Source organism: Aethalodelphis obliquidens, unplaced genomic scaffold (assembly GCF_003676395.1).
Source record: "Aethalodelphis obliquidens isolate GAN/ISIS:26980383/991018 unplaced genomic scaffold, ASM367639v1 scaffold3, whole genome shotgun sequence".
NCBI lineage: Eukaryota > Metazoa > Chordata > Mammalia > Artiodactyla > Delphinidae > Aethalodelphis > Aethalodelphis obliquidens.
Genome location: NW_020837947.1, coordinates 75,083,887 through 75,155,975, shown reverse-complemented (window position 1 = coordinate 75,155,975; position 72,089 = coordinate 75,083,887).

The window sequence follows — 72,089 nt, the reverse complement described above, 5'->3', positions numbered from 1 at the left end:
CTTTCTATTGGCCTGATAGACTTTTGTCTAATTGCATTACTATTATTATTATTATTACTATTATTATTTTAGCCTTTCTGAATCACTTTAAATGTGTCATTTGTATACCACACAGAGCTGGATTTTTTCTTGGGGCAAATTTGAAAATCTTCTTTTAGTAGACTTCCTTGAGAAGACCTTGAAGATGGCGGAGAAGTAAGACGTGGAGATCACCTTCCTCCCCACAAACACATCAGAAACAATCTACATGTGGAACAATTCGTACAGAACACCTACTGAATGGTGGCAGAAGACCTCAGACCTCCCAAAAGGCAAGAAAGTCCCCATGTATCTGGGTAGGGCAAAAGAAAAAGAGAAAAAAAAGAGACAAAAGAATAGGGACGGGACCTGCACCAGTGTGAGGGAGCTGTGAAGGAGGAAAGGTTTCCACACACTAGAAGCCCCTTTGCGGGCAGAGACTGCGGGTGGCAGAGGCAGGGAGCTTCGGAGCCGCAGAGGAGAGCACAGCCACAGGGGTGCCAAGGGCAAAGGAGAGAGATTCCTGCACAGAGGGTTAGTGCCGACCGGCACTCACCAGCCCGAGAGGCTTGTCTGCTCACCCGCCGGGACAGGCGGGGCTGGGAGCTGAGGCTCCGGCTTCGGTCGGAGCGCAGGGAGAGGACTGAGGTTGGCAGCGTGAACACAGCCTGAAGGGGGCTAGTGCTCCACAGATAGCTGGGAGGGAGTCCAGGGAAAAGTCTGGACCTGTTGAAGAGGCAAGAGACCATTGTTGTGGGGTACGCGAGGAGAGGGGATTCAGAGCACTGCCTAAATGAGCTCCAGAGACGGGCACGAGCCACGGCTATCAGCGCAGACACCAGAGACGGGCATGAGATGCTAAGGCTGCTGCTGCCGCCACCAGGAAGCCTGTGTGCAAGCGCAGGTCACTACCCACACCTCCCCTCCCGGAAGCCTGTGCAGCCCGCCACTGCCAGGGTCCCAGGATCCAGGGACAACTTCCCCGGGAGAACGCACGGCACGCCTCAGGCTCGTGCAACGTCATGCTGGCCTCTGCCGCTGCAGGCTCGCCCCGCACTCCGCACCCCTCCCTCCCCCCGGCCTGAGTGAGCCAGAGCCCCCTAATCAGCTGCTCCTTTAACCCTGTCGTGTCTAAGCAAAGAACAGATGCCCTCGGTGACCTACATGCAGAGGCATGGTCAAATCCAAAGCTGAACCCCAGGAGCTGTAAGAGCAAAGACGAGAAAGGGAAATCTCTCCCAGCAGGCTCAGGAGCAGCGGATTAAATATCTACAATCAACTTGATGTACCTGCATCTTGGAATAGCTGAATAGACAATGAATCATCCGAAACTTGAGGCGGTGGACTCTGGGAGCAACTGTAGAGTTGGGGTTTGCTTTCTGCAGCTAATTTGTTTCTCGTTTTATGTTTATAAAAACATATAAATGTTTAGTGTTCAGAGTTTATTATCATTGGTAGATTTGTTTATTGATTTGGTTGCTCTTCTCCTTTTTTTAATATATATAGATTTTGTTTTTCCCTTTTTGTTATTTTGTGACTCAGTATATGTATGCTTCTTTGCGTGATTTTGTCTGTATAGCTTTGCTTTAACAATTAGTCCTAGGGCCCTGTCCGTTTTTTGTTTTATTTTTGGTATAATTTTTAGGGCTTCTTATCAATGGTGGATTTGTTTTTTGGTTGGGTTGCTCTCTTCTGTCTTTCTATTTTTTTATTACTTTTTAATTTTTTAAATTTTTACTAATTTTTTTTATTTTAATAGCTTTATTTTATTTATTTATTTATTCTTTCTTTCTTTCCTTTTTTTACCTTTTCTTCTGAGCTGTGTGCTGACGGGGTCTTGGTGCTCCGGACGGGTGTCAGGCCTGTGCCTCTGAGGTGGGAGAGCAGAGTTCATGACGTTGGTCCACCAGAGACCTCCCAGCTCCACATACTATCAAACAGCAAAAGCTCTCCCAGAGATCTCCATCTCAACCCTAAGACCCAGCTCCACTCAACAAACAGCAAGCTACAGTGCTCGACACCCTATGCCAAACAACTAGCAAGACAGGAACAAAACAACACCCATAAGCAGAGAGGCTGCCTAAAATCATAATAAGGTCACAGACACCCCAAAACACACCACCAGACGTGGTTCTGCACACCACAAAGACACGATCCAGCCTCATCCACCAGAACACAAGCACCAATCCCCTCCACCAGGAACCTCAAGAACCCACTAAACCAACCTTAGACACTGGGTGCAGACACCAAAAACAATGGGAACTACGAACCTGCAGCCTGCGATAAGGAGACCCCTAACACAGTAAATTAAGCTAAATAAGAAGACAGAGAAACACAGAGCAGATGGAGGAGCAAGGCAAAAATCCACTAGACCTAACAAATGAAGAGGAAATAGGCAGCTACCTGAAAAAGAATTCAGAGTAATGATAGAAAAGATGATCCAAAATTTTGGAAACAGAATGGAGAAAATATAAGAAACATTTAAAAAGGACATAGAAGAACTAAAGACCAAACAAACAATGATGAACAACACAATAAATGATATTAAAAATTCTCTTGAAGGAATAAATAACAGAATAACTGAGGCAGAAGAACAGATAAGTGACCTGGAAGAAAAAAACAGTGGAAATAACTACCAAAGAGCAGAATAAATAAAAAATAATGAAAAGAATTGAGGACAGTCTCAGAGACCTCTGGGACAACATTAAACACACCAACATTCGAATTATATGGGTCTGAGAAGAAGAAGAGAAAAAAAAAAGGGACTGAGAAAATATCTGAAGGGATTATAGTTGAAAACGTCCCTAATATGGGAAAGGAAATAATCAAGTCTAGGAAGCACAGAGATTCCCATACAGGATAAATCCAAGGAGAAACACACTAAGACACATATTAATCAAACTATCAAAAATTAAATACAAAAAAAAAATTAAAAGCAGCAAGGGAAAAACAACAAATAATATACAGGGAATCCCCATAAGGTTAAGAGCTGATCTTTCAGCAGAAACTCTGCAAGCCAGAAGGGAGTGGCAGGACATATTTAAAGTGAGAAAAAGGAAAAAACTACAACCAAGATTACTCTACCCAGCAAGGATCTCATCCAGAATCGACAGAGAACTTAAAACCTTTACAGACAAGCAAATCTAAGAGAATTCAGCACCACCAAACTGGCTTTACAACAAATGCTAAGGGAACATTTCTAGGCAGGAAACACAAGAGAAGCAAAAGATCTACAAAAACAAACCCAAAACAATTAAGAAAATGGTAATAGGAACATACATATCAATAACTACCATAAATGTAAATGGATTAAATGTTCCAACCAAAAGACAGACTGGCTGAATGGATACAAAAACAAGACCCGTACATATGTTGTCTAAATAGAGCCACTTCAGACCTAGAGACACATAGAGATGGAAATTGAGGGACTGGAAAAAGGTATGCCATGCAAAAGATATCAAAAGAAAGCTGGAGTAGCAATTCTCGTATCAGACAAAATAGACTTTCAAATAAAGACTATTACAAGAGAGAAAGAAAAACACTACATAATTATCAAGGGATCAATCCAAGAAGAAGATATAACAATTGTAAACATTTATGAACCCAACACAGGAGCACCTCAATACATAAGGCAAATGATAACACCGATAAAAGCGGAAATCGACAGTAACACAATCATAGTAGGGGACTTTAATACCCCATTTTCAGAAATGGACAGATCATCCAAAATGAAAATAAATAAGGAAACACAAGCTTTAAATGATACATTAAACAACATGGACTTAATTGATATTTATAGGACATTCCATCCAAAAACAACAGAATACACTTTCTTCTCAAGTGCTCATAGAACATTCTCCAGATAGACCATACCTTGGGTCATAAATCAAATGTTGGTAAATTTAAGAAAATTGAAATCGTATCAAGTGTCTTATCCGATAATGATGCTGTGAGACTAGATATCAATTACAGGAAAAAAATCTGAAAAAATACAAACACATGGAGGCTAAACAATACACTACTAAATAACCAAGAGATCACTGAAGAAATCAAAGAGGAAATTAAAAAATACCTACAAACAAAGGACAATGAAAGCACGATGACTCCACACCTACGGGATGCAGCAAAAGCAGTTCTAAGAGGGAAGTTTATAGCAATACAATCCTACCTCAAGAAACATCTCAAATAAACAAGTTCAAGTTACACATAAAACAATTAGAGAAAGAAGAACAAAAAAGCTCCAAAGTTAACAGAAGGAAAGAAATCAAAAAGATCAGATCAGAAATAAATAAAAAAGAAGGAAACAATAGCAAGATCAATAAAACTAAAAGCTGGTTCCTTGAGATGATAAACAAAATTGATAAAACATTAGCCAGACTTAACAAGAAAAAAAGGGAGAAGACTCAAATCAATAGAATTAGAAATGAAAAAGGAGAAGTAACAACTGATACTGCAGAAATACAAAAGATCATGAGAGATTACTACAAGCAACTCTATGCCCATAAATTGGACAACCTGGAAGAAATGGACAAATTCTTAGAAAAGGACAACCTTCCAAGACTGAACCAGGAAGAAGTAGAAAATATGAACAGACCAATCACAAGCTCTGTAATTGAGACTGTAATTAAAATTCTTCCAACCAATAAAAGCCCAGGACCAGATGGCTTCACAGGTGAATTCTATCAAATATTTAGAGAAGAGCTAATGCCTATCCTTCTCAAACTCTTCCAAAATACAGCAGAAGGATGAACACTCCCAAACTCATTCTACAAGGCTACCATCACCCTGATACCGAAACCAGACAAAGATGTCACAAAGAAAGAAAACTACACACCAATATCACTGATGATCATAGATGCAAAAATCCTTAACAAAATACAAGCAAACAGAATCCAACAGCACATTAAATGGATCATACAGCATGATCAAGTGGGGTTTATCCCAGGAATGCAAGGATTCTTCAATATACGCAAATAAAACATGATACACCATATTAACAAATTGAAGGAGAAAAATGATATGATCATCTCAATAGATGCAGAAAAAGCTTTCTACAAAATTCAACACCAATTTATGATAAAAACCCTCCAGAAAGTAGGCATAAAGGGAACTATCCTCAACATAATAAAGGCCATATATGACAAACCCACAGTCAACATCATTCTCAATGGTGAAAAACTGAAACCACTTCCACTAAGATCAGAAACAAGACAAGTATGTTCACTCTCACCACTATTATTCAAATAGTTTTGGAAGTTTTAGCCACAGTAATCAGAGAAGAAAAAGAAATAAAAGGAATCTAAATTGGAAAAGAAGAAGTAAAGCTGTCACTCTTTGCAGATGACATGATACTATATATAGAGAATCATCAAGATGCTACCAGGAAACTACTAGAGCTAATCAATGAATCTGGTAAAGTAGTAGGTTACAAAACTAATGCACAGAAATCTCTTGCATTCCTATACACTAGTGATGAAAAATGTGAAAGAGATATTAGAGAAACACTTCCATTTACCATTGCAACAAAAATAATAAAATACCTAGGAATAAACTTACCTGAGGAGACAAGAGACCTGTATGCAGAAAACTATAATACACTGATGAAAGAAATTAAAAATGATACAAAGAGATGGAGAGATATACCATGTTCCTGGATTGGAAGAATCAACATTGTAAAAATGACTATACTACCCACAGCAATCTACAGATTCAATGCAATCCCTATGAAACCACTAATGGCATTTTTCACAGAACTAGAACAAAAAATTTCACAATTTGTATGGAAACACAAAAGACCACGAATAGCCAAAGCAATTTTGAGAACGAAAAACAGAGCTGGAGGAATCAGGCTCCTGGACTTCAGACTATACTACAAAGCTACAGTAATCAGGACAGTATGGTACTCACACAAAAACAGAAATATAGACCAATGGAACAGGATAGAAAGCCCAGAGATAAACCCATGCACATATGGTCACCTTATCTTTGAAAAAGGAGGCAAGAATATACACTGGAGAAAAGACAGCCTCTTCAATTAGTGGTGCTGGGAAAACTGGACAGCTACATGTAAAAGAATGAAATTAGAACACTCCCTAACACCATACACAAAAATAAACTCAAAATGGATTAAAGACCTAAATGTAAGGCCAGACACTATAAAACTCTTAGAGGAAAACATATGAAGAACATGCTATGATATTAATCACAGCAAGATCCTTTTGACCCACCTCCTAGAGAAATGGAAATAAAACCAAAAATAAACAAATGGGACCTAATGAAACTTAAAATCTTTTGTACAGCAAAGGAAACCATAAACAAGATGAAAGGACAACCCTCAGAATGGGAGGAAATATTTGCAAATGAAGCAACTGACAAAGGATTAAACTCCAAAATTTACAAGCAGCTCAATATCAAGAAAACAAACAACCCAATTCAAAAATGGGCAGAAGACCTAAATAGACATTTCTCCAAAGAAGATATACAGATTGCCAACAAACACATGAAAGAATGCTCAGCGTCACTAATCATTAAAGAAATGCAAATCAAAACTACAATGAGGTATCACCTCATACCAGTCAGAATAACCATCATCAAAAAATCTACAAACAATAAATGCTGCAGAGGGTGTGGAGAAAAGGGAACTCTTTTGCACTGTTGGTGGGAATGTAAATTTATACAGTCACTATGGAGAACAGTATGGAGGTTCCTTACAAAGCTAAAAATAGAACTACCATATGACCCAGCAATCCCACTACTGGGCATATACCCTGAGAAAACCATAATTCAAAAAGACTCATGTACCACAATGTTCACTGCAGTTCTATTTACAATAGCCAGGGCATGGAAACAACCAAAGTGTCTATCGACAGATGAATGGATAAAGAAGATGTGGCACATATAAATGATGGAATATTACCCAGCCATAAAAAGAAATGAAATTGAGTTATTTGTAGTGAGGTGGATGGACCTAGAGTTTGTCATACAGAGTGAAGTAACTCAGAAAGAGAAAAACTAATACTGTATGCTAACACGTATATATGGAATCCAAAAACAAAAAAGAAAATGGTTCTGAAGAACCTAGAGGCAGGACAGGAATAAAGACGCAGATATAGAGAATGGACTTGAGGACACAAGGATGGGAAAGATAAGCTGGGACGAAGTGAGAGAGTGGCATGGACATATATACACTACCAAATGTAAAATAGATAGCTAGTGGGAAGCAGCCACATAGCCCAGGGAGATCAGCTCAGTGCTTTTTGACCACCTAGAGGGGTGAGATGGGGAGGGTGGGAGGGAGATGCAAGAGGGAGGGGATATGGGGATATATGTATACGTATAGCTGATCCACTTTGTTATAAAGTAGAAACTAACACACCAATGTAAAGCAATTATACTCCAATAAAGATGTTAAAAAGGGCTTCCCTGGTGGCGCAGTGGTTGAGAGTCCGCCTGCCGATGCAGGGGACACGGGTTCGTGTCCGGTAAGATCCCACGTGCCGCGGAGCGGCTGGGCCCGTGAGCCGTGGCCGCTGAGTCTGTGCGTTCCGAGCCTGTGCTCCGCAACGGGAGAGGCCACAACAGCGAGAGGCCCGCATACCACAAAAAAAAAGAAAAGATGTTTAAAAAAAAATTTTTTAAATAAGAAAAAATAGAAAAAAAATCAATGGTGCTAGAGGCTAGAGGCAGAAAAACCTAATATGTCTGATTCTTAAACAGCTGAGTTTGTAACTGGTTCATTATTTCAATTCTCTAATGAAAATTGATCCGCATTAGCTATGTTGCTAATTATTAGTAGAAGTGAAAAATGCCTTCATCTTTTTCCTAGATTTATTTAGTCTAGGATTTGAGTACTAAATTTGAGTACAGATTCCACATAATTATATACCCTAGAAAATGCAGTATAATTTATGTGAAGGTTAGAGCTTAGGGAATTCATGCTAAATGGATTTTTCTCAAAACCCCATGTCCTTATTATTTGGGAGTGTTAAATAAGTTTAAAGCAAGACTATTTGTCTGATCTTCTTTCCTTAAATGGAAGACCAGGGGACCACCTTCCCAGCATGGTCCTATAGAAGTGGGCTGGTGGGGAAATGCTTCTCTCTCCTGCAGCTGTGAATTACCAAAACCAAACAAGAACAAAAGCCATGAGCCAGGATGGGAAGATCTAGAAAGGTAAGGAGTAAGACCACTTGCTCTAGGAACCATAAAGGCAGTTACAAACATCATTTGGGTTCACCTGCTTCATTCATTGCTCCTCACCTGTGCTTAAAGTGCCAGGATCCGTGTTTCATCCATCTTTGTAAACCAAGTTCCTAATACAGTGCCTCAAATACAGTAGATGCTCAACACATTAATTAGTTACTTGAACAATGTCTCCTGTTTCTTTATATAATTTAAAATGTATAGACTCAAAACTTTGTGTTAATCGTCAGTTCCTCCTCAATAGAGAGCAAATATCTTAACCAGGAGTTTTTGAGACTAATGCTGATCTGGACCCTCTTCTTTTGTCTTTTTATTTTTATTATCTTCTGATCTCTTTTTCTCTATCCATCCCATTTTGGTCCATACTGTTCCAGTATATTCCTGACATCAATGCTAATGATTCTATAGCTATGCTGCTGTCTATTTTTGTCCCTTTTTGCTACTGCAAAAATCTATACAATGAAGAAAATTCTAGAAGTGCAAATTTCCTCCAATAAAATGACTATAGCCTCTCTGCCTCTCAGCTGACTTCAAAACAACCATTACCTTGTTCTTCATATTCTAGTAATAACAAATTGTAATTACCTGCACATCTTGTGCTAATTTCACATTTCCATGCTTTTGTACAGCACTTGCTGGCTAAACCACCGTTTCAATCGTTATTCAGCTGACCCACTCCTATTTATCCTTCAACTATAACCTCAAAAGTCCTCCTTAATGAGCTGTTGTTAAACTCAGAAATTATCAGGTTATCACTATCTTTCCTGCATAATTCTTTTTTTTTTTTTTTGCGGTACGCGGGCCTCTCACTCTTGTGGCCCCTCCCATTGCAGAGCACAGGCTCCGGACGCGCAGGCTCAGCGGCCATGGCTCACGGGTCCAGCCGCTCCGTGGCATGTGGGATCTTCCCGGACCGGGGCACGAACCCGCGTCCACTGCATCGGCAGGTGGACTCTCAACCACTGCGCCACCAGGGAAGCCCCCTGCATAATTCTGATATTGTCTTGAGAGATAGATAGATAGATATGTATCAAGATAAACAGATTTTATGTCTGAAAATTATTTAAGTGTATTTATTGATGGTTATAACCATCAATGAAATTACTGTATGGCACAGAGAACTATATTCAATATCTTGTAATAACCTATAATGGAAAAGAATCTGCAAAAGAATATATACACACACACACACACACACACACACACACACACACACACACACACACACACACATATATATATACAAGAATAACTAAGTCACTTTGCTATACACCTGAAACTAACATTGTAAATCAACCATTCTACTTCAATGAAATCTTGTTTGTTTTGAAAAAAAGAATTACTTCCATGGGAAACGAGGTCTGATCTTTTATTTTATCATTCCCTATCTTGACAAATAGAAGATTACATCATTTTTTTACCTCACTGAAATCTCTATTGATATGTTCTTCTTTATCTTTGGCTTTGGATGGAATGCCTAGAATACAGTAGGTGCTAAATAATCATTGACTGATTAACTAAACAGAACTAACATTTTTGAGTGCCTCCATGTATTCAGTTTGTCAAACGACAACGTAGTTTATATAAGCTTGGATTTTGGAGTGAGAGATTAGGATTTCATTCCAGGCTCAACGACTTGCTAGCCATGTGTTCTTGGGCTAATTACTTTCATTTCCCCTCCTGTCAAATGAAGATAATATATTGAGGTTACTGAAGATTGTGTTAGATAAAATAAGAAAAGCATTTAACATGGTGCCCAGTAGATGTGTGAATGAATGAATCCCCCTCAAAGTTCTATGAGAGTAGTGTAGGGAGGCAAGGAAACTAAGGGTCAGAGAAGTTGAACAAGTTGCAAAGAATATAAGCAGCAGAGCTGGGATCCACATCCAGCTGAGTGCGCCTGCGATCTGAAGGAAGTTTCCACTGTTGCTGCAAGAAACATCAGTGGCATTTTCCACTCCAGTGTTTCCTTAAAGGACATATGCTGGTGAACTCCTGTTCATTTGTCAGATTCTGTCTTCCCGGAAACCTCTTTAGAGTTAGCATCATTCATTAACATTTCACACCCTGCCCAATATGTTTATAATTGGATGGTCTGATAAATGATCCTGCATGAGCCAGTACACCAACATCTTTGACCTTCCTCTGTCATTTTCTATGCAGAATTCCTTTTAAGTGCCTCATAATACTGTTTGATGTGCCCTCTTTTAAAGCAGATATGCGTTGATCCAGACATCCTTATTGTCTAAGCTACCACTTGACTATAAATTAGCACTTTTAGAACCTATTCTTTTAGAACCCATGTCACTCTAATGGGCAGCTTTGCCTGCCCCACCCTCCTATTCTTTTAGAACCCATGTCACTCTAAAACAGGTAACACATTTTAATCTAATTATTCACTTGCTTCTTTTTAATACCTGTCTTTTTAGCTTGATTGGGAGCTCTCCTAGATGGGAAAATCTTTCTTGTCTTTTTATATGTAGCATATAGCCTGGTGCTTGGCACACAGTTGATACTCACTGAGTACCTAAATCAACACCACTATAACAGCCTCTAAGAGTTATGCTTTCATTATTCTTTATTAAGAACCTCAGAGAGTGATAATTATCTATACTTTTATGATCCTGTCAATTTTATAATCTCTCACCTAGAAATTTTGTTTCCCCATCTCATTACGGAAATATTCAGAATTCCCAAGCAGTTATTGCAGAAATTGTTTGGAGTTTAAGCCACATTTCCTGTACAAATTCCCTGTAAAGTCTCAATCGTTATAAAACGTAATGCTTAGTCAAGAATGCCTCTTTTGGAACTCTTAGTCTTGATGGAATGAGGCAGGGCAGGTTGGGGCAAGCAGGGTATATGTGCTCAGGAGGAGAGAGACACATCTCTAGTTATATGATAAATAATTTCGGGGGCTGTAATATACAGCAGGGTGACTATAGTTAACAATACCATACTGTATATTTGAAAGTTGCTGAGATTCAAAGTTCTCATCACAAGAAAAAAGTTGTAGGTGAAATGATGAACGTTAAACTAAACATATTGTGGTAACTATTTCATAATATATACGTATATCAATATTATTATGTTGCACACCTTAATCTAATCCAATGTTATACACACTTATATCTCAATAAAAATGGAAAAAAGAAGTGGGATGAGGAGAAGAGAGACGAAGGCCTGCTAGCAGTCTTTGGGAACTATGGTGGGGGCTTCCCTGGTGGCGCAGTGGTTGAGAGTCCGCCTGCCGATGCAGGGGACACGGGTCTGAGCCCCAGTCCGGGAAGATCCCACATGCCGCGGAGCGGCTGGGCCCGTGAGCCATGGCCGCTGAGCCTGCGCGTCCGGAGCCTGTGCTCCGCAACGGGAGAGGCCACAGCAGTGAGAGGCCCACGTACAGCAAAAAAAAAAAAAAAAAAAAAAGGGAACTATGGTGAGCGGTGGATGGAACACTTCCCAGCTTTTCTTGGATGTCTTTTCTTATGTTCCTTGTAATTTTGATCACACAGTAAGTCTATATGTTTTGTTACTTCCCCTGACTATAAAAGAATAATTTCCTTAATTGAAGGAAGGCGTGTTACTGAACATCTTTTTTTAAAGAAAAAAATTGAAGAGTAAATGGAGACACTTTACCAAAAAGAAGGGTCCAGACTACAAATAAGTAATTTATTAAAGGGGCCTTCTATTTTATTATGCTAGGCTTTATTTACTTAACAAATATTGCCTAGGAAAACTGTCCCTCTGAGTCCTGTAAAGGGAAATGTACTAACTTAGCTATAAACTCTAAAGTCTAAGCATATATAAAGCTAAATATTCTAATTAAATAAAACAGAATAAAATTAATGATACCTATTTCTTCTGGTAATTGAGAATTAATAATAAAATATAGAGATTTCCTATATGAATGTCAAAAAGATCCAGCTGTTGTAGGACTCAATATACCTAAATATCTCTCCCAATCGCCTCAAACTATACAGATTAAAGACTACTTGAGTCTTCCGGACTGTAGCCTCCAAAAAAGGCAGGGAACCACATGTTTCAATCACCAGCATGCCCGGCATTTGGTACTCATGTGACTGCACTGAACCAGAGCAAACAGCCCTGTGCCTTCCATTCCCCACCATACGTATTTTAATCCTTTAGTAGAAATTCAGTTTAGTCAGATTACATTGCTGATGCATGATATTAATGAAAAAATGGGTATGAGGTGAGGTTTTCTGTTTGTTTTAGACTATCTCTTGAGTGTGGGTGCATAATGCATGTAACTGAACCATGTTCTGTGCCCTTCCATGCGTTTGCCTGCCCCACCCTCCTCCAGCCCAGGAGAGCACTCAGTCTACTGTTCTCTGTCCCCTTCATCCTTTCAGTCTCCCCCCATCCTTGCTCCTGGAAGATAGGTCTTCATGTATAAGAATGCATCAAAACTACGCTGGGAGAGAGGTCAATATTAGTAAGAGAAGAATCGGTTTATGTTATGCATCTCCCACTCCGAGGAAATTTAAAGATTCCGGGTAACTTAGAAGTAAGCGGGCTTTGGCTCCAAGGGGATAGAATTTAGGTGGGGAGAGGCAAAGAAAAGGAAGAAAAGGTGAGAGACAGGAGGGCTTCCAGTGCCCACAAGAAGTGAAACTGGCTCTAAGAAGTGACCCTGAGGGGACACATAAGAATTGTTTGCAGTGTTCTGGACTCTCCATGTATTTCTAAGCAGCTGCACACAAGATCGGGTCTATTCTAGGAACAGACTGAGTCGGTAACTTTTTCCAGCTATTGCCAATATATATAATCAGCACAATTTCACACATGTAACTCTATGGGTCAGGGTGTTACTTGCCCACAACAGCTAATAAAAGGGGAAAAGTCAAGATTTGAACTTATGGTCTGTCTGAATTCCAAGTTTGCAATATTTTCTCTATATATCTTGCTGAAAGTTTTATTTAGGAGGTTGGAGAAAGGCAGAAGCAGAGAAAAGAAGGGCCAAAAAGAGGAGGTAAAACAAGTAAGAACTAATTTGAGCTTTTCCCAAAGGAGCAGATCTGGGTAGAGTTCAAAGTTAGTGTTGTTTGAGATGGGAGAAGGGAAATTGGTAGAAAGCCAAAGATCAGAATGAAAACCCTATAGTCTAAGAGAGGGGAGATAGCACAAAGTAGCTTCTGAATTTTCCCTGAAGTTGGAGCTGTCCCTTAGTGCCCCTTCCACATCCGGTAGAATTTATCCTATGTAACTACCCTAATTCAGCCCAGCCCACTCCAGCTCCTCTCAGATCCCTTCCTCGACTCTGCCTAAGGAAAGGTTTTCAGCAAGATAGTTGTAACTCCCCCCCCAACAGTAGTGATGATCTGATACAGAGGTGATTGATTGAGATTGTACCCTTCAGGGTAGTAAAGAATTCAGCAATTAGGCTGGTTTATGATAATACAAATACAAATGCCTTCCATGCAAGGCATTTCTCCCAAAAGCATATATTACTATAAACTTTCAGAGTGTCTGTTGCAAAAAGCAAGTTTGATCAGTCCTATTTCAATTGTATTTATTTATTGTCTTCCAACTTAAGAGGCTTACAGAGTCTTGTGGTCAATAAGCAAAAAAAAAAAACAAAAAAAACAGTCTGTCAATCATTGATGAACATGACAAGGCAAAGAGATAGATACATAATCCAAAAAGAAATTACTCCCCAAAAAAGAGGATCTTGGAGATTTTCTTGCTCTTCTAGAAAAAAAAAAATTTTAATTTAGAAGAGGAGGGATTTGGTATTAATTCACAGATTTTCAGACACCCCATTGTAGAGGTCCTTCTCTCATCTTTCACTGGAAACAAGTCTGCACCATCTAGTACCGGTTATTCATTGTAAATATTTATTGAATATCGGCAGAATGACATCATATTGAGAGATCTGGCAAACAAAATAAATAAGATAAAGAGATGTAGTAATGAGTAGTAGTCAAGCGATAACTCAAAATCACCATTAAAAAATAAAGCCATAGTCGGGCTTCCCTTGTGGCGCAGTGGTTGAGAGTCCGCCTGCCGATGCAGGGGACGCGGGTTCGTGCCCCAGTCTGGGAAGATCCCACATGCCGCGGAGCGGCTGGGCCTGTGAGCCATGGCCGCTGAGCCTGCGCGTCCGGAGCCTGTGCTCCGCAACGGGAGAGGCCACAGCAGTGAGAGGCCCACGTACCACAAAAAAAAAAAAAAAAAAAAGATAATGGACTTTTTGTTTAGAACTTATTTCCTATGAATTTTCATATCAATAGGTTAACATTAACAGTTACTACTTTAGGGACACCTACTCTGTGCCATGCACCTCAGTGAATTTCAAATGTTCACTCGGAAGTATAAGAATATTTGTGAGAGCTTGTTAAAAATGAAGATTCCTAGACCCAACCCCTGGGAATCTGACTTGGTAGAAAGGGTTAGGCCAGGAAGCATTCCCAAAGCCTCCAGATAATTCTATGCAGCACACTTACAGAAATCCCGACAATTATGATCTAAATGTGGTGTAAAGGGGTTTTATAAGTAGAAGAGTGCTCCCAAGCTGAGGCAGACAGAGGTCAAATAGAAGATTTATAGTAATAGTGTGTTAAGAGAGTGAATTGGTTAAATTTTGGCTCAAGCCCAAGGACTCAGCCTTGGGATGAGATTCAGTTTTCTGAAGAAGCTCTGGGGAAATCACAGGCTTCTCTGTTGAACTTGGCGTGAATCCCCTTTTGTCTGTAGAGAGGAGCTGAGCAGGGAGACAGGCAGTCCCTGAGAGCACTGGATACTTTTCACTATGTGGGTCAATGACCACAACTGCTGCAGCAGCACTTTCAGAGACAAAAAAAGCCGGTGGGAAAGCAATTCCATAGGCGGCACCATAGGCTCACCTTGCGTTATTGACCTAGGGCCTGGCTGCTCCGGATCAAAGGGCAGCAGGCCTGGTGGCTTCTGAAAAAGCAGGGCGACAGCAGTCCAGCCACAGACCAAGGAAAGTGACGTCCACAGCCAATGTGGAGCGAGCAAAACCCAACCGCCTGGGCTTTCCTGGTGGCGCAGTGGTTGAGAGTCCGCCTGCCGATGCAGGGGACATGGGTTCGTGCCCCGGTCTGGGAAGATCCCACATGCTGCGGAATGGCTGGGCCCGTAAGCCATGGCCGCTGATCCTGTGCTCCGCAACGGGAGAGGCCACAACAGTGACAGGCCCGCGCACCGAAAAAAAAACCAACCGCCCGCAGTTGAGCCAAAGTTCTGCCTTCTACTTAATCAAACCTAAATATCAGATCACAAATGGGGACCAACCTCATGGTCTGTGCATGAGGACAAACTTGTTTGTTCCCAGAATCCTTCCTACTCAGTCCTTGGGGGAAAGGGAGGAGGTGGATACTGTCTCTTTTCAAATCATGTTATTCACAGCATTCTGTACGTCATTAATAACATCAGCTGTGAGCTCTCCACTGTCACCACTAATGCTATTCAGGTTATCAACGTGTTTGTTAAGGGCATTTGAAAAATAAAACTAGTAACCAATGTTGTGAAGCTACCAGAGTGGAAGAAACACCAAAAGAGTTTGCCAACTGTTTACCTACAAGCAATCTTGTTTGGCCAGTTACATGCTTCACAAGCTAAGCGTCTGTTTCATTAAAATCACTCTTTCTTGAACTTCTGCAGTAAAATGTGCATCAGTGGCCAGCCTCACCCCCAGTAACCTGTTGTGGCCCAGCACTTTCTTCAACCAGACCCACAGCAAACCCAGGACCACCGTCCATTTTACTGAAGTGGGAGCCCTGCCGCACCTGCGATCTGTCCAGTAAAGTGCTGACTTCCAGTGCACATTGAAAAGCATTTCGATGGGCTAACAGATGGAGGAGAGCTCTTTTCTCTCCTGAGGAGCAAACCTAGTCTCCCCGGCATGCCACCGAGCGTGGCCACGATGCAGGCCTTGGCCCTCAGACCTGTCATTTAACTAACAGAGATCTAGTCAAGAAAACCAGGAAGTTCTCAACTGGGGTTCATAGGTTTTGAAGCACTGAAATTGTTCTATTCTCTGGGGAGTTCAGTGTTCTAGATGCATCCCTTCAGGGTCAGTCCAGCCCTCCAAGGGGAAAGAGCACAAACAGGAAAAAGGAGACAAATATTTAGAGACATTTCCCTTTAAAATGAACTTCGTTGGAGACCCATGTATTTAGCAAATAGCTGCTGAGGATGTACCATGTTTCAGATGCCATGGTGGCGCTGGATTTACAGTGATGTGGGTGTGGGTATGCATGGTCCCTGTCTTTGTGCAACAAACAAGCAATGAACATCCAATGAAGATGTTAAAAAAAAAAGAATAAATGAATGACTATGTTGTACCTATAAAAAAAAAGCAATGAACAACCAATAAAGATGTTAAAAAAAAGAATAAATGAATGAATATGTTGTACCTATAAAAAAAGCAGTGAACAACCAATAAAGATATTAAAAAAAAGAATAAATGAATGAATATGTTGCACCTATAAAAAAACAGGCAATGAAAAATAAACATATATTTATGAATGCCGATAAACTCTCTGCTGATAGGAAAGCGTATAATGTTGTAAGTAATGAGGCCAACCTAACTCAGATGGGGTGAAGGGCGGCTCTGGGATTGAAACAACAGGCCAGCAGGGCCGGAACAAAATGCGCAGGTAGGAGAGAGGCAGTAGCTAATTCTGGGGGATGGAAAAGGGACAGATCACCCAGGGCTTGTAGGACTTGCGGTTTCATTTGAGCCGCAAGGGGAGCCGTTGCAGGATTTTAGGAAGAGGAATGACATAAGCTGAGCTGCATTTTTAAAAGGCCACAGGCTGACTGTGCAGAGGAAGCAGGAAGAGAAGCAAGGAGACAAATACTGAAGGCATGTAAATATGGCAAGTGATGTGGTAGGACAGAAATGGAGAGAGAGAGAGAGGTAGATAGGTAGACAGATAAATAAATGTAATTAAAAACAAAATCTCCCAACCCAGAGATCCGCACCACAAAGGTAGTGGAGAAAGAAAACACGTTTATTACTGAATAAACATGAAACCAGAATGTGATATGCATCACAGGCAATCTGCTAAGAGATGCAAAGACAGAAAGAAACCCCACCCTTTATACTACCATGAAGATACAACCCATTCCAGACGTGTTCTCAAGATAAATAGTGACTAGACTCAGGCAAGAAGACTTGACAACTTCATTTGTCACACGCAGCTCACCCTAGATTCACCTGGTAACTGGGGTAGCCATCTGTGTTTGCTAATTGGCTTTATACAAAAAAAAAAGAATAAACTTCTCATATCTTTAAGGAGATAGTTTTACAAGTTGCAATGAGGTACCCGCCAAGTCAGACTCCTACCCTCACACACAGACTAGGAGACAGGGGTGCTATCTCCCTCCCTAGATATTTATATTTCAAAGAGATGGCTCCCAAGTCTTAGAGAAAGGCATTCCTGGGTCATAAAGCTGTGAAGAGAATATTTAGCTTTTAAAAAGATTTACATACATTTCAAATAGCCACAGAAAGAACTTACAAGTTTTCTAAAGTAAATGCTCTAGGAAAAGAGAGGAAGGGGGCAAGTCTCTTCCCTTATTTTCAGAAGAGAGAATTAAACCTCTTATTTTTATATGTGGAACCTAGAAAAATGGTACAGATGAACCCGTTTGCAGGCCAGAAATAGAGACACAGATGTAGAGAACAAATGTATGGACACCAAGGGGGGAAAGCAGCAGGGGCGGTGGTGGTGGTGGGATGAATTGGGAGATTGGGATTGACATGTATACACTGATATGTATAAAATTGATAACTAATAAGAACCTGCTGTATAAAAAAATAAAATTCAAACAAACAAACAAAAACTCTTATTTTTAAATTGTATTTGCCCTTACAATATATAGAGAGATAGATTTAAGATTAATGTAATTGGATTAGATGTGAGGATTGGAGAAAAAAGAGGAGAAGCTAAAATGATGACCAAGAGTTTATGTCAACTTACTGAAAAGAAAAAGGCTCTCTGTTCTAAAAGGCGGGAAATGCTTGTCTGCAGGCTGAAGTGGCTGTCCCATTTGAATGTGGTGAAAATTATGTTAAGTATATGCAGCATCTCCAGGGAGCTAATTTCACGACGTTGTCCCCCAATTGCATCAACAGCAAAAACGCAGCCATGCCCAGCTCAGCAATTACACAGGCAGCCAGTCTCCATGAGGAGTAGCCCCGCATTTGCAGAGATCTGGGTACATCTAGGTGCCTATCCCCGAAGCAGGCAAATGACTTCTTCTGGTTGAGAAACAATTTTCTCTCAGCAACAGACCCACTCCTGCACACTGGGCAGTAGGCTCCTGCTAGGCCGTGCTAAGGGCTAGAGGAGACGGAAGGCTGGAGGAGAAAAAACAGACCTGCACCCCTCTCGCTTTGCTTCTCGTTTCTCACAAATTGCTGCAGAACTGACCCTTTGCCCTGGTAGGGGCAGTTAGTTCCCATCTCCAGCTTTTTTCCCATCTTCTCAATCTCACTGTGCCCTTGCAAGGTACCAGCAGCCACAGGATAGCGACCCTCCTCAGAGGTCTGAGTCCCAGGACCATGGGGCCCTACCTCTTAGCTTCTAGATTCTAACAACCCAAGCCCTTCCCTTTGTTCCCCCAGCCCAAGGGGTGGGAGCTGCTGCTTTCAGTTATTATCTCCATTCCCTCTACTCCTCTCTTTGCTTTTTTTAGCTCTCCAACACTTGACGAATTTCCTACCTTAACTTGTCTCTGTCAAAATCCCTAGTATGGGTTTTGTTTCCCTGACATGAGTGAAGGACCCTGTCAGTCATAGAAGTGATAGAGTGTCCTTTCATTCTGCCTTTAAAAGTTTGGCTGTGACAATCTTGTCTTGGAAAAATAAGAGAACGGAGTAGTGAATTCATTTTAAAATAAGACTGATTTTCTTTTTTTTTTTGCATTTTATTTTTTTTATACAGCAGGTTCTCATTAGTTATCTATTTTATACATATTAGTGTATATATGTCAATCAAGACTGATTTTCTAAATAGTAAAAATGTGAGTTCATTTCTACTGTTGCCTTATTTTGTATTTCTTTAAATGGACTTAGAAACCACACTCCTGTGAAAATCAAGTTTGCTTCTGAGTCACCCGACTTGGAGGAAGTGAACCAGTGAGAGCATTTCCCAGGTCTCAGAGGCAGGGTTCCGGGAAAGCAACACCAAAAGCCTGAGCTTCGAGCCAGTGATGCTGATGTACTCAGAGGAAGCTCTGAATACCGACTCTATTCCTTGGCCCCCTAGAAAAATCAACTGAGATAGAAACTGGGGAACACACATGCCAAGGCTCAGCAGGAGTTGCCACCATCGACTCCATCTCCGGACACAGGGACTGAGAATCCCCTACGTGGTATATGGGCACCCAGAGACAGGAATGACGTGTAATGCCATAGGACTCTTTTATGCCCAAACGGGGCCTGTCTCAGTGAATGCTGTGAGTGCTCATTTAGCTGAATCATTTGGCTGGGTGGAGCAGTTTAGGATAACATGCTCCTCTTTTTTTTTTTAATTAATTAATTTATTTTTTATGAGATAGTTTATTTACAATGTTGTGTTAGTTTCAAGTGTACAGCATAGTGATCCAGTTATGTACATATATATATATATATATATATATATATTCTTTTTCAGATTCTTTTCCTATATAGGTTATTACAAAATATTGAGTATACTTCCCCGTGCTACAGAGTAAGGAAACAAACTTATGGTTTCCAAAGGGGAAAGCTGGGGGGAAAGGGATAAATTAGGAATTTGGGAGTAACATAAGCATGCTCCTCTTTGAGAGACAGTCTTACCTTTCCTTGAGCTCAGCCTCAGCTCTAATGACAATAATTATAATAGTAATAATACCGGTTAATATTTAGTGACTGCATATTATGCTGTAAACACTACAGAGATTAGCTCACATAATCCTGACAATGCAATGAGTAAGGAACCCTTTTCGCAGATGAGAAAAGTGAGGCATTGAGAGGTTATGTAGTTAGTATGCAGACAGGATGTAAAGTCAAGTCTACTTCTGGTAGACCTCGTCTGAGCCTCTTTAGTTTTCCTGCCCCTGATCTCATCAAACAGCTCCTCTCCTGCCTGGGGATTTCTCTAGATGCTGCTCCCGTGTGCCCCATGGAGTTTCCCTGTCTCCCCGGAAGAATGAAGCCTGCATGGATAGAAACAGCATGTTGTTCACCGTGGTCTCCCCTAAGCCTAGGACTATACCTGGCATATAACAGACAATAAATATTGGATGAATGAATAAATTATACATTTTTAAATGCTGCCTCCATAGTTACTTATCTTACCATTTTATTAGTCCCCCATGTTATGTAACTATGGCTAATTCAAACTTCAAAAGAGTTATTTAGAACTCTGTGATACCTGAGTTCTCTCTCCAGGTAGGGGAAAGGCACTACAGGAAGCTAAACAAGACTTAAAAATCACGTTTAAGATATCACCTGCCGGGAGGGAGGGAGATGCAAGAGGGAAGAGATATGGGGACATATGTATATGTGTAACTGATTCACTTTGTTATAGAGCAGAAACTAACACACCACTGTAAAGCAATTATACTCCAATAAAGATGTTAAAAAAATATATATATCACCTGCCATGTTGCATTTAGGGAAATACCATGCCTTTAGCTTTCCCAGGTAGTTTCCTGGCCTCCCCTGAGGCCACCCTGCGTGCAGTGGAGAGGTAGCTGCAGAGCACAAGGCAGCCACCAAACCAGTCCACTGGCTGAAGAAAGTTTGCTGGGAAGGAGAAGTCAGGTAGAGCAGTAGCTAGAAGAAGCAGGGTAAAAGAGTTCTTTCTTTTGTTGCTGCTGTTGTTTTAATATAAGAAAGATTAAATTTAAATGCTTCTATGAAAACAGCTTAATGAGGAAGAAGCTGAAGAAAGAATGAGAAGTGACGACAGTGGGGGGAGGTTCCTAAGGTGTTTGGAGGGGAAGGGACCCAGAGCCCAGGTTGGGATCACTTTAGTTACAGGCTCAGGGACATCTGGTAGAAGTGGCAATGGAGAGGGCCTTGAGAGCCAAGGGGGAGGGAGACAGAGTCACCTACAACCACATCTGGTGAGGACACTCAACCACGACACACTATTAATGGTTCTTGATAGATCTGACATCTTCTAGTGTGTCTGCATATTGCTCATTCTTCAATTCACAGCCAGAAAGCCAAGTTCAATGAATCATTTCATGTTTAACCTCCTCCGATCAAGGCATAAAGTTTATTTGATGGAACCAAAAATACAATTTTCTAGAATCAGAAAGTTAGAAACAGACAGATAATGATTAATTCACTAATTTTAGAGAATTTGGTCTTTATTCAAAACATACGTTTCTTGACTGTGATTAACAGGGACAACTGTATTCATTTCAAAAATGAAAATCATACAGTGACAAGAAGAGCAGGGAAGACTTTAAGCATTATTACCACACAATGAATCATCACAGCACATCCAACCTTAAAACAGCTTCAGAATTTTAAGAACCTAGGTTACTTGCTTGAGATCAAAGAGCAAATTCAATTTTATCTGTTACTGTAACTCAGAATCGAAATGTTATGTTATCATGTCAAATGTAGACCCCATGTTTTGGATTGTATTTTCCGGACTTTTTTTTTTTGGTGGTGGGGCAGGGGGCCTGCAGTTTGGCTCAAAATTGCATGAATCAGTCTCTTATGGAACTGCAGTTGAATGTATAGGCCCTTCACCCACGCAGAGAAAATCAGCCATTGTGCCATCGGGAGGTATTTTGTCACTTAACAACCTACAGTAGAAGTAAACAAGAAAGTAAATTTTTCATGTCTTTTTTTTCTTTTAAGTCTTTCACAGAGACCTACAAACCATTATATTGTAAATATATCCTTTGGTACATAACCAATATATTTCTTTTCTGTCTCTAGCTCCAGTAACTTCTGTCTTTGTTGAGAGGACAGCATGCTACCAGTGCCTTCTGGGGTCTATAATTTATCTATATGACATTTTGTGGTGCAGAGAATTTTCTATCGGTCTTTCCTCCAACTGATTTAGAGCAAAATAAGGGGTGAATTTTAACACCGTTACTACAAAGGGAAGAGAAATGAACACAAAAGCCTGTAATTTTTTTTAATAAGACATTGAATTTATCTCAAAGTAGAGAAAGGAAGTTAAGAGTTGTCAACCCAGCATCTTAAAAGCAATGCAAAAGCAATGATAATCTAAGACAACATTTGTAACTGTTGTTTTATCAACTTTTAGCTTCAGAAGGAAACTGTTGGAGAGAGCACAGGATTCTGCAAAATGAAGTAGTACCTCCCTAAAAGGGCTGTTGAGCGGATTCAATGAGATTACATTTCTAAAGCACATATCATGACACAAGGAAAACACAGGATACATAGCAGCTGAGAGAAGTAGTGGCAACAGTAGTCAAAAGATCAGGATCTCAGTGCATTGTCTTTACCTACTGTTGGCCTTGAGCATGTCATGTAACATGTCTGATCCTCATAGATAGAAAAAAATTATAATCCCTACTCAAGAGACCTTCCTCACATTGTTGTGAAATCAAATGAGAAAATCAACATCACACGCAATAGAGAAATCATTTCTAAAGAATCTCTGGAACATAGTCATTCAGATTATGATTGAATGTCAGAATGATTAATAACTCACTACTTACAGTTCCAGACAGCTCAAGGCAGGCAGGGACACACACACCCACAGACATTGAAGCATTTGTAATTTCCGCCTTTTGTAAGTAACCCAGGATCCATCTTAGTGGGTGGTCAATGGTAGCTAGAATTAGAAAAAAGGGCATGGGAATGCATCGCAAAGCCTTTCATTCTTCTCTGAGTCCATTCACAGACTACAATGTATGTAGTTTAAACATATGATTAAAAATAAAGTACATGAGAGTTAAAGGGAAGAGAAGTCTGTGAGCTATTACTGTCTTCCAAGTCTTGACTTTACAGGCAAGAATATCTGGGGGAGTTTGTTTGAGTCAGGAAATAATTGATGTTCCATTAAAATTTCTTATTTATTTGGTTAGTGCATGCTAGCTGACCCTAATGAAAATAATTTACTTTCTCTTTCAGGTATGTGTACCTTTTGTTAAAGTTGAAAACACAATAGTAGTATAAAATTAGATAATCAGATAGATTATAAAGCCATAGAGAGACAGAGAGAAAGAAAAAAGAGATAATATTTGCAAATGCTTTTAGAGTACGCTAATATTGACCGATCTCTGAAAGTTAGTTAAGACAACAGGAAACTGAGAAACTAAACCAACTCTTCATTTTCTTTGAAGTCTAAATGGCATATTGATCTGTGCATTGGGTTATAGGTTTAAAAGGAGACACACACTGATTAAGACTGTGACAGTGGAATAACTGTTCTTCTGTGCTCCATTATGGAGCTGTTTATACATGAAAGTAAGTGCCGCTCTTCACCTTAAACATAAATAATTACACTCTACCAGATAATCAAGAGGTACATACCAGTATACTGCTAGTGTGTTATTAAAACAGCCACTTAAATGTTGTACTATTTGACAGTTATATGGCATAATTACATGCTAGATGAGAACATTCATTTTACAAAGTGTATAAAAAAATTTTAAGTATTTTTAAAAACGTCAAACATTTTAAAATAATGCCCGAGTCAAACTAAAAACTGCAAATAGCAATGAAACCATGACAAGACTGATCATATACTCAAGGCTAAAATGACGATGTGCCTGTGAATTAACATCTCTACAAGAATAAACTTAGAACGACATCTACATTGATCTGATCCAAAAATGTTCCTAGCATCAGACTGGGTGTGTGATACACAATCATGAAAGAATCTAAGACATTTTAGACAAAACATAAAAGGATCATTATTAAATATTTCTGCTTTATTATTCAGACTCAAGCAAGATATTAATGGAATTCACAGTTGAACTAAATGTGAAACAAACTGGAAAGTTTAATTGATGTTGATGTTAGAAAGAGTTGACCAGAGTTTTGAGAGAAACTTTTAAAATCATCATTGTCAAGTAAAAATGACACATGTATTGGTTTGAGGAAACCCCAGTATGCCCTCCAATAAAGCCTATCCCCACATATAACCTTGTTTAGAAAATGGCATTTACTAGAATTGAAATGTGGCTGATGAATAAAACATTTTGGAATACAGAAAATTAAAACCAACCTATTTGCTTTCCAGCTAACCTGGTTGGTGAGTAATAGCCTCAGATTAAAACACAAAAATGTAGCTTGCAATATAAAATGGTATGTATTTTTAACAACAAGGTTTATTGTAGAAGGAAATGAATGAAAACAGAAGTTCAATAGTCAAAATCACTAAAATTATATGACTTTTCCATTTGAATAAGTTAGGTATGTTCAAACAATTAATTTATTTCAAAATTGCCTGAAAGGAAACAAAGTTGGGTTTAGCAATCTGACTGCTACTCTCTCTTTTTCAAATCTGGAAGGTATCACTGTTTTCCACCTGCAGCTGAGGGCCTAAGCAGTATATCACCACATATATTCACTATAAACACATAATAGAATCCTGTATATGAAGGAGGCCTGAGAGTTCCTTACTATGGCCTGAGGAATAGTTCAGCAGACTACAAAAGATCACATTATCCAAGAAAGGTGACTGCACGACCTTGGTAATCATTAGAGCATTTTCCTACTCCAGCCCATGTCAGAGGTCTTTGTTGTACCTGATCTTGCTAACACCTGGGCTTATTCTCCCTCATTGGAAAAGTCCAATGACAGGCAAAAGTCAGTAGTAGAACTGAAAAGATTTAGAAATATATGACCAAGCTTTCCATTCTCTCTGGGCTCCACCTAAATTAATAATGTAATATTTGACTTTCAGAGTCAAAAATTAATAGAGAAGCTTTTACCTCTAGAAGCAGGAAAAAGTTGCCTTTAGATTCATATTCCTCATGCTCATTTGTCACTGGTCAACTTCATAGTAGAGTTGGTTGCATATTTTGGGGGAGAAATGGAATATTGTAATTAGTAGAATGAAAGCATGAAGTGTTATAACTTTTAAAGAAAATTAAATCAATCATTTATGTGCAAGATTAAAGTTCCATGTTAATAAGATACTACACTGTATTGCGTTTATAAGCACCTCATCTTTTCCTCCCAAAGTGAGTATACACACAGACACACATGCATGTGTATGTTGGAAGAGAAGGAGGGAAGATAAATTGGGGTTTTTGGGGAAAAATACATAATCCATAAAAATTAAAAATCTATACCATTCTATGGAATTCGTATCTTATGGGGTGGGGGGTAGCATATATTTCATAGAAGAGGGATCAGTGACTGAAAAACTAAACTCAAAGGCAGGTGAGACGGTGAAAGAACTGGGATTAGAAAAATTAGAGTTTGAATCTTGTAAGTGTAACCAAGTTCCCTTTATACTAGATTAGGTCCTCTTTGGAAAGCATTATTTCAAGTTAACAGGACAGCATCACTCCCGTTATTTAAAAAAAGTGATGCCCTCTAGTGGCTGCCTTTAAAATAGCATTAAATTAAATTTACAAGGTCATCTTTACTCCAAATGGTGAACACCAAAAAAGTCTATTTGGATACAGTGGGACAAGAATTATTGAACGACAAGAATCTAATACACCACCCCATTTAAAGCAATAGTGTTATCTGGAGGGAAGAACATTGGTGTGGAAGCCTCAGTCCTTGCCCTGATCTATAGTCGTCATTGAGCCATACTGAGTACATTCCTGCCATGAAATTCAAGAAGTAACTATTCAGATTGACAATAAGTAAAATCCATTAGACATTTATTCAAAAATCCATTGTCTATACTTTTTCACTAATCAATCTTCAATGCTTTTGCCAGTCCTCTTTTCTCTTATTGATAATAAATCTAATACTCTCTTTATTCCTTTTCACCTTCTTTCTGGAACATTTGATCATATTAACAATTCTTTCTTTTTATAAACTCTCCCCAAATAAACTCTGTGGTGTGTCCTCTTGCCTCTCTCCCTTCATACCAAAACCAAATGGCATTTCTCCTCTGTGTACCTAAAGCACTTCCATCTCTGAATATCCAAAGTCTACATGTCATTCAGGACTTATTCTAATGTCATCCTCATGAGGTTTTCATTGCCCCTCCTAGGCAGTACTTTCTCAATTCATTGGAACTTCCATAGCACTCTATACATGCCTCTTTTAGAATATCTACAATTTCCTGCGAGCATGCACTTGCCGCCAGAAGAGTTTTGTATATGACCACCACCACCAGCACTAACTGTTTCCGAGTATCCTGGAATAAAAATGTAGCCACCTAGCACATCATACCTCCTTGCTGGCCCTAATGTACACTGTTCCTCCTTTGTACCACTGCTTCTATTCTGCCTTCCACTAATTATCACCTGAATCCACTTTGGGACCCTTGAAGTACCTGCTGCCCGACAGTCCACCTCCAACTGAGAGAGAATTCTTCCAGCCCCTTTCGTATCACACTCAAATACAGGGCCATCAAATTAGTTCTGAGGCCCCAATATCTTACCTAAAAAGCACCACACGTCGTGTCCCCATATGGCTTATCTATGGACATGAGTACATGGTGGTCTGAGCCAGAAACGAATCTGACACATTGAAATCTCTCCTCCCACTGAATAACTAAGGCCTCATTACTAGGTTAGGTTGTCTTCCACATAAAATGAGCTCATTTCCAAAAAGCCCCACAGTCCCTATTAAAATAGACTTAGAGCACACTCACCAGTTTGTCACATAAGGCTGTATGTATTTACAGTGTAGACTGAAACTGGATTTTGTTCTCCCATCCCCGCTCCACCTGTGCTAATTCCCAACTGCACTGTGGTCAGTGTGAAGGGCAGGCTCCGCGTCTATATCACCATTATTTCTCCAATCAACTTCAGCACAGTGCTTCTCATATAGTAGGAAGAATTAATGATAAAATGCAAATCCAAATTCCATTTTTATCTATTTCTCATGAATTAATATACTGTTATATGAGATATATCACACTCTACAACTGATTTCTATTAAAATCAGAATACATTTAAAGGAAAATGGAGAGCCAGGGGTTTTTGCTTTCCAAAGCCTTGTTCGATTTTAAATAAGTGAGAAGTTTAAATTTTTGTAAATAAATGCGTACAAAATATTTACATTGAGGTAAATTTTCATTTCTTATGCTTTGAAGCCTCTATTTTTAGTCTCTGTAAGATGAGACTAAGGTAGAAAATGGTATATTTTCTAAGAGTTTTGCTTTGGGTGAGATTTTTCTTGGTTCCACAGAGGGGTAATATTCTTCTGGTAGATGTTTCCATATTAAATATCATTCACTAACATTAAAACAAAGTACTCAAAAAGTCCAAGTTTGGGGAACAAATACAAGACACAGTGAGGAAAACAAGAAATAAATGTTTATGAGCTAAGATTATTGGATTCTTTTCTCAATTAAACAAAATTGATAGGGGAAAAATCTGGTGTCTTCTGTGCAAGAGACTAACTTAAGAGACTTGTTTTGTCTTATAGCTGTTTTCTTCATCACAAACTGAAAATACAATAAAGACAATCAAAATAGACTTCATTATAATTAGTGGAAATATACCATGCATTTCATTACTCCCATGAAGTGTATTTGGACACCCAATAACTGATTATTATGGCCGGTAGTATCTCTAGTTGGGAATCATCATTATATTAACATTTTCATCCTACATCTAAAAATTTGCAGTAAATCAAGTTATTTTTGCAGGTATGGAAGAGTCTGCTACATATTTTCCAATATGCACTTTCATTTTCTTTCTTAGTTGTACCTTAATTTTATTTCAAGATATTGCTACCTGACATAAAAACTATCCTTTCCACTTCTTTGGAGCTAGGTGGCCATATCTTGTTCTATTTCTGTATGCTAAATTTATCACAGTTCAAAATTATATTTTTCCAAACCTTCAGACTTTTTCTCCTTGACTATTTGGTTAAAATACTATACTACATCCTGGCCTCTTGGAGTTTCCAGTCCAAGTTTCCAAAACATCTCTGGTGTGGGATATTGAAGCCAGAAAATTTTTCAGTGTTTCATATTTTGTTTGTATTTAACGTTGTCTGGTTCTTTACTTTTCTGTTTCACTTTCTTTCTTTGTGGCAATTTGGAAGTTCACTAGTTTCATGAATAGGAAAGCCTCAGTATAGAATGGGACATATGTCCCATGAATGAATTCTTCTGTGGGGGTGAGACAGGTAGAAGGTTTGTTTTTTTTCCAACTTTATTGAGATTGGCATATCATGTGAGTTTAATGTGTACAATGTAATGAGTTGATATATGTATATACATTGAGAATGATTACCACAATAAAGTTAGTTAGCACATCCATTGCTCATAGTTATCTTTTTTTGTGTGGTGAGAACTTTTAATATCTACTCTCCTAGCAACTTCCAAGCGTACACTACAGTATTGTTAACTACAGTAACCCTAGATGCCCCAGGACTTATTTATCTTATAACTGGAAGTTTGTACCCTTTGACCACCTTCACCCATTTCCCCCATGCTCCTGCCCCTGGCAACCACCAGTCTACTCTGTTTCTATGAGTCTGGCTTTTAGATTCCACAAATAAGTGAGATCATACAGTATTTGTCGTTCTCTGTCTGACTTATTTTACTTAGCATAATGTCCTCAAGTTTCAATCCATGTTGTCACAAATGGCTTTTGTATGGCTGAATAATATTTTTATATACATATGTATTTCATATTTTCTTTATCCAATCATCCATCAATGGACACTTAGGATGTTTCCATGTCTTGACTACTGTAAATAATGCTGCAATAAACATGGCGGTGAGACATTTCTTTGAGATAGTGATTTCATTTCCTTCAGATACATCCCCAGATGTGGGATTGCTGTATCATATGGTAGTTTTATTTTTAATTTTTTTGGAGAATCTCCATACTGTTTTCCGTCGTGGCTGCACCAATTTACAACACCAACACTGTACAAAGTTTCCCTTTTCTTCACATCCTTGTCATCTTTTGTCTTTTTTATAATAGTCATTCTAACAGGTGTGAAATTATATCTCATTGTAGTTTTGATTCACATTTCCCTGATGACTAGTGATTTTGAGTATTTTTTCATATACCTATGGGTCATTTGTATATCTTCTTTGGAAAAAATGTCTATTCAGGTCCTTTGCCCATTTTTCAATCAGATTATTTGTGGTTTTGTTATTGAGTTATATGAGTTCCTTATATATTTTTATATTAACCCTTTATCAGATATATGATTTGCAAATATTTTCTCCCATTCCATAGGTCACCTTTTCATTTTGTTGATTTTTTTTTCTTTTTGCTGTGCATAAGCTTTTTAATTTGATATAGCCCCACCTATTGTTTTTTTTACTTTGTGCTTTTGGTGTCATATCCAAAAAGTCTATCTCAAGACTGATGTCAAGGAGTTTTTTACCTATGTTTTCTCCTAGGAGTTTTAGTTTCAGGACTTATGTTTAAGTCTTTGTCCAGTTCAAGTTCATTTTTGTGTGTACTGTAAGATAGGGGTCCAAATTCATTTTTCTATACATTGTTATCCAATTTTCCCAAAACCATTTATTGAATAAGAAATATCCTTTCCCCACAGAGTTCTGGCTCCCTTGTAAAATACTGGTTGACCATTTAATGCAGGGGGTTATTTCAGAGCTCTCAATTCTGTTCCATTAGTCTATGTGTCTGTTTTTATTCTAGCACCATACTCTTTTGTTTATTATAGCTTTGTAGTATAGTTTGAGATCAGAAAGTATAACGCTTCCAGTTGTATTCTTCTTTCTCAAGATTGCTTTGGCTACTCAGTAACATTTGTGATTCCCTACAAATTTTAGGATTTTTTTTCTGTAAAATTGCCATTGGAATTTTGATAGGGATTGCACTGATTCTACAGATGGCATTGGGTAGTATGGACATTTTAACAATATTAATTCTTCTGATATGTGAACATGATATATCTTTCCATTTCTTTGTGTCTTCTTCAGTTTCTTTCATCAGTGTCTTCTAGTTTTCAGCACACAGATCTCTCATTTCCTTGGTTAAATTTATTCCTAAGTATTGTATTTTTCTGGATAATATTGTCAATGGATTGTTTTTCTTTATTTCTCTTACAGATAGTTTGTTGTTAGTGTATAGAAATGCAATTGAATTTTGTATGTTGATTTTGTATCCTGCAAATTTACTGAATTTGTTTAATAGTTCTAATAGTTTTTTGGTGGTGTCTTTAGAGTTTTCTATGAATAGTATCATGTCATCTACAAACAGTGACAGTTTCACTTCTTCCTTTCCAATTTGGATGCCTTTTTTTTTCTTGTCTGATTGGCTAGGACTTCCAATACTATGTTGAATAAAAGTGGCGAGAGTGGGTATACTTGTCTTGTTCCTATTCCTAAAGGAAGAGCTTTCAAACTTTCACCATTGAGCATAATGTTGACTGTGGGTTTGTCATATATGGTCTTTTTTTTTTTTTTTTTTTGCGGTACGTGGGGCTCTCACTGTTGTGGCCTCTCCTGTTGCAGAGCACAGGCTCCGGACGCGCAGGCTCAGCGGCCATGGCTCACGGGCCCAGCTGCTCCACGGCATGTGGGATCTTCCCAGACCGGGGCACGAACCCATGTCCCCTGCATCGGCAGGCGGACTCTCAACCACTGTGCCACCAGGGAAGCCACTGTCATATATGGTCTTTTCATTATGTTGAGGTATATTCCCTCTATACCCACTTTGTTGATATTTTAAATTATAAATGGATGTTGAGTTTTGTCAAAAGCTTTTTCTGCATCTATTGAGATAATATGGTTCTATCTTTCATTCTATTTATGTGATGTATCATATTTATTGTTTGCATGTGTTGAACCATCCTGGCATACCAGGGATGAATCTCACTTGATCATGGTGTATGATCCTTATAATATTCTGTTGAATTCAGTTTGCTAGTATTTTGCACCTTTTTTCATCAGGGATACTGATCTGTAGTGTTATTTTCTTGTAGTTTCCTTGTCTGGCCTTGGTATCAGTGTAATGCTGGCCTCATAAAATGAGTTTGGGAGTGTCCCATCCTCTCCTATTTTTGAAGACTTTCAGTTGGATTGGGATTAATTCTTCTATAAGTATTTGGTAGAATTCACCAGTAAAGTTATAAGGCCCTGGACTTTTCTTTGTTTGATGGTTTTTGATTATTGATCCAATCTCCTTAGTCATCATTGGTCTGTTCAGATTTTATATTTCTTTGTAATTCAGTATTGGTATTCTTATATTTCTAGGAATTTATTCATTTCTTCTAGTTTGTCCAATTTGTTGGCATATAATTGTGCATAGTAGTTTCTTATGCTCTTTTGTATTTCTTTGGTATCAGCTGTAATGTCTTCTTTGTCTACAATTTCATTTATACTTTTACTCCCCCCACCCATTTTAGGTTACTGATGTTACAATTTATATTTTTATATTGTGCTTCCAGCAACAAATTATTGTAGTTATAGTTATTCCATACATTTAGTTTTTAACTTTTAAACTAGAATTGTAAGTGATTATGCACAACCATTACAGTATTAGAGAATATGAATGTGACTATGAATTTACCTTTATTGGTGAATTTTATACATTCATATGTGTATGTAGGCAGGGCTGCAGATTGTGCTCTGCAATCATTCCTGGTCAAGTGAGCTCTCAGGTTTATGCTTCCTGACCAGATGGTGCCACTTGCTGGACTTCATGTTCAGGTGGAGCTGCATGCTGTGTTCTGAAGTTGGGCAAGGCCACAGGCTGGGCTTTGCAATTGTGTAGGCTGTTGGTTGGGCTCTACTGTTGGGGGAGGTCACTGGCCAGGATCTCTGGTCAGCAGGACTTCCTGCTATACCATGCAGTTGGGTGGGGCTGAAGACTGTGGTCTTGGTTGGGTTGGGATGCTACCTGGGATCCCTGGTCAGGTGGGGCTGCAGGCTATGCTCCACAATTGGATGTGATCACTCATTGGGCTCCTTTCCTGGGCCAGGCCATAGGCTGTGTTCGGCAATCAGGCAGGGCCTTAGACTGCGCTCTGCTGCTGGGTGGAGTGGTAGGCTGGGCTCCATGATGGCAGGACTATATGCTGGGCTCTAAGGTTGCTCAGGGTCACTGTTCAGTTTCCCTGGTTACATGCAGCCAGAGGCTATACTTATCATTTGGACAGGGCTTCTGACTTGGCTCCCTGCCCAGGGATGTGTTCCACAGCTGCCAGGCATCCTGCCCAGGTTTCTCAGAGGGGCAAGACTGAAGGCTATGCTCAACAGTTGAGACTAGGAATCAATTACAGGAAGACAACTGAGAAAATACAAATGTGTGAAGACTAAACAACATGCCACTGAACAACCAATAAATCAATAAAGAAATCAAAGAGAAAATCAAAAATACCTTGAGACAAATGAAAATTAAAACACAATGATACAAAATCTACTGGAAGCAGTAAAAGCAGTTCTAAGAGGGAAGTTTATACTGTTATAAGCCTACCTCAGGAAATGAGAAAAATCTCAATCTAACCATACACCTAAAGGTATTAGAAAAAGAAGAAGAAATAAAACCGAAAGTTAATAGAAAGAAGAAAATCATAAAGATCAAAGCAGAAATAAATGAAGTAGGGCCTTAAAAAAAAGAAATAGAAAAGATCAATGAAACTAAGAGCTGGTTCTTTGAAAAGATAAACAAAATTGATAAACCTTTATCTAGATGATCAGGGAAAAAAACAGAGACAGCCCAAATAAATAAAATCAGAAATGAAAATGAAAAGGAGAATTTAAACCTGGCACCACAGACATACAAAGGATCATAAGAAATTACTACAAGCAATTATATGCCAATGAAATGTATGACCTAGAAGAAATAGATAAATTTCTAGAAATGTACAATCTCCTAAGACTAAATCAGGAAGAAATAGAAAATATGAACAAATCGATTATCCTTCTCAAACTGTTCCAAAAACTTAGAGAAGAAGAAACACTCCAAATCCATTATATGAGGCTAGCATAACCCTGATAGCAGAACCACATAATGACAACACAAAAAAAGAAAATTACAGACCAATGTCATCGATGAACTTAAATGCAAAAATCTCCAACTAAATATTGACAAATTCAACAATACAGTAAAAGGATTATACATCATGATCAAGTGAGATGTAGCCCAGGGATGCAACCTTTTTCTACATCTATTGAGATTTCTGCATCTATCAAAATTCAACATCCATTTATGATAAAAACTCTCAACAGAGTGGATATAGACAGAACATACCTCAACATAATAAAGGCTGTATATAATAAATACACCCAATATCATACTCAACAGTGAAAAGCTGAAAGCATTCAGGAAAAAGACAAGGATGCTCACTCTCACCACTTGTATTCAACATGGTACTGGAAGTCCTAGCCACTGCAATCAGAGAAGAAAAAGAAATAAAAGGAATCCAAATTAAAAGGGAAGAAATCAAACTGTTTGCAGATGGCATGATACTATATATACAAAGTGCTAAAGACACCACCAAAAATCTACCAGTACTAGTAATAAATTCAGTAAAGTTGCAGGCCACAAAATTAATATACAGAAATCTGATGCATTTCTAACACTAATAATGAACTATCAGAAAGAGAATTTAAGAAAACAATCCCATTTACAATTGCATCAAAAAGAATAAAATACTTAGGAATAAATTTAACCAAAGAGGTAAAACACTTGTACTCAGAAACCTATAGGACATTGATGAAAGAAACTAAAGGTGACACAACAAATGGAAAGTTTTACTATGCTCATGGATTACAAGAATTAATATTGTTAAAATGACCATACTGGGCTTCCCTGGTGGCGCAGTGGTTGAGAGTCCACCTGCTGATGCAGGGGACACGGGTTCGTGCCCCGGTCGGGGAAGATCCCACATGCTGCGGAGCTGCTGGGCCCGTGAGCCATGGCTGCTGAGCCTGCGCATCCGGAGCCTGTGCTCTGCAACGGGAGAGGCCACAGCAGTGAGAAGCCCGCGTACCGCAAAAAAAAAAAAAAAAGACCATACTACCCAACCAAGGAAATCTACAGACTTGGTGCTATTCTTATCAAAATTACAATGGCATTTTTCACATAACTAGAAGAAAGAATTCTAAAATTTGTATGTAACCACAAAAGACCCCTAATAGTCAAAGAAATCTTGAGAAAGAAGAACAAAACTAGAGGTATTATGCTCCTTGGTTCCAAAGTATACTATACTATAAGTATTCAAAACAACATGGCACTGGCACAAAAACAGACACAGATCAATGGAACTGAATAGAGAGTGCAGAAATAAATCCACACATACATGGTCAATTAATCTATGACAAAAAAGGCAAGAATATACAATGAGGAAAAGATAGCCTCTTCAATAAAAGGTATTGGAGAAACTGGACAGCTACATGCAAAATAATTTTTTTTCTTTCTTACACCATATACAAAAATAAACTCAAAATCTATCAAAGACTTAAACGTACAACCTGAAACCACAAAACTCCTAGAAGAAAACATAGACAGTATGCTCTTTGACATCTGTCTTGACAATACTGTTTTTTTGGAACTGTCTCCTCAGGCAAGGGCAACAAAAGCATAAAATAAACAAATAGCACTACATCAAACTACAAAGCTTTTGCACAGTGAAGGAAATTATCAACAAAACAAACAGGTGGCCTACTGAGTGGGAGAAGATATTTGCAAACAATATATCTGATAAGAGGTCAATATCCAAAATATACAAATAACTCATGCAATTCAACATCAAAAGAACAAACAACCCAATTAAAAAATGGTCAGATAACCTGAATAGACATTTTTCCAAAGAAGACATACAGATGGAAAACAGATATATGAAAAGATGCTCAACATCTCTAAAATATAAATCAAAATCACAATGAGCTACCACTTCACACATGTCAGAATGACTATCACCAAAAAGGCAACAAATAACAAGTGTTGGTGAGAATGTAGAGAAAAGTGAAGCTTCATGCATTGTTTTTGGGACTGTAAGTTGGTAGAGCTACTATGGAAAACAGTATGGAGTTTCCCAAAATAATTAGAAGTAGAACTACCATATGACCCAGCAATTCCACTTCAGGGCATTTATCCAAAGAAATAATCACTAATTTGAAATATATATGCAATTTTCATTGCAGCATTATTTATAATAGCCAAGATATGGAAGCAACCTAAGTGCTGACTGATAGATGAATGGATTAAGAAGATGTTATATGCACAGACACACACATACACACACACATAGAATGTTTCTCAGCTATTAAAAAAATGAAATCTTGCCAACTGTGACAAATAGATGGTTCTAGAGGGTACTATGCTAAGTGAAATAAGTCAGACAGAGAAAGACAAATATTGCATGATCTCCCCTATACACGGAATCTAGAAAATAAAACAAATGAACAAAACAAAATGAAATTTGATTCACAGATGCAGACAACAAACACGTAGTTGCCAGAGGGCAGGTTTTGGGAGGAGCAAAAAACAGATGTATGGGATTAAGAGGTACAAACCTCTTAATAAATATTATTTATATAATAAATAAGTCATGGGGATGGAATATTCAGCATAAGGAATATGGTCAATAATATTGTAATAACTTTGAATGGGGACAGATTGTTACTAAACTTATCATGGTGATCATTTCATAATATATGCAAATGTCAAATCATTGTATCATTCACCTGAAACTAACTACGTCAACTATACTTCAGTATAATTTTTTATTAGAAATAAATAAATAAATAACATCCTAATACAGTACCAGTGCACTACCTTTTAAACATTAGAGATTCAAAGATGTTTGCCCTGAAAGATCTCACTGCCTACTGGGGATTCAAATATTAAACAAATAATTGAAGTGCAGTTCAGGAAGTGCTAAACCAGGACATATAAAATGATCAGGGAAAGAAAAGTCAACTTTTGTTAGGGTGGGTAGATTATGGAAATCAGAAAAACAGGTACAGAGGAGAAAATACTTGAACCATGCTTTGAAAGATGTATAGCAATTTTCCATGCAGAAACTGTAGAGAATATCATCTCAAGTAGAGAGACCAACATCTCTATAAAATAGAATTTTGTTTTTAGAAACTACAAGGAATTTGTCAAGGAGATATTTGGTTGAAGAAGTAGGCAAATTCATATTCCTAAACTTGAGTCATATTTGAAAAACCTATGAGAAACAGGATTATTGGCCAAATTAGACAGAGATTATATACCATCTGTGTTAGCATCATACAAAATGAGGAAAGCAAAACAGCAATGATTCCATTTCCCTAAAAGAGTGAGAGTCTGAAACATAGAATAAAATGTAACATGAAATTCAAAGAGAACTGGGAAAGTTTTAAGAGATAATTTACATTGTAGGAATGTAATTTCCTACATGTGGCAAATTTCAATTTCTCTTTTGGATAATGAATGGAGAAGTGAGTTGGAAACATGGGTACTTGACAGGAAGAGAAGGAATTTTGACTTTAGAAAAAGAACATAGATTTCACGGAGGAGAGGTATTCCCAATCTGCCTGACAAACTACAAATTTCCACAGCATAAGCCTGAATACCTTTGGAAGCTCAACCAACAAAATGCCTGGCACAGAGATTAGCATGGTACACAGCTAGAGATGGACAAAAAATAACATAAAAAAGATGCTTTGGAAATCACAGATAAGCTAAAGGCCAGCTGACTCCTGGTAAACAGCTGGTTATTAGTGTACTAAGCATTTTATATTTCGTGATGACAAGGATTCTAGTAAAGGCTGCTATGGGAAAGATCTAGAAACATTAAAAGTATACTTTATGTTCATAATTTTCTGATTATGCCTTAATTTTAAAAATACGTTTCCACTCCTATTCCACTAATTTTTCTCCCGGTAACCTTCCTACCTCTCTCTAACTAACTCTAAAGCAACGGTCCCCAGACTTTCTGGCACCAGGGACTGGTTTCGTGGGAGACAATTTTTCCTCAGACTGGGGGTTGGAGGGGTGATGGCTCAGGCAGTAATGAGAGCAGTGGGGAGCAGCAGATGAAGCTTCCCTCGCTCGCCTGCCGCTCACCTCCTGCTGTGCGGCCCGGTTCCTAACAGGCCCGGGGGTTGGGGACCCCTGCTCTAAAACATCCACTGCTTGATTTTTCCAAGTTCGTTTCCTCTTCTCAGTGTTATGGCTCTGTAACAGTGACTGCATGGAGGTGACAAAGGCTCTCAGCTATGACACCTCAACCTTCCTTTCTTTTTACCTATAGACGTCTTTATATCTCTATCAATTTTGTCTTCTTCCTCTTCTGTCTTAAGAGATGAAATGTCCTTGGTCCTTTCCAAGGCTGACCTTTCAATCTATCACTTCTGAGCCCATTTGACTCCCAGAACTTTCCTCATAACTTTGCTCTTTCTTCATCACCATCTCTCGTATCTTCCCCGTTGGCTTCTTTCTTCATCTACAAACATGATAAAGGCTTTCTGATGCTAAATAAGTTGCTCCTCACCTCTACCTTCCCACGTTTTTCTTTTCATGCCTGTGAACACCCCCAGAGGTAACTCTCCCTCAATTTCTCCTCCTTCTATTGTTCAATTTCACCTTAACTTCTAGTCTGGTTTCTATCTACACCATTTCAATGAAACTCTTTCTTAAAAATCATGAGGGGGAACCTTCAGGATGGCAGAGGACTAAGATGTGCAGATCACCTTCCTCCAAACAAACACATTAAAAATACATCTACACGTGGAACAACTCCTACAGAACACCTACTGAACGCTGGCAGGAGACCTCAGACCTCCCAAAAGGCAAGAAACTTCCCATGTACCTGGGTAGGGCAGAAGAAAAAAGAAAAAACAGAGACAAAAGAATAGGGACGGGACCCGCACATCTGCGAGGGAGCTGTGAAGGAGGAAAGGTTTCCACACACTAGAAGTCCCTTCACTGGTGGAGACAGGAGGTGGGGGGGGGGAAGCTTCAGAGCCACGAAGGAGAGCACAGCCACGGGGGTGCGGAGGGCAAAGCGGAGAGATTCCCGCACAGAGGATCGGTGCCGACCAGCACTCATCAGCCTGAGAGGCTTATCTGCTCACCCGCCGAGGCGGGCGGGACTGGGAGCTGAGGCTCGGGCTTCGGAGGTCAGACCCCAGGGAGAGGACTGGGGTTGGCGGCGTGAACACAGCCTGAAGGGGGCTAGTGCACCACGGCTAGCCAGGAGGGAGTCCAGGAAAAACTCTGGAGCTGCCTAAGAGGCAAGAGACCATTGTTGCAGGGTGCATGAGGAGAGGGGATTCACAGAACCACCTAAACGAGCTCCAGAGATGGGCATGAAACGCTAAGACTGCTGCTGCAGCCACCAAGAAGCCTGTGTGCGAGCACAGGTCACTATCCACACCTCCCCTCCCGGGAGTCTGTGCAACCCGCCACTGCCAGGGTCCCAGGATCCAGGGACAACTTCCCCAGGAGAACACATGGCGCGCCTCAGGCTGCTGCAACGTCACGCTGGCCTCTGCCACCGCAGGCTCGCCCTGCATTCTGTACCCCTTCCTCCCCCTGGCCTGAGTGAGCCAGAGCCCCCTAATAGCTGCTCCTTTAACCCCGTCCTGTCTGGGCAAAGAGCAGACACCCTCTGGCGACCTACACACAGAGGTGGCGCCCAATCCAAAGCTGAGCCCCGGGAGCTGTGCGAACAAAGAAGAGAAAGGGAAATCTCTCCCAGCAGCCTCAGAAGCAGTGGATTAAATCCCCGCAATCAACTTGATGTACCTGCATCTCTGGAATAGGTGATAGACAATGAATCATCCCAAAATTGAGGCGGTGGACTTTAGGAGCAACTGTAGACTTGGGGTTTGCTTTCAGCATCTAATTTGTTTCTGGTTTTATGTTTATCTTAGTTTAGTGTTTAGAGCTTATTATAATTGGTAGATTTGTTTATTGATTTAGTTGCTCTCTTCCTTTTTTTATATATATTTTTTCCTTTTTCTCTTTTTGTGACTGTGTATGTATATGCTTCTTTGTGTGATTTTGCCTGTATAGCTTTGCTTTTACTATTTGCCCTAGAGTTGTGTCTGTCTATTTTTGTTTCTGTTTTTTTTTTACAGTTTTTAGTGCTTGTTATCATTGGTGGATTTGTTTTCTGGTGTGGTTGCTCTCTTCTTGCCTTTTTTTATATTGCTTTTTTATTTTTAATAATTTTTTTTACTTTAATAAATTTAATTATTTATTTATTTATTTTTCCTTCTTTCTTTTTCTCCTTTCTCTTCTGAGCCTGACAGGGGCTTGGTGCTCTGGCCGGGTGTCAGGCCTGTGCCTCTGAGGTGGGAGAGCCGAGTTCAGAATATTGGTCCACAAGAGAACTCCTGGCCCCATGTAATATCAAATGACAAAAGCTCTCCCAGAGATCTCCATCTCAACACTAAGATCCAGCTCCACTCAACAACCGGCAAGCTACAGTGCTGGACGCCCTATGCCAGAAAACTGGCAACACAGGAACACAACCCCACCCATTACCAGAGAGGCTGTTAAAAGTCATACTAAGTTCACAGACACCCCAAACACCCCATTGGACACAGTCCTGCCCACCAGGAAGACAAGATCCAGCCTCACCCACCAGAACACAGGCACCAGTCCCCTCCACCAGGAAGCCTACACAACCTACTGAACCAACCTTAGCCACTGGGGGCAGACACCAAAAACAATGGGAACTATGAACCTGCAGGCTGTGAAAAGGAGACTGCAAACACAGTAAGTTAAGCAAAATGAAAGACAGAGAAACACACAGCAGATGAAGGAGCAAGGTAAAAACCCACCACACCTAACAAATGAAGAGGAAATAGGCAGTCTACGTGAAAAAGGATTCAGAGTAATGATAGTAAAGATGATCCAAAATCTTGGAAATAGAATGGAGAAAATACAAGAAACGTTTAACAAGGACCTATAAGAACTAAAGAGCAAACAAACAATAATGAACAACACAATAAATGAAATTAAATGTTCTCTAGAAGGAATCAATACCAGAATAACTGAGGCAGAAGAATGGATAAGTGACCTGGAAGATAAAATAGTGGAAATAACTACCGCAGAGCAGAATAAAGAAAAAATAATGAAAAGAATTGAAGACAGTCTCAGAGACCTCTGGGACAACATTAAACTCACCAACATTCGAATCATAGGGATCCCAGTATAAGAAGAAAAATAAAAAAGGGACTGAGAAAATATTTGAAGAGATTATAGTTGAACACGTCCCTTATATGGGAAAGGAAATAGTAAATCAAGTCCAGAAAGCACAGAGAGTCCCATACAGGATAAATCCAAGGAGAACCGCTCTAAGACACATATTAATCAAACTATCAAAAATTAAATACAAAGAAAATATATTGAAAGCAGCAAGGGAAAAGCAACAAATAACACACAAGGGAATCCCCATAAGGTAAACAGCTGATCTTTCAGCAGAAACTCTGTAAGCAAGAAGCAAATGGCAGGCCATATTTAAAGTGATGAAGGGGAAAAATCTACAAACAGGATTACTCTACCCAGCAAGGATCTCATTCAGATTCGACAGAGAAATTGAAACCTTTACAGAGAAGCAAAAGCTAAGAGAATTCAGCACCACCAAACCAGCTTTACAACAAATGCTAAAGGAACTCTCTAGTCAAGAAACACAAGAGAAGAAAAAGACCTACCAAAACTAACTGAAAACAATTAAGAAAATGGTAATAGGAACATACATATGGATAACTACCTTAAATGTATATGGATTAAATGGGACCTCATGAAACTTAAAAGCTTTTGCACAGCAAAGGATAACATAAAAAAGACAAAGAGACAACCCTCAGAATAGGAGAAAATATTTGCAAATGAACTGACAAAGGATTAATCTCCAAAATTTACAAGGAGCTCATGCAGTTCAATATCAAAAAAAGCAAACAACCCAATCCAAAAATGGGCAGAAGACCTAAATAGACATTTCTCCAAAGAAGATATACAGCTTGCAAACAAACACATGAAAGGATGCTCAACATCACTAATCATTAGAGAAATGCAAATCAAAACTACAATGAGGTATCACCTCACACCAGTCAGAATGGTCATCATCAAAAAATCTACAAACAATAAATGGTGGAGAGGTTGTGAAGAAAAGGGAACCCTCTTGCACTGTTGGTGGGAATATAAATTGATACAACCACTATGGAGACCAGTATGGAGGTTCCTTGAAAAACTAAAAATAGAACTACCATATAACCCAGCAATCCCAATCCTGGGCATATACCCTGAGAAAACCATAATTCTAAAAGAGTCATGAACCACAATATTCATTGTAGCACTATTTACAATAGCCAGGACATGGAAACAACCCCTAAGTGTCCATCGACAGATGAATGGATAAAGAAGTTGTCGCACATATATACAATGGAATATTGCTCGGCCATAAAAAAGAAAGGAAATTGAGTTATTTGTAGTGAGGTGGATGGACCTAGAGACTGTTATAGAGTGAAGTAAGTCAGAAAGAGAAAAACAAATACTGTATGCTAACACATATATATGGAATCTAAAAAAAAAAAAAATAGTTCTGAAGAACCTAGGGGCTTGACAGGAATAAAGACGCAGACGTAGAGAATGGACTTGAGGACATGCAGAGGGGGAAGGGTAAGCTGGGATGAAGTGAGCAAGTGGCATGGACATATATGCACTACTAAATGTAAAACAGATAGTGGGAAGCAGCCACATAGCACAGGGAGATCAGCTCGGTTCTTTGTGTCCACCTAGAGGGGTGGGATAGGGAGGGTGGGAGGGAGGGAGAAGCAATAGGGAGGAGATATGGGGACATATGTATATGTATAACTGATTCACTTTGTTATAAAGCAGAAACTAACACACCACTGTAATGCAATTATACTCCAATAATGATGTTAAAAAAAAAAGAATGTAAAGGAGAAAAAAAAATTACTTAACCTCTCTATATCTCATTTTCTTTATCTGTGAAATGGACCTAAATAAATAAAAAAGAAATCAGACTGTTGAAGTTAATCATGTACTGGGAATATGTTTTAAATGACATGTACCCATTAAATATTAGCTTTATAGTATTATCATATAGATACATGTGATGTTGAGCTTGAAGTCAATAGATTCTTGACTGTAAAATCTAAAAGAAGCTTGAAATATTTACCAAGGAGAATTCTAAGTAGAAAAGTCTTAGCTATAAGAAAAGAAAAGCAAACATACATTTTATTAAACACATATTATTTTCCAGACATTGTGTTAGCCACTCACATGTTATCTCCTTTGATTCTCAAATCAACCCTGCATAGGTTGCATGTATCATGACTACACAGGAAAGAAAACAAACTTGAGACTTTCTGACATTTTCACAGGACTACCCAGCTTATTTGAGGCAAAGATGACTTCCTAACACAGGCAGATCCACCCTCCAAATTCACATGCTTTCATCAAACCACGATGCCTTCACAATATATTCAGTGAACACTTCCCACCACTAATTGTGTCAGTTCCAATGAATCAATATGCCCAGTGTGAAAACAAATCAGCTTAAGTTATTATGAAGCATTTGTAACAATTGCAGTAATTTCAACAAAGAGAATATACAACAATTAACATACCTAACCACCAGGGAGTAAAGATAAAGAGTTTACTCATTTTAACTGTTATTAGACCCATCAGCTGTCATTCTGACCTTTACTACTTAGAAAAATACCCTTTGCAGGATAACGCAAAAGGAACATTAAAGACGCCAACCTTTGTAAAATGCTTTTTTTCACAAGGAGGAAACTTTATTGGTGTCAACAGATTCAGTGATGTGCCTTCAGGTACGTGAAAACCCTGCTTGCCAGCTGCTGTTCTGAGGTTAATATTTTACTATTATATAGCAACTTTTCCCTTCTGAGGGTTTCTAAGAGCTTTATAACTTTACAAACAATCTAACATCTCTGCAGTCAGTATTCTTCGTTTCCTAAATGAATATAAATTCTGCTCAAATTCATCAGGGAAAAAGCACAATGACCACTCCATTGCTTCATTAGCACTGGCTATGCCAGCCACTGGACTGGAGCTGCACTTTTTAATATAACTGCTATAGCTCTTGCCACATTGTCACATAATTATTAATTCATACTCCTGTCTCATCAAATAGCCAGTGGGCGGGCTTCCCTGGCGGCGCAGTGGTTGAGAGTCCGCCTACCGATGCAGGGGACGCGGGTCCGTGCCCTGGTCCGGGAAGATCCCACCTGCCGCGGAGCGGCTGGGCCCATGAGCCATGGCCGCTGAGCCTGCGCGTCCGGAGCCTGTGCTCCACAACGGGAGAGGCCACAACAGTGAGAGGCCCGCGTACCGCAAAAAAAAAAAAAAAAAGAAAAAAGAAAAAAAGAATATGGCTCTCTACAACTAGGAAATCAAACCAGGATTGTGGAAGAACAGAGCAGTGAATCAGAACTTGGGCTCTTCGCTGCCACAGTCTCCTGCCTCACCTCAAAATACATTCGTAAAACTAAATTAAAAGAGTAGTTATCAAGTGCTTGTAAGACAGGAAAATCCTGCCCTGAATATTCTGGTCAGGAAGAGAACACATGCAAGACATTTCTTTCTCAGTTAAGGAAAGGCCTCTCTTGTTTATTATCTCATCAATAGGCCTGAAGATGAGATTTGTTATCCACAGGAAAGAGAAACTTTCTCTTACAAAGAACATTCAAGCTCAGTGCCAGCTAGTTATCTGCCTGATAAGAATAAGCACAGAGAAAATGTCAGCAAATCAGAAGCAATACTAAGATACAATTAGCCCTAGATTCCATTAAGGCTCTTAAGTAAGGCTCTACCTGGAACTCAGTGCTCAAAACATTTTTTAAATGAACGAAAGAATGAAAGAATGTATGTATAAGCTGTTCCTGTGTATGCAAAGGCCAGTTCTGAGCAGCTCCACAGCCCTGAATATTAATAGCCTATAAGGAAATTAACATTAATTGTGCTATTTAAACTCTCACACATATTCCTGAAAGTAATATATTATTTTCCCTTGCTTATAGGAGAGGAAACCAAGATTAAGAAATGTGTTCAAGATCGCATAATAATGGCAAAATTGGGATCAAACCCAGTTCTGACTGCTCGTATACTCTACCATGATGCTTCTATGATTTCCCAGTAGCTAAGCATGATTTAATGCCGACCCTGGAATGTTATTTCCTCTCTGACTCAAGATTCCAAGCAGATAGCCATTTGATTACACTACAGGACACAAGGCCTGAGCATCCTGGGAGACGGTGTAGGGCTGCCATCAAGGAGGTCTTCCAGGTAGGTAAATTAAACCAATTCTTTAAAATGAGTATGATGGTTTTGTGCTGCAACATAATCGGGCATGATTTATGAGCAAGTGACTTTAATGACTGGAAATTATTAATATTTTCACACACTCTCACCAAGTATCTAAGCGGTTAATTATTGGAAGGAAAGAGGAAAATGAAGCAGGAATAAAGCTGCTCTGACTCCCTTCTAAAGACCTACCTGGATTGAGGCATCTGATCTCATCAATTCTCCATCTGTGTCACTCCCTGCCCAGCTGACAGCTAGAAGGAAATACCCAGGGCTACCCAGGTTTCTTTCCCCTTGCCTGTCCCTAGAGCCCATACATGTAGACTTCTGAGTGCTCAGTCACAAATTATCACCCCCGTTTTGGCTGAAATCACAACATGCAGTAATTAGTTTTGTTTAGTAAGCAAGTGTCCCTGGTAGATAGGAGGTACCAGGCATTTACAACTTAGAATCAACTTATTAAAGCAGCTCCCTCCTAATTCCGTGTTGGAATGAATATACTATAAATGTGGTAGTTCTAATAGATGGAGAAGAATGGATAAAAATTTTGGAGAGAAGGGTAAAGCAGAAGGGATTGTCACAGGGGAGGTAGCCAGAGGGCAATGAGAAATTCAGAAATCCTAGGTTCTTTCTCCAATCTTGACAATGGCATCAGTCTTACAAGCGTGCTAAGGCAGGAATATATTGGGTATAAGAAGCAAGTACAATGGCACTGCCTAGGGAAGAAGATACACATATTGGGTTACAGCTAAGCTTCCCAATCAATGTGCTACCAATACTAAAGCCCTCAGGTCTCACCCTCAGGGAGAGCAATTGGGGGTATGGATTGTTGCTGGGGCATCTGGAGCCCTGATGTGAAGGATGTTGGAATACACTGAGTTAGAGCATGGGCTTTACAGTCAGGAAAATACAGCTTTACTAGTTTACCTGCTGTGTGATCTCAGGTAGGCGAGTTACCATCTCCGAATGTTCCAGTTCCATGCATGTAAAAAGAGAATGCTTGTCTAGGGTCACAGGTATTGTGAAGTTAAATATGTAAAAGGCTTAGCAGAGTTTCAGACTCATATAGGTATTTATGGAGGAATAATTGGCTAATTCAAACTATTACATTTACTATAATACATCCATGAAATGTAAGACTATTCTAGCTGTTCATACATTTGTTGACTTTTTACCATGTAAAATTCTAAGGCAGATCTGGAAATTATACCGAGAGATAACCTAGAGTGCTGTGAACAGAAAACAAAGATTTAATGGCTAATAATCTCCAGAGAAAAATGGTTGCCATGCTGTGTAGATGTGAAGAACAGTGTACGTGTCAGACATGCTCCTAGAGCTGCTGTTTCTGGGAGGGACAGGATGTAACTATTCCTTTCCTTGATATTACTTAACATCTGGAATGTCTACCAAAGCAGGGAGCCCATAAATGCTCTTGCTGATGGCTACCTTAAAATCCTTGCCAGCAGGCCTTGGGGGGACCTAAGTTCCATCCAACAGGAGTTAATTGAAGGGATGCAAAAGGTAAAAAGGCAGTTCGAATTGTATTCTGGTCAGTACAACAATCTCATTAAAGGTTGAAAAATGTGTCTGTCATCTAAATAAAACATGTATGTGTACTAATCATTGCTTCTGTTGCAGAGGTTCAACTGTTTCCCTTTTTCTGATTTTAATATCAAAAACCAGAATTCTGATTGGTTTCCTGTAATAGATTCGGAAGATAGTTCTCTAAGCTCTGGTCAGCATTAGTGGCCTAAGGAAGTTGGGAGGTAGCTTTCATCATTCCTTCCATGCCTTTTATCCTCAAGCCCTACTCATACTGTGCTTGTGGGGTTAGAAGTGCAATTTTACCCAATTATAGAGGTGCTGGAAGGAGAATGGGAAAGTTGAACTAGTTCTCTTTTAAGGGAGGCATAATAAAATCTTAATTTGAAAACTGCCTAAGAAAAGCCTTCTCAGTCAATGTAAGGAGAAGAAAATTCATCTAACTATGCAAAACAGTATGAAGAATTCACAAGTATTGTCCTTATTTTAGATATATCATTTCAGCCCTCAGGAAAATTCCACTGTCGTCCATGGTTATCAAAATGATTTTGTTTCTAGAAGCTGATATTAACTATTCCAAATCTTGGAAGAGTTTTCCTATGCCAGATTTGTATACAAATTCTTAGAAAATCTCAAAATAAACCAAAATATTCCCCAGCAACATTTCCTGGAGTGCTTACTGCTCCATGAGGTTTAGAAGAGACCCTCTAGAAATCCTAAATTCTGTCTTAAAGAGTATTTGTACTAGGTAGTTCCCTATCAAGTACAAGGAGCTGCTGTTGCTTCCATAGAAAGTACATTTGTTAAAAATGGACACCGTATTTATAAATTCCTAATGGGTTAGTCAAAACTCTTTCAGTGACTGCAAGGATATAATTTTAGTTTGTCACATATTTTGTGGATGAAAACAAGTGCTATTCTCAGTTTTAATTCTGGAGAGAGTAGATGAGGGGGTAACTTTTAAACAGCTGTACAGTGGGCAGGAACAAAAGATGTGCAAAGGAGTAAAACTTCTTTCCGTTTTTCCAAGTGATATAATAAAGAAGCATATTTTAGGCCAGACCAATATTTTTCTTCACAAAGTAAGCTGATAAGAATGTTGGAAAACTTCAAAGCACGAGGCCACATAAATCAGAAGGTGTTTAACTGCGGACAAAATTTCAATTTCTTTCGTGTAACTCCCTAAACCCCAGCTAGAAATATGACTTGAATACTCTAATGGAAGACCAAAGGATTACAAAAACTTAATCCAGAGTTTCTCCTTTAGCTGAACACTGGGAGACAGGCAAAGCCCTGAGCCACAGGAAAAGCACTCATTCAAAAGGACTAATTCAAAAGTGTATTAGCATTATGGATGTGTCTAATAGCCATTTAATAAAGAGAGCCTCTTGGGAATGAAAAATAATTCATCCAGTTATTAAGGTGCACCAAAATACAATATATTATAAATTCATTCCCCCGAAGCTGTGACAGTTGGCTAATTCTGTTCCTTGCATAAGAAGGATAGTGAACAACTGGAGACATAGCACAATCTATGAAAAATGAAGAGCTTTCAAAATGTGAAAAAATAAAAGAATGAATATTAAAGACTAGGATTTCTCTGGTTTTCCTCCCAAACATCAAAGCTGGACTGCCTCCAAACTTAACCAGACTGCCTTTAAGATGTACTTGAGGGCTTCCCTGGTGGTGCAGTGGTTGAGAATCCACCTGCCGATGCAGGGGACACGGGTTCGTGCCCCGGTTCAGGAAGATCCCACGTGCCGCGGAGCGGCTGAGCCCGTGAGCCATGGCCGCTGAGCCTGCGCGTCCGGAGCCTGTGCTCCGCAACAGGAGAGGCCACAACAGTGAGAAAAGAAAAGAAAAGAAAAGAAAAGAAAAAAAAAAGATGTACTTGAAATTTAATCTATTTAAAGGTGTTGAGGGGGAGGGGTCCCAGAAAACAGGAGATATAATGGATTGTGATCTGAATGACAGCAGGAAAGACTAACTTCACCCAATTTGCCTCTAAAACCATCCTGGCATAGAAGCTAAAACACTCATTCACAGCGTCATTTCTTTGAATTAAGGTTTGGTCTCCGAAAGCCATCTAATGAAATATAATTCCTTGAAACAGAATACACAATAAAATCTACTGATAGAATAACTTGTAAGTCCATGTCTCCACTAGCAAAGACATGAGTTGACTAATGGAACAGGGAAAAGAGTATTTCAGGGGTTAAGGACCATAGCCTTAAACACATGAACTGAGGATAGTTGAGAACAAGGGGATAGACCATGACACATGGAAAGTCAGACCTTGAGACGAGGGTTGAAGAGGGGCAGACAAATGAGAAAAGAAAGTCTTAGACAATTTTTTCCCTTTTCACCTTTTTTTCCTAGGGATGGTCCTAGGTAGTGAGAGTCAGAGTTCTCTCCCTAACTTTCTCTCCAGCTCCACAGTGCAACTTTGTCTTCTCTCTTCTTTTCTCTCTTCGCTTTCCTGTTACTATCGCCCTACCCCAAACAGGCAGTTTTATATAATAATCTATTTCCTACACTGAGTTCTTGCTTTGTGCCAGGAATTGCTCTAAGTGTTTTTCATGTTATATATTATTTAATGCTCATATGAACCCTCAGAAATTATCATTTTTAAAAATTAGGTAATAGTATGATATTATTTGACAGATGAAGAAATTGAGGATATCCCATATCTCACAGGTTTCTTAGGCAGATTAAATAAGATGACACACTAAGAAAGGTGCTCAATCAATACCATGCCCCTCTGTTTACCTCGCCCTCACTTGTGGCTTGGGTCTCGCCTTCGGTGACTGGGAAATCCATTGTCCAGCTGCTTATCAAGTCAGGCTAACTCCTGGATAGCATAGATTTTTCTATGTCTAACTGGTTCCATCACCTTCCATTATCCTCTTCAGTTAACAATCACTTCAGACCCTCAGCTTCACCTTTTGGTGACTATGTGTGCCGCTGCTAGAAAATCGCTTACTCTCAGGAGACAAAATCTGAAAGCACCTTTAGCCGTCCCCCCTCCCTCCATTATAAAACATCCCTGACTCATTTTGTGTCCCAGGGTGCTCTTTGGAATATGAAATGATATTACAGACGGCCTATCACGAGAAAGACCCACCATCATGGAGCCCCAGTCACCCAGTGTTTAGTAGGCATGCAACAAAGATTTTTGAGTGAATAAAGGAATTAAAGAACTCCATTACATTTTTAAATCAAAGAAAATAGTTTAACGTTCTTTGTGCTGATAACTCTGTTCAAAATCGTACATTACGTAAGGTTCAGAGGCAAATATGGCTAGTTTCATGTCCTCCATCTGTCATATTCATTTTCTGAAGAAGAATTTTTAGAGCACTGGGAAATCTCAGGGAAGACATTTTAATTAAGTGAGTTATAACGATGCCTTATTTGAAGTTCACTACTCGGTGGAAGATAATTTAGCTAAATCAGAGCCTTGAAGGATTGCTCTCAGTGATATGGGCCTTCTTCCAGTCCATTCATTCCTTCATTGGGCAGAATAAAGACCTCAGCCACCCCAGCACTAAAGTGAGTTGATTGTGCAAAGGCTTCTCTCATTTTACATTCATAGGAGACTGGAAATAAATCTAGAACTTGCTGACTAATTCTCCTGGCAGATATCAGCTTTTAACATGTATGAGATATTCCCACTGTCATTTGTCTGAAGGGCATCAGAGGAAGAGAGGGAAATGTACTTCCTCAGAGTGAGCTTAGTCTAAGTTCTCACACAATCAAAATTATTACATTTTTCTTGGATTCCAGGCACAAGGAATTGTGACACATAACTAATAAAAAAGAAAAAATTTGTCACTATTTCATCATCACATCTCAGTAAACATCAAAGTGGAACAGCTCAGATGCAGTCAGCAATTTCTTCTACTAGGATTCAATGGCTTCAATGACTAGACACCTTCTGATTGGATAGACTCAGCTGGACAGTTTTGGTGTATCCTAGTCCTCTAAGTATAGCATCTTCTTGCTGATATAAGCACCTATGACCATGACAGGACTTGAACTGCTCACCATTTACAAAGGGAAACTAGAGCCGTTGCTTATGTTCATTGGTTGTCTCATTAATTACCAACAACAAATCCAAGTCATTTGTTTTCTCTCTAAATTAACTTAACCTAATAGGTAGCCCACTCCAGTTGTTAGAAAAGCATAAGGCAAGGTAAGAGATACATTTTTTAAAAAAAATTCTGAATGAGTTAGCACTACCTAACAGAACATAAAAATACTTACTAAAAAAGAAGTGGGGGCAGTGATGAGAAGGTATACATCAGAGTCTCCAAAATTTCAATACTGATAAGTTACCAAAACAATCTCAATGACAGCACACTCTGCAAGTAGAAGAGCCTTTCAGCTTTACAAAGAAAAGTAATTTCATTTCATTACTCTGTGTGACCAGCATGAAAATGAGCGATAAGCATACAGAAACTGGAAGAAGCAGAGAGAAGACAAAAAGAACATAAATGAGAAAAAGACAGAGCCAGAGAGAATAAAAAATTAGCAGAGGAAGACAGACGGGAAAGAGACACAGCAAAAAAATTAGCAGAGGAAGACAGACGGGAAAGAGAGCAAGAAAGAAGTAGGTACTGAGCAGAAGATGACATGGTATAAACAAATCTTGGTTTGTACCTTCTTCCCCCCAATCCTATGGCCTGTGAATGTTAACACTCATCTCAGGACCTGTGCAAATGGTGGGGCTTGCAGGGAGTAAGAGGCTTCATTGATCCCAACTTTGAATGTCTCCAAAAGAAAGCTGAAGCCACCCCAACATTTTACCCCTTTTAGGTAACAATCTTTTTGCTCAAACATCCTACATTTCTTCCCCTATCTTTGAAGTTCTATGAGAAGTAAGAATTAATCCATGGAAGACCAATCCCCTGCAGGTTGGCCCCCGAAAAAAGTGTTGCCCTTCTACAAAACTCCTTGGAATTCAGCCACAAACAGTGCTATGGAAATCAGTCCTGGTCAACTTCAAGGCTGGGGGCACAGTGTCCTGATCACACCAGAGTAAAAGCTGAGGTAATGAATTTTGCTACCAGTTCATTATGTCACAGGCGCAATTGCAAGGCTTGACTCCAAATCCCATATTACATCAGAGGTACATAGGGGGCTCCCCTAACCATGAATGCTAATCTGGCAGATTAAGGTGGGAGCCAAGATTTTGCCACAGTGAAAGACTGTTGATCTTGATCAGTCAGAAGGCAACCAGTGCTTCCTTAACCATACAATTTATAGGCTCCCCTGTTCAAGGGTTCGAATCCCAACCCTGGAATCTGACATTTAGTCCTGCCACATCTCTGTGCACTGACTCAGAACATAATCATTTCTCCTGTCTCCCTGAGTTTCCTACCAATAAACATCACTCCATAAGCCTAACAGGCATGCTGCAGGGTTATGTGACATTGTTTGTATAATAGCTAGTGGTTTTATAAAGTGTATCTTATTATGGAAATTTTACCCAGATTTTAACATGACAGACTACAAAGTCTATGAAACTATTTGAATTTAATACTACCTACACTGCTACTCTATTCCCCACCTCCAAAAATATATATATTTTTTTATCACTAGGACATGTAATTAATGGGATTAGAACCAACCCAAACCTTAGTTTGAAGCACAGAGCCTCTTCACTCCTGCCTCACCGTGTCTTGCGTAAGAAGCCAGTCCATTCCTCTCTGAATGACTGCCCTGTGCACTCTGATTCCGAAGCACTTCTCGTGGCAACACAGAGAGATGGTTAGAGGAATGTCAGGAGAGGCAGTTATTCATTTCATCTCCAGGTGCAAGGTAGTTGTGATCGCTTCCAGACACTAGGTTGCTATTTTTACTGCAGTCAGCCACACGTGACACAAGTAAAAGAACAAGAAAAAACTGACACAACCTAGTAACCCTACAGAAAAAGAAAAAAAAAGAATGCATGCTGGTAATACTGGGTAATCAGCATATATAATCTTTCTACAGAGCAATCAAAATGCCAGCATCACTGTTTGGGATTAAGGGATATACTGAGCAACAAAATGGGTTTCCCATGCTAAGGGAGGAATATGAGTTCTGCTTGAGGAAGAAAACACCGATTTCCACAATTATAACCCATAACTCTCATAGCCTCCCGTCCTCTAGTTAGACAGGAGTCTCTCTGGTTGTGATAACGCATCAGCACATTAGCAATCTCTTTGTATTTGAACAATTTAAGGAAAATAATAACAGACTGGCTTAAACAGCATTGAGGACCTTCTTAGTCTCCGAAAAATATAACCTCATATAAAAGTGGATACCTGGCTAATTTCAAAATGGAATTGAAAATTCATTTCGGTGTTACTTTAAAATTTTTGATAGTCCTTTGAAATTGCATTTTTAAACTACTTCTTGTTCTGTTCTCAAAAGACTTTTTTCCTCCTATTTCTCTCTGAAAATTTTCCCTCAAACAAAAATTTTATCTGAAGTTCTGAAAAACATGCTGCTCTGTTCTCTTTTTTATTTTGAATTACTTCTCCCTCACTCCCAGCTTGTTTTTTTCTCTTCTGATTTGAAAGCAGAGTTGGAAATTCTATGAGACATGGAAACTTTGAAAAGTAAAAAAGGCTTGTGTAGCCTTCTCTCCATCAGTTAATAAAAATAAAACCTTTTTTCTAGGTGCTTTTTGCTTGTGGAGGCTCACTTACACTGAATTAGGTTTTTTATTTCACTGAGCAAACAAAAAAATCTGTCAGCAGGCATTTCTCAGTGTAAGAGGTCTCAAAAAGGCAACAGCAAATCTACTTTCTTTGCTGGAGATATTTCTGATGTTGATTCTTAGCCTATTCCAAGAAGTAGGTCCCCCAGGGGACTGATTATAAGCTGCTGTATCTTTCGTGACTAAATAGTCAGCTTGAATTTGACGCATCTTGGCACCAAACCTATATCCATGCCAGCTGAAGACCTCTTACAATCTTCTCTCCCAGGCGACACTACTAAGAGGCTGTGTGCTAGAGGTTAGAGTACAGGCTTGGGGATCCTAGCTCTACCCCTTATCAGCTGGACAAGTTTCTTAATGTCCCACTGCCTTCATGTCCCCATTTGTACATGGAGATGATGCTGATGAAAGCACCTAATTCACCTTAGGAGAGTCCTTGGCACAAAGAAAGCACTCAAAAGCATCAGTGATTGCTCTGAAAATCACATGTTCAGAGGGCAATGAATTAAGCTGTCTTACCACAGTTCCTACAACTTCATTTTTATGAATCTCTTTCTGATATTAATTACTGCACAGAATCACTCCTCTATAATGTTTTGATAGAAAAATCAGTTATGGAGTGAGAGCAGGTTCCAGAGACGCTCTGGAAGGCTCTCGTTCCCCTTCATCTGACAACAGCTCTTTTCAGAGAACTGAGAAACCAGCTCTATGAGGCTATGGATTCAAGAGCTCTTGATTCAAAAGGGCCAGTTTCAGAAATTTCCCAGAGTCAGAAGTCTAGAGCCTGACCCTATTCAAGTGAGCAATTCCCTCAGGGTACCTCAGCAATGACAGGTACGTTCCCTAGACTAAGTTTCACGCTCCCACCCAGTATACTAACCCAGGCATGTCTAAGTTATCTCATCCACAACCTCAATCCCTGATTCAACTAAAAAATACAACCTATATAGATAAGTCTCCCAGCAAGCCAGGCACATGGCAGTCCGCATATGTTTGCTTAGAGTTTCATGACTCTGTTTTAGGATCCTTCTCTACCCTGTGAGACTTTGGGCAAACTGCTCACCCTCCCTCAGTCTCTGCTTTTATGTACAAAAGGATGGGGATAAGAAGAGCCACCCTACAGCATTTACCATGGGAATTCAAGATAAAATACTTAAAGCTCCCAATACGGTCCTTAACAAAGAACAGATTTAAAATACATGGGTATTTTATTATTGCTATTATATTCTGATAAAAAAAATATAGTATATATGACTTCCTTATGCATAAGGAACTCTTGGGTGGATCTGATCTTAGTGAAGCTGGGGAGCAGGAGAAGGAAAATAAGAGGGAAAGTGATCAGAGTAAAAGCTGAGAGAGAAATTAGAGAGGACAGACCTATGGACTTGTCTTTTATGTAGCTTTACATCAGAGGCCATAGACCTGAATTAGGTGCTTTCATACAGCACCTGTGTGAGAATCTGATAAAACCTAAGGATCCTATCCCTAGAAAAACAAATCCATAAATTTTATGGCCCCAAGAGCTCCAGGATATGAACTACGAGAGTCTAAACCAGTATTTTCCAAACTGTACATCACAATCCACTGTGGGTAAAATCTAATCAGTCTGACCAGCTTATTTTAAAGAAATACATTTCCTATCTATGTCCATAGAAAATAATATAAGAACATATTGGGAGGCATCACATATAATAGTATTATTACATAAAATCTTTGTTTCAGCTGTGTACATGTGTGTGTCTGTGTGTGTGTGTGTGTGTGTGAATTCATAGGTACACCAGATCACAGGGTTAAATACATTTCTTCCATATTTTATGGTCAAAACGTTTGCGATACACTGCTTAGCTAGAGTGATCAATACAACTAATTACCTCTAATACAAATTTCTCTAACAAGAACCCACCCTAATTTGAACTCACCCGTGATGAACTGCTTAAGAAATATCCAAACCTTCTTCTCAAACCTTAAACATAGTAAGAATACAAACTCAAAGGTAACCATGCCTATTATTAAATAGTAGGCATGTTATCAATACAATAAGAAATATAGTATTGTTTCAGTGAATAATATAGAGCTACAACTTGAGGACATCAGGGTAACAGAAATTATTTTTAAAATTCAAAAGAAGCTCCAAATAATGTGCTGAACACAATGCAATTGCTGTGTTACAACAAAAAACTTTTGAAATTTAACATACACCCTTCTGTTTCATGTGAGGAGCAAACAAGTTAGCACATAAGTAATCTAGATCGTTACTTAGAAGTAATGTAGATTCTATCTTTGAGAAGAGCCTGAGGGAGAAGAGGCATTGAGCTCTTTTCAAACATGTGTGAAATGTGAAATCACTCTAGCAAGGGGAGCCTCTCATCTGTATGAAAATGAAGAACAAACAGGCAGAGAGAACACTTCTCTTCAAGTAAGTACCAAGAATCAACAGGTAAGGCTGGATACTAGGAGGCATGTTATGGAAATACACAACACAAGAGGAACCATTGTATTAAGAATGGGCCACCAATAATCAGAGCTGCTTTCACTTTTACATAATAACATAAGAATCCACCCAGGACAAAAGTCTGCCACCCTTTCCCTTATTCCCCAGACCTTTAAGAGAATCTCACCTATGTTCATGCCCCTCTCCATCAGTCATTTAAAACTCAGCACACTCATCCTCACTACAGAGCCTCACTCTTAAGATGCATATCATGTACTCTTAACAGCAAAAATGTTATGTAATAGGGATTGTGGATAAGAAAAATCTTTAGTCTCGATGCTTGTCCTAATACTGTTACTGAAACAATGAAAAAAATATACCTTCAGAATTCCATATTTGTGTTTCAGGGACAATTTGCAGAGAAATAGGAGAAGATGGGATGAGAAATGGCCTGACCTATTTTGAAATTCCACTATCAAACCCATGATGTATAAGGGAAAAGTTAAAAGAGGAAATGACAGGGCACTTTGCAGTGTGGGAGTTTGAGGGGAAGGGATCCCAAGGTGGTAGCAACTTCTCAAGAGACCTGCAGTGACAGAGCATTTTTTCCAATAAGCAGAGGCAACAAGTCTCCTCACACTTCTGATTATCTTCATCAATGTCTTCTCAATAGAGTAACAATGAAAAAAATCTACATCACTTTATAAGAACTTTAGACAATGTAAATTATCCTAACTCTTTAATGTGATTAGTCTTTTTTATTACTCCACTTGAGTCAGCATTTTATGGTTGATACAAACCTAAAAAACTAGTATTGCAGATGGTGGAGAGAATATTATTAGCTCAAAATCTGGGGTAGAGTATGGTCATAGTTACTCTAAAAGTGGCAGCTCTTCTAAACCTAAGGGGCACTCAAAGATGGAATACTGGCAAGAGCCACCACACCAGTTAATAAATGCATTCTGAATCAACAAACAGCACACAACGTCACCAACTTACAAAACACCAAGAAGTAATACCCAGGCTCTGCCCAGGAGAACTCGAAGAATGTTTTTTCAAAATGAAATGACAAACTCAAATCCGGCAAAATAGAAACACCTCCAAATACAAATTGGCTCAAATAATCACAATTTTAAAATAGGATAAAGGTTCTTCATAACATCAATGTATTAAAATATTAAAGTAACGACAGAATAAAAAACAATCAACACTTCCAACAATAGAATAACATGAGTAAAAATCATGGCGTCACACCCCACCACCAGCCTAATGAACATAAAATAACTAGTAACAGATATATATTGCTAGGAGAACGGCAAGATCATGATAAATGGCCCTCTCTGAGGCACGATGCAAAGGGAAAACCTAAAGATAAATATGGAGCAGGCATTTAGAACAATCCCCTGGAAAGAGAGCCCCCGGCAAACAGAAGGTAATACTGAAGGATATTGAAACCCACAGATCACTGAGAGTAATGAAGGAACAACAAATCCCAAACCCAGCTCAGTCCCGGACGAGATTGACTCAAAACCCCACACTGAAGTCCTGGTCGAAAGACAGGAGTGCCCATATACGGGCACAAAAACTACTCACTTCAATCTCTACTATTCCACACAAGATGCACGTCTTTCAACAGTAAATTAAGAAACACACAAAAACGAAGAGAAAAACAAACAAACAAACAAAAAGCACACCATCAAGAGACAAAGCAATCAATATAACTAGACTAAGATATGACACAGATGTTGGAACTACCAGATTATGAAATAATTATAATATGTTAAAGGCTTTAATAGAAGAGACAGACTCCATGCATTTGTCAAAATTCATGGAACAGCACAGTTAAAAAAAAAAAAAAAAAAAGTGCATTTTACTGTATGTAAATTAAAGGACATATAAATATTTTTAATATGGGTTCAAAGAATTTTAATACTGTGGAAGAAAATGTTTTAAAGCCAAACCTGAGAAACCTCTTTCATGGGCCCAATTTTATAATTATAAAAATATTACATTGAGTAAAGCTCCCAACAACCTAAATGGGAGAATTTGAAAAAGAATAGATATGTGTGTATGTATAACTGAATCACTTTGCTATACACCTGAAACTAACACAACATTGTTAATCAACTATACGCCAATATAAAATAAAAAGTTAAAAAGTATACATGTGTATGTACATAATTCAAAGAATAAAAACTGGGTAAAAGTACAACAAAATACTAATGGTTGTCTACATGGGGCAAAATTATACAATATATTTTCTTCTTTATATTTTTCTGTGATTATCAAAATAAGTATATACTAACAGGAAGAATATTCAAAATGTGTCATGGTTTCAGACTATTATAGCATGTTATATATGTTATATTATATATACCATTATAAAACAAGAAAACAAGGTTTGCCCTGTAAGTTTTACAAGGTTCAATTTGGATGGTTACACTTTAAAATCTTAGTTTTTAAATGTATATTAGAAAATCAACCTTAATTTCTACACCTTTTAAAACACAATAATATCCCCAAGTAACATTCTCTGGGTACTTAATTCGAAAAAGTTATTCAATAACTACATTTATTTCACACTGAAAAAATAAACAAGCCTCTCTAAGGCTTTCTACTCACCATGGACCTTTTGGATCACAAAGCACCCAACAGTGCTTCATATCCTCATTTCATCAATAAAACATTTTACATTTGTATGGTGCTTCTCATATTTTAGAACACATTTTTACATGTTGTAATCTATTTCTCTTCACTCCATATATTTTCGATCTCACGATATCTTATCCTAGGAACCTATTGACCATCAAAACCCCAGTTCACTCCTACTGGTAAAGTGAATAAATATGCATAATTGTTATTTAACTTTAAGAATAGTCTCTCACAATCAAGTTCTGAAGGATCTATTCCAACTAATATGTAGTTATAAAAGTCAAGGAGGGGACTTCCCTGGTGGCGCAGTGGTTGGGAATCCGTCTGCCAATGCAGGGGAAACGGGTTTGAGCCTTGGTCTGCGAAGATCCCACATGCTGCGGAGCAACTAAGCCCATGCACCATAACTACTGAGCCTGCGCTCTAGAACCCATGAGCCACAACCACTGAGTCCACGTGCTATAATTCTGAAGACCGCATGCCCAGAGCCCACGCTCCACAACAAGAGAAGCCACCACAATGAGAAGCCCGCGCACCGCAATGAAGAGTAGCCCCCGCTCACCGCAACAACTAGGGAAAACCCACGCACAGCAGTGAAAACCCACGCACAGCAGTGAAGTAAATAAAATAAATAAATTTATTTAAATAAATAAATAAAAGTCAAGGAGGGTGAAATGGAGTAATGTAGAAAGACATGAAAATGCATTGCTTTGATTTTTTAATTAAATAAGCCATTTGAAATACCCCACATTTACTTTCTTCTTCCAAAAGGGAAAATTTTACTTAATAGCTAGACAAAAAAACCAATTGATATACTACTACTATATCAGAGTAATTTGGAACAAATTTTTCAAGCTATAATACTAACTTTATTAGTAAGTAGATATATTCTCCACATGACATAACCCTAACATTTGCTATGTACGTGTGAGATCATTATCTTTCTCATATAAGTTTGCCAACAACTAAATTGATACAAAGTATTAAAGAAAATTGACTAAGAATTTAGGAGAGCATATTAAAAGATGATTGCAGAGAACAATCTATTCAAAGAAATCCAAATGAATGCTTTTTATAAGAAGGTATTGCTGATCATGACTAAGACAGGACTACCTCATATTATTGAGAAATGTATCTTACAATAAATGAATAAACAACTGACAGTAGGAAAAACAAGTAGAGCATTATCTTTACTTAATAAGTTCATATATAGAGACAAGGGTTGGTCTGACAGTTCAACAATATCAAGATACACATATTTTCCATCCATCTTATCAACCATCATCAACATGTTAGCATTTTTACATGATTTCAGGTATCATGACCACGTTCAGAAGCAGGAGGAAATTGGTAGCCTGGCTACTCTCTCCTTTTTTTTTTTTTTTGCGGTACGCGGGCCTCTCACTGTTGTGGCCTCTCCCGTTGCGGAGCACAGGCTCCGGACGCGCAGGCTCAGCGGCCATGGCTCACGGGCCCAGCCGCTCCGCGGCATGTGGGATCTTCCCGGACCGGGGCACGAACCCGTGTCCCCTGTGTCGGCAGGCGGACTCTCAACCACTGCGCCACCAGGGAAGCCCCTCTCTCCTTTTCTAACTTTCTCTGACAGCACAGTGAATTCCCTTTGTGTAGCACTGGGTAGAACTTGGTCAGATAACCCTCCTAACAAAAAAGGAGCCTGGGAGATTGAGTCTGTGGCAAAGAACATTACTGTCATGATTGGCTTAGACAATGGCATGCTGCTTCACAACAAATTCAGGATTATATAAGAAGGGAAGAAATTGTTGTTGCTTAGTGTCTGCCACACATATGTAATTATACAGCCAGTCATACATTGAAGCAACAGAAAGCTGGATGTGATATTTCTACAAAATTCCCTGCCTGCTAAAAATATAATTTTACAGATTTTTGTCCTTCCCTATAATCAATGCCTGCAAGGTTACGTTGTCAATATGGTCTGGGCTATGTATATAGCATTTCCTGCATTCTGCCTGATTATATAATTTCAGTTTTACTGATATTGATAATTCCCTCAGAAACATGCAGGCGAACAAGTAACTAAAACTCCCTTTCAGGTCTTAGCAAAGTAAGAGAGGTTGCTTTTACTAACACTCTCTTCAATAACCTTATATGAAAGGACAACTCCAAGATGGAGATTAGACCACAACTGTGTGGCATGCAGACCATAGCAATGGTGCTAACAGAAGCTAAGCTGATCCTAAGCCTTTTCAGAACTAAAGATCAGTTGTTCCTGCTGCCTCCAGACTAGAGAAAGTTCTTAGAAATCCCAGCAGCACTCAGGGGGATACAAGCTAATCTAGGTAGTAGCCCCAAAGGCTGAACAGGATAGCAGTCCTTGGGCAGTCTCCTTGAAGTCTATGGGACTTCTCCAAGACTCTGAAGGGTCCCAGAAAGTACTGGGACATCTTTAGGTTCCCATTCTCCCATCCTTCCTTGAAGAGTCACTGGTTTAAAAGGAACCAACCCTTCTCCCATAATCTGGACGTGCTCCTCCAGAAAGAAGGAGAAGTAATGGGGTAGGAGAAATGAGAATGTAGGGCAACAGAGGCAAGAGGTAACTCAAAGTGGAAGAGGTCATCAACACTGTGAAATATTACAGGGTGATGGGAAAGGGAGATGCCAAAGAAAAAGCTGTTTAACATTTCAAACTTTTAGAGGGAAATTTCTATATAGTAGTAGAAGTTGACACCGGGACCTAAGAATAGAATGGGAAATGAAGAAAGGAGAGAGCTTGTGAAGACTACTTTTTCTAACTCTTCTGCTCAAGACCAGAGAAAATAGAGTGGAAGTTCAAGTGGATATCACTGGCAAAAAAAGTTACATGGAATGGATATTTTCCTGGACTCCAGATCACAGACAGCTCAGCCAGGCATCTGATTCTCTTCTAAATATTTTAAACATATAAATTACCATCAAATGTTCATTCTTAATAACAATCATCTGGTAAAATACTTCATAGACAGTTGAACACTATGGAAATGGTCTTTTCCTAAAAGCTTACATTCCTTCTTAGTTTTTTAAAGGAAAAAAAAAATGTGTATGCGAGGCAAAAGTAAAGAGAAGCAAACAGACAGCGATTCCCTAGAGGAAATTAATGGTTCAAAAGTAAGATGACTATATCGGGAGTGATGCTGACCTAAGAGGTGAACAAGAAAACTCCATTAGTGTGGTTTTCCTTTCCTCTGAGCTGTAGTGCTCTATCCCTTGAGAATGTTAAGGGAATTTTTACAACATAAGGGCTTCTCATTTATTGTGGTGATTCTCCAGAGTTGCAGAGCTTTTTCAGATAAAGACCCTTCTGCTGTCTGTCATGGCATAGTTCAAATGATTCAGTGTTTCTTACCCAGGTTTAAAGCCAAAGTCTCTCAGGTTACTGCAGGGGCCTATAGTATTTCACCTGCTGTTAAGCTCACCTTCAGCTCAGGCAGTGGGTTCAGAGAGCCGGGGCTGCATGGGTTACCTGCAGGGTACTTAAGTCTTAAGTAGCGTGTCCAAGTGAGATTCCTCTTCGTTTTCCAGCTTTCTGGACTAACCCTTTTTCCTTGGTCTCCAAAAGTCTGGAGAAACTACATGCAATCATGCAGATATGACACAGCCTTTCTTTCTTAGAAGAGCCAAGCCACTAAATATTACTGAAAAAAAAATACATTTTTACAATCCCTGGCATAGCAAATGCTCAAGTAATAAGTAATTGCTAAAATAAAACTGCACTGTCAAAGAACAAATCTGCAAAGACAGCTTCTTCTATGAGCATGTTTCGCTGGATACCCAAAAAGCCTACTGCTGTCTGTATCATTTTTATTAAGTCTTATTTGGTAGCAAAACTCTGATATAGATCTGCAAATAGAATAACCAGGTATAACTAGTAACAGCTACCAAAACTGCCATGCAAAATCTTAAGCTTTTGGCAAGACATTGCATAACCATCTTTTCCTAGCTTGGCAGATGGTGGTTATGTATTTACTGGAGGCTAGCAGGTGGTTGAAAGAGCAAGCTCTGATTCAAGCTGCCTGAATTTGTATCACATCTCCACCACTTACGAACTATGTGACCTTGGGCAAACTACTTAACGTTTATTAGCCCCAGTTTCCTCATCTGTGAGTGGGGATAATACCTTCCTTAGAAGAATGTTGTAAAAATTAGATAAGGTCTTAAGGGAATACCCAGCACATAGTAAAGTTTTCAAACTGTTGTTTACTTATTAGTAGTAGGAAAATACTTTTCTCCCATTATTTTAGTAATTTCATTCTTGGCACCTTCCTTTCAGAACTTAGTCTTTATACTCTCAGTCCCAGTTTGGACTTGCCCTTGAAGGAAATGCTAAAAGTCAAATTTGGCCTCCCTCAACAACAAAAACTAATAAAAGGACGAATTATCAAAGAATGTACCTTTTTTTGGTGGGGCACAGTTTTTCTTTAAGCCAACAAAAAAGTGAAACATTCAGTCCGTATATCTTGGATTACAATAGCCTGGATTTGGTCACCTCTGGGTTACAATAGCAGCAGCAAGTTAGAAACTGGGTGAAAGGAAACACTAAAACAAGAGAGTATTTCCTCTTTTCTAAATGCCACTCATGGTGATTCAACATTCAGGTCTCATATGAATTCTGATTTGCACAGTAGTCTGGCACTTTAAAAGCACTTAATTATGCAAGATCTCATTTTTTTTAATATCCACAACAATCCCTGTGAAAAAGAAAAATAAACTATCACATATCTTTTCCTAGATAAGGAACTTGAGGCCTCTGGAGGACAAGTTTTCATCCATGCTCACACTGTTAGTGGTTGGAGAACTGAGGCTTTCTGTCTCTATTACTGATGCCTTTTGTTTTGGGGGGTTTGTTTTTTAAACATCTTTATTGGAGTATAATTGCTTTACGATGGTGTGTTAGTTTCTGCTGTATAACAAAGTGAATCAGTTATACATATACATATATCTCCTCCCTCTTGAATCTCCCTCCCACCCTCCCTTACAGATGCCCTTTGAAATATTCCAAGCTTCCTCCAAAATACAATGATTACCAATAATAATAACAGATTCACTAATCCTCTAAGTAAATTTTTTGGAAACATTGAGACAAACAGTAGTGACCAAATCAACAGATGCTTTTGGAGCATCCTAGGTCATTTACTGAAGGAGCCTTGAGTCAGTTCCTTGTTCTCTGTGTTTATTGAGTTCTCAGAAAAGGGAATTAATGAGCAGGTCCTTTAAGTATTTAAAAAGTGCTTCTAGGAGCACAAAGAAATATGAAAGACTATATAGCTTTTAAATCTACCACATGCACTCAGTAATCACTCTCACACCCTCACCCAGAGCCTGTAGGTAGGGCAGGTGGCTTTACTATATCAAAAATTCCATCATCCAAAATACATTACAACTATGCCTGAAGGATCAACTGGTCCAATTAATAATATTAAGGTCTGACATCATTTCAGATCAAGCAATAACTAAGAAATAAGAATTTACTTGGGTTGGAGTATACTGACACTGGTTTTCTGAAGGAATCTCATATTACATATTGATCCTATCTGTTTAAAAGTTCATATTTTAATTTACTTTGTTTGGTTACTGGCTAAGGATGCCAGGGTAGAATGTACCATCCTCATCCACTCTGAAGAGGCAAAACGATGTCAAAGAAATAGTCTGAGGTTTGGAGACAGAGAGCCTAGGCCTATATCCCAGATCTGCTATTTACTAGCTGAGAGCTTTGAAAAGGTCCTACTATATTTCAGACCCTGCATTGTCCATAAAAGGGCAATAATGATGACATTTTACCAGCTAGTTGTGAAGATTAAAATAGATCATTTATGTAAAGGGCTTATAGTGTTTATTATTATATTTTCTGATTATCCAGCACTTTTTGAACACCTTTCCAAAGTTTCGGAAATTTCCAGCCTTATGGCCCCTTCTCCTGAAACTAGAAGCCAAGAACCTCAACCGTCCTTACATCTAGAGTGCAGACATGTGACCTAGGCTTCCTAGCCAGTCACACGCCCCTCCCAGTGGGCACACCCAGTGATGGCAGTATGGATTGGAACCTGTACCCTGCAACATAGCGAATAGCATTATCCTGGAACAATCTAGCAATGTGATTTCAGCTAATATCACTTCATAAACCAATGTAACTTAATAAACTTTTTTGAAAGACTAGCTGGAGTGTTTTTTTTTTTTTAGCAACAAAGAAACCCTGATTAAAGCAGCAACAATTCTAGAATATGACAGGAAGTACACACCCAACAGATGCCAACCATCCTTCTGTGTAGAGTCCACTATATTAAAGAGCACAACCTAATAGTTAAATTTTGTGAGTACTTACTATGAGCCAGAAAAACACAAAAACTAAAGCAGAAGGATTATATCAATTTGTGAAGTTCAAAGGGCTAGTAAAAACAATAGAACCTGACTGGATCATTGTCATCTTCATAAGTAAAAATGAATTTTATAGATAAGAACTCCCCAAGGTCACAGAGCTCAAAAGCTAAGCAGCCAGGGTTTCATACGGTACTACTACATTTTCCTCTATTTTCAATCAGAGCAACAGGGCTTATCCTTTTTTTTTTTTAACATCTTTATTGGCGTATAATTGCTTTACAATGGTGTGTTAGTTTCTGCTTTATAACAAAGTGAATCAGTTATACATATACATATGTTCCCATAACTCTTCCCTCTTGCGTCTCCCTCCCTCCCACCCTCCATATCCCACCCCTCCAGGCAGTCACAAAGCACCGAGCTGATAACCCTGTGCTATGTGGCTGCTTCCCACTAGCTATCTACCTTACGTTTGGTAGTATATATATGTCCATGCCTCTTTCTTGCTTTGTCACAGCTTACCCTTCCCCCTCCCCATATCCTCAAATCCGTTCTCCAGTAGGTCTGTGTCTTTATTCCTGTCTAACCTCTAGGTTCTTCATGACTTTTTTTTTCTTAAATTCCTTATATATGTGTTAGCATACGGTATTTGTCTTTCTCTTTCTGACTTACTTCATTCTGTATGACAGACTCTATGTCTATCCACCTCATTACAAAGAGCTCAATTTCATTTCTTTTTATGGCTGAGTAACATTCCATTGTATATATGTGCCACATCTTCTTTACCCATTCATCCGATGATGGGCACGTAGGTTGTCTCCATCTCCGGGCTATCGTAAATAGAGCTGCAATGAATATTTTGGTACATGACTCTTTTTGAATTATGGTTTTCTCAGGGTATATGCCCAGTAGTGGGATTGCTGGTCATATGGTAGTTGTATATGTAGTTTTTTAAGGAACCTCCATACTGTTCTCCATAGTGGCTGTACCAATTCACATTCCCACCAGCAGTGCAGGAGTGTTCCCTTTTCTCCACACCCTCTCCAGCATTTATTGTTTCTAGATTTTTTGATGATGGCCATTCTGACTGGTGTGAGATGACATCTCATTGTAGTTTTGATTTACATTTCTCTAATGATTAATGATGTTGAGCATTCTTTCATGTGTTTGTTGGCAGTCTCTATATCTTCTTTGCAGAAATGTCTATTTAGGTCTTCTGCCCATTTTTGGATTGGGTTGTTTGTTTTTTTGTTATTGAGCTGCATGAGCTGCTTGTAAATTTTGGAAATTGATCCTTTGTCGGTTGCTTCATTTGCAAATATTTTCTCCCATTCTGAGGGTGGTCTTTTCGTCTTGTTTATGGTTTCCTTTGCCGTGCAAAAGCTTTGAAGTTTCATTAGGTCCCATTTGTTTATTTTTGTTTTTATTTCCATTTCTCTAGGAGGTAGGTCAAAAAGGATCTTGCTGTGATTTATGCCATAGAGTGTTCTGCCTATGTTTTCCTCTAAGAGTTTGATAGTTTCTGGCCTTACATTTAGGTCTTTAATCCATTTTGAGCTTATTTTTGTGTATGGTGTTAGGGAGTGATCAAATCTCATACTTTTACATGTACCTGTCCAGTTTTCCCAGCACCACTTATTGAAGAGGCTGTCCTTTCTCCACTGTACATTCCTGCCTCCTTTATCAAAGATAAGGTGACCATATGTGCGTGGGTTTATCTCTGGGCTTTCTATCCTGTTCCATTGACCTATCTTTCTGTTTTTGTGCCAGTACCATACTGTCTTGATTATTGTAGCTTTGTAGTATAGTCTGAAGTCAGGGAGCCTGATCTCCGTTTTTCGTTCTCAAGATTGCTTTGGCTATTCGGGGTCTTTTGTGTTTCCACACAAATTGTGAAATTTTTTGTTCTAGTTCTGTGAAAAATGCCAGTGGTAGTTTGATAGGGATTGCATTGAATCTGTAGATTGCTTTGGGTAGTACAGTCATTTTCACAATGTTGATTCTTCCAATCCAAGAACATGGTATATCTCTCCATCTATTTGTATCCTCTTTAATTTCTTTCATCAGTGTCTTATAATTTTCTGCATACAGGTCTTTTGTCTCCTTAGGTAGGTCTATTCCTAGATATTTTATTCTTTTCGCTGCAATGGTAAATGGGAGTGTTTTCTTGATTTCACTTTCAGATTTTTCATCATTAGTGTATAGGAATGCAAGAGATTTCTGTGCATTAATTTTGTATCCTGCAACTTTACCAAATTCATTGATTAGCTCTAGTAGTTTTCTGGTAGCATCTTTAGGATTCTCTATGTATAGTTTCATGTCATCTGCCAACAGTGACAGCTTTACTTCTTCTTTTCCGATTTGGATTCCTTTTATTTCCTTTTCTTCTCTGATTGCTGTGGCTAAAACTTCCAAAACTATATTGAATAAGAGTGAGAGTGGGCAACCTTGTCTTGTTCCTGATCTTAGTGGAAATGGTTTCAGTTTTTCACCATTGAGGACGATGTTGGCTGTGGGTTTGTCATATATGGCCTTTATTATGTTGAGGAAAGCTCCCTCTATGCCTACTTTCTACAGGGGTTTTATCATAAACGGGTGTTGAATTTTGTCAAAAACTTTCTCTGCATCTATTGAGATGATCATATGGTTTTTCTCCTTCAATTTGTTAATATGCTGTATCACATTGATTGATTTGCTTATATTGAAGAATCCTTGCATTCCTGGGATAAACCCCACTTGATCATGCTGTATGATTCTTTTAATGTGCTGTTGGATTCTGTTTGCTAGTGTTTTGTTGAGGTTTATTGCATCTACGTTCATCAGTGATATTGGTCTCTAGTTTTCTTTCTTTGTGACATCTTTGTCTGGTTTTGGTAAAAGGGTGATGGTGGCCTTGTAGAATGAGTGTGGGAGTGTTCTTCCCTCCGCTATATTTTGGAAGAGTTTGAGAATCATAGGTGTTAGCTCTTCTCTAAATGTTTGATAGAATTAGCCTGTGAAGCCATCTGGTCCTGGTCTTTTGTTGGTTGGAAGATTTTTATTCACAGTTTCAATTTCAGTGCTTGTGATTGGTCTGTTCATATTTTCTATTTCTTCCTGGTTCAGTCTTGGAAGGTTGTGCATTTCTAGGAACTTGTCCATTTCTTCCAGGTTGTTCATTTTATTGGCATAGAGTTGCTTGTGGTAATCTCTCAGGATCCTTTGTATTTCTGCAGTGTCAGTTGTTACTTCTCCTTTTGCATTTCTAATTCTATTGATCTGCGGCTTCTCCCTTTTTCTCTTGATGAGTCTGGCTAATGGTTTATCAATTTTGTTTATCTTCTCAAAGAACTAGCTTTAAGTTTTATTGATCTTTGCTATCGTGTCCTTCATTTCTTTTTCATTTATTTCTCAGCTGATCCTTATGATTTCTTTCCTCCTGCTAACTTTGGGTTATTTTGTTCTTCTTTTCTAATTACTTTAGGTGTAAGGTTAGCTTGTTTATTTGAGATGTATGTTTCTTAAGGTAGGATTGTATTGCTATAAACTTCCCTCTTAGAACTGCTTTTGCTGCATCCCATAGGTTGTGGGTCATCATGTTTTCATTGTCATATGTTTCTAGGTATTTTTTGATTTCCTCTTTGATCTCTTCAGTGATCTCTTGGTTATTAAGTATTGTATTGTTTAGCCTCCATGTGTTTGTAGTTTTTACAGATTTTTTTTCCTGTAATTGATATCTAGTCACATAGCATTGCGGTCAGAAAAGATACTTGATATGATTTCAATTTTCTTAAAATTACCAAGGCTTGATTTGTGACCCAAGATATGATCTATCCTGGAGAATGTTCCATGAGCACTTGGGAAGAAAGTGTATTCTGTTTTTTTTTGGATGGAATGTCCTATAAATATCAATTAAGTCTATCTTATTTAATGTATCATTTAAAGCTTGTGTTTCCTTATTTATTTTCATTTTGGATGATCTGTCCATTGGTGACAGTGGGGTGTTGAAGTCCCCTACTATGGTTGTGTTGCTGTTGTTTTCCCTTTTTATGGCTGTTAGTATCTGCCTTATGTATTGAGGTGCTCCTATGTTGGATGCATAAATATTTACAATTGTTATATCTTCTTCTTAGATTGATCCCATGATCATTATGCAGTGTCCTATTTTGTCTCTTGTAATAGTCTTTATTTTTAAGTCTATTTTCTCTGATATGAGAATTGCTACTCCAGATTTCTTTTGATTTCCATTTGAATGGAGCACCTTTTTCCATTCCCTCACTTTCACTCTGTATGTGTCCCTAGGTCTGAAGTGGGTCTCTTGTAGACAGCATATATACAGGTCTTGTTTTTGTATCTATTCATGCAGTCTATGTTTTTTGGTTAGAGCACTTAATCCATTTACATTTAAGGTAATTATCGATATGTATGCTCCTATTACCATTTTCTTAATTGTTTTGCATTTGTTATTGTAGGTCTTTTCCTTCTCTTGTGTTCCTGCCTAGAGAAGTTCCTTCAGCATTTGTTGTAAAGCTGGTTTGGTGGTGCTGAATTCTCTTAGCTTTTGCTTGTCTGTAAAGGTTTTAATTTCTCCGTTGAATCTGAATGAGATCCTTACTGGGTAGAGTAATCTTGGTTGTAGGTTTTTCCCTTTCATCACTTTAAATATGTCTTGCCACGCCCTTCTGGCTTGCAGTTTCTGCTGAAAGATCAGCTGTTAACCTTATGGGAATTCCCTTGTATGTTATTTGTTGTTTTTCCCTTGCTGCCTTTAAAATTTTTTCTTTTTATTTAATTTTTGGTAGTTTGATTAATATGTTCCTTGGCATGTTTCTCCTTGGATTTATCCTGTATGGGACTCTCTGTGCTTCCTGGACTTGATTAACTATTTCCTTTACCATATAAGGGACGTTTTCAACTATAATCTCTTCAAATATTTTCTCAGTCCCTGTCTTTTTCTCTTCTTCTTCTGGAAACCCTATAATTAAAATCTCGGTGCGTTTAATATTGTCCCAGAGGTCTCTGAGACTGTCCTCAATTCTTTTCATTATTTTTTCTTTATTCTGCTCTGCAGTAGTTATTTCCACTATTTTATATTCCAGGTGACTTATCCGTTCTTCTGCCTCAGTTATTCTGCTATTGATACCTTCTAGAGAATTTTTAATTTCGTTTGTTGTGTTCTTAATCATTGTTTGTTTGCTCTTTAGTTCTTCTAGGTCCTTCTTAAACGTTTCTTGTATTTTCTCCATTCTATTTCCAAGATTTTGGATCATCTTTACTATCATTATTCTGAATTCTTTTTCAGGTAGTTTCCTATTTCCTCTTCATTTATTAGGTCTGGTGGGTTTTTACCTTGCTCCTTCATCTGCTGTGTGTTTCTCTGTCTTCTCATTTAGCTTAACTTACTGTGCTTGGGGTCTCCTTTTCACAGGCTGCAGGTTCGTAGTTCCTGTTGTTTTTGGTGTCTGTCCCCAGTGGCTAAGATTGGTTCAGTGGGTTGTGTAGGCTTCCTGGTGGAGGAGACTAGTGCTTGTGTTCTGGTGGATGAGGCTGGATCTTGTCTTTCTGGTGGGCAGATCCACGTCTGGTGGAGTGTTTTGGGGTGTCTGTGGACTTATTATGATTTTCGGCAGCCTCTCTGCTAATGGGTGGGGTTGTGTTCCTGTCTTATTTGTTGCTTGACATAGGGTGTCAAGCACCGTAGCTTGCTGGTCATTGAGTGGGAGCTGGGTCTTGGCGCTGAGATGGAAATCTCTGGGAGATTTTCTCCATCTGGTATTACATGGAGCTTGGAGGTCTCTGGTGGACCAGTGTCCTGAACTTGGCTCTACCACCTCAGAGGCACAGCCCTGATGCCTGGCTGGAGCACCAAGAGCCTGTCATCCACACAGCTCAGAAAAAAAGGGAGAAGAAAAGAAAGAACGAACGAACGAACAAAAGAAAGAAAGAGAGAAAGAAAGAAAGAAAGAAAAAGAAAGAAAGAAAGAAAGAAAGAGATAAAATAAAATAAATTTATTAAAATAAAAAATTATTTTAAAAGTAATATAAAAAGAAAGCAACCAAATCAAAAACAAATCCACCAATGATAACAAGTGCTAAAAACTATACTAAAAAAAGAAAGAAAGAAAAAAAAACAGACAGACAGAACTCTAGGACAAATGGTAAAAGCAAATCTATACAGAGAAAATCACACACAGAAGCATACACATACACACTCACAAAAAGAGAAAAAGGGGAAAAAAAAAAATATATATATATATATATATCTTTGCTCCCAAAGTGTGCCTCCTCAATTTGGGATGATTCGTTGTCTCTTCAGGTATTCCACAGATGCAGGGTACATCAAGTTGATTGTGGAGATTTAATATGCTGCTTCTGAGGCTGCTGGGAGGGATTTCCCTTTCTCTTTGTTTGCACAGCTCCCGGGGCTCAGCTTTGGTTTTGGACCAGCCTCTGCGTGTAGGTCGCCTGAGGGCGTCTGTTCTTCGCTCAGACAGGATGGGGTTAAAGGAGCAGCTGATTCGGAGGCTCTGGCTCACTCAAGCCGTGGGGGAGGGAGGGGCATGATGCGGGGTGAGCCTGCGGCAGCAGAGGCCAGCATGATGTTGCACCAGCCTGAGGTGCGCCGTGCGTTCTCCCAGGGAAGTTGCCCCTGGATCCCAGGACCCTGGCAGTGGCGGGCTGCACAGGCTCCGAGAGGGGAGGTGTGGACAGTGACCTGTGCTCGCACACAGGCTTCTTGGTGGCGGCAGCAGCAGCCTTAGCGTCTCATGTCCATCTCTGGGGTCCGCACTGATAGCCGTGGCTCACGCCCGTCTCTGGAGCTCCTTTAAGCAGCGCTCTTAATCCCCTCTCCTCGCGCACCAGGAAACAAAGAGGCAAGAAAAAGTCTCTTGTCTCTTTGGCAGCTCCAGAACTTTACCCGGACTCCCTCCCAGCTAGCTGAGGCGCACTAACCCCCTGCAGGCTGTGTTCACGCCGCCAACCACCGTCCTCTCCCTGTGCTCCGACCGAAGCCCGAGCCTCAGCTCCCAGCCCCGTCCACCCCGGCGGGTGAGCAGACGAGCCTCTCAGGCCGCTGAGTGTTGGTCGGCGCCGATCCTCTGTGCGGGAATCTCTCCGCTTTGCCCTCCGCACCCCTGTTCTGTGCTCTCCTCCGTGGCTCCGAAGCTTCCCCCCTCCGCTACCTGCAGTCTCCGCCCGCAAAGGGGCTCCCTAGTGTGGAAACCTTTCCTCCTTCACAGCTCCCTCCCAGAGGTGCAGGTCCCGTCCCTATTCTTTTGTCTCCGTTGTTTCTTTTTTCTTTTGCCCTACCTAGGTACGTGGGGAGTTTCTTGCCTTTTGGGAGGTCTGAGGTCTTCTGCCAGCGTTCAGTGTGTGTTCTGTAGGGGTTGTTCCACACATAGATGTATTTCTGATGTATTTGTGGGAAGGAAGGTGATCTCTACGTCTTATTCTTCCGCCATCTTGAAGCTCCCCCCACCTTGTCAGTTTCTTAACTTTGTGCTTGTCTCATTCCCGGAAATACAATAAACAGAAAACAAAAGAACCAGAGACACAGAAGCAAAAGCTGTTCAAAGTGTTCCTATTCACACCAGAAACAGGAAACCATAAAACCTAAGAAAATATTCTTAGTCTCATTTCAACCCTAACCAGATCTGAATGATCTGAGGGATGATTTGACTACACACGAACACTTGATGCTCAGCTGAGACATCAGATTTCTTTTGACATCTCCAAGACAGGAGTGACACAGCTGTGCCCACAGTTTTGAAAATGAAAACCTAGGCAATAATCTCAATGTTTGAGAAAAAGAGGTTAGACTCAGTTTTTTACTGCATCCATTTGATCACTTGTTTTGGGCTCATTGCTCTGCAACACTTTTTTTAGTTTAAGAACAAAAGGAAGCATCAA